This window comes from Myxocyprinus asiaticus, chromosome 10 (assembly GCF_019703515.2).
Source record: "Myxocyprinus asiaticus isolate MX2 ecotype Aquarium Trade chromosome 10, UBuf_Myxa_2, whole genome shotgun sequence".
Taxonomy (NCBI): Eukaryota; Metazoa; Chordata; class Actinopteri; order Cypriniformes; family Catostomidae; genus Myxocyprinus; species Myxocyprinus asiaticus.
In genome coordinates, this window is record NC_059353.1 from 40,434,111 (window position 1) to 40,495,058 (window position 60,948).

At 38.3% G+C, this 60,948-nt stretch overlaps 1 protein-coding gene across 1 annotated transcript; it reads left to right on the plus strand.

Annotated features, from left to right (window-relative positions):
- The first annotated feature begins 21,798 nt into the window (after positions 1-21,798).
- Positions 21,799-60,318, plus strand: LOC127446768 (von Willebrand factor C domain-containing protein 2-like). The gene is made up of 3 exons (XM_051707959.1): positions 21,799-22,218; positions 47,988-48,117; positions 60,170-60,318. Exons 1-3 carry the CDS (start codon positions 21,829-21,831, stop codon positions 60,316-60,318), a joined length of 669 nt encoding a protein of 222 aa, XP_051563919.1. The 5' UTR covers positions 21,799-21,828.
- The last annotated feature ends 630 nt before the right edge of the window (positions 60,319-60,948 follow it).

A 60,948-nucleotide genomic window follows, 5' to 3' on the forward strand; every position in this document is an offset into this window, starting at 1 on the left:
TATTTTTAAAGTCCATTCGCTTAACAGAGCCTGCGGTCAATTTTTGTTTTTTATCAGCTCCAGAAATCACCATCATAAAAAGTCAAATTTGCCTTCACAGATTCTTGTGTTTTCTCCACAGATTTTAGTTTTGTGCCTTTTGTGGGAGAAGAATGGGAAGGGTACTTGGTTATATTTCACTCTGCAATAACACAGCCTTTTTGAGGCAGACTGCGTCACTGTATCCACGGTAACCTTCCTCCATCTGATCTGTCTCTGACAGGTTTTAATGAGGTCATTGGGTCCGCCTCAGCATGCAAAACATCACTTTAAATGCACTCTGCCGTTGTACTAAGAAAATCACATCTCCAGCACCAAATATGACTCTATAAATTATCGCTCTGTATGCTCACCCCATTACGGCGGTCAGACAGTATGATAAGTCCATTATTGGAGAGAGGAAGAATGGACCGGCTCTCTGACTGACCTCCTGCAAGCTGGATTTGACCGAAATCAGTAATTATTTTATTTGTTTGGTACCATTAGACCTTTGAGAATCAGGTGTGTCCCTGTGTAACTAACACTTCATATTATGTGTTCTTTTAAATGCAGCCATTTTCTCACACTCACTAAAGTAAAAACTGAGATGCGAATTGTAATTTAAAGGAATGTATCAGGTTGAATACATGTTAAGCTCAGTGACAGCATTTGTGGAATAATGTTGATTATAACAAAAAAAAAAAAATGATTTCAGCTGGTCTCTCCTTCATTTAAAAATAAAAGCAAAAAGGGTTACAGTAAGGCACTTACAATGGAAGTGAAAAAGGCCAGTTCATAATTGTTCAAATATAGCCACCAGATGTAAAGATTATGTGTTAACATGATTTTATTATAACTATTATAATAAAATCAGGGATTTACCAGCAATACAGCATTTACCAGATTACAGGGTTTACATAAATTCATAAATCATCATGGTTGTGGCATCACACCATGTACTTATCGTGCAGTGTAGAAAATTACCTCCTTTTCTCCAGCCCAAAACATGGGAATAGGTCTGTAGAAAGCCAATCAATCTGTTTATGTGTCTGTGCAGGCTAGAAAGAACTAACCATTGTTAGGATAATAGGTACAAGACACCTAAGAGGACCTTAAAATATCCAGGCACAACTGTCATCCAAAAGGCCTCACATAAATAGCTGTAAATACATGCTCATCATGCAGCACACGTGTTTAGGAAGCATATGATCATTTGTAATGTTAGTCTAACCCAATATCCATAGAGCAGAGAAGTAGACCAGCAGAAATCTCAGATATAATTACAACCACTGGTCGCTCACCCTCACAGTCACTTTGTAAATTATTTACATTAAACGAGGGGATAATTAAAGTTAAGATGCTGAATTACAAGACCTCCGACACAAGGACCATACCTTCCATTATTTAGTAAAGCACCCTGTGTTTTGTGTCAGTAAAATGCTCCTTTTTGCAGTTAAGACAGTGTGCTGACAGCAGGAGGCCTGTTGTCAGGGGAGTTTCTAAACAGCTTTGTGTGTGTTTCTACCGGGAGAACTGTAATTGGATCTGATTGCATTGAATACATTATACCCATAACAAATGACCTTCAGTTCTGGCTGTATGAATCTAACTAATTGAGTGCAATATCTTTCTCTCTGTCCTGCTCGCTTACTCCTATACAACATGTAAACTGAATCTATATACAAACATTAGATACACATAAGCAATATGGTATGAGATGCAATGCTATATTATGAAACAGTCAAGGCTGAAGAGCGTCGTTAGGCACGACACAAAGCGGAACGTCTGCAACCCCTTCAGCCATGACTATATTCACAACAATTCACAACAAGTGTTAGCTGAAATTAAAATTAGTTCAGGCTCAACTTGTGCAGTTGCTGGCTGTCATAACAACCCAAAGTAGTTAGTAATATCAACGTAACTAACCTGGGTTCATTGCTTCACGTAATACATCCACTCCTTAAACTTTGACGAGTAAGCGCTGGCAAGAAAACAGGCATTGCGACTCTGAAGAATCAGCACTATAGAGCCACATGCTTTTTGTGTACATTCTGCATTTTTTACTAATTTAATATGCTAAACATCACATTATCCACTAAGAACATCCGCTGATGTGAGTGAAAAAGCATTGCTATTGATCAATCAGCATCCAGGACTGGAACTGTCCGTTTTATAATCACTTTCATATTGTTTGAAACTGTGTGAATTTCTTTCTTTCATAGAACACCATATGAGATGTTAGGCAGAATGTTAGGGACTGACAGTCTCAGTCACAATTTACTTTCATTTAATTTAATCTTTTTTCCAATACAAATAAAGTGAATTGAGTATGAGGCTGTCAGTATCTTACAATCTTCTGTGTTCCATGGAAGAAAGTCACTCGAAATTAAAGAAGGAATAAAAAACATTGTAAAAGTAGTCCATATGACTTGTGTGCTAAATTCTGTGTCTTCTGATGTCTTCTTAAGCAAAGAGACAACTCTTTGATGATTAATCCATTGGAAAATGCCTTTTTTTTTTAACAAGGGGACAGTTCCTGAAAGACTGGCTCGTAACAATTGGAGGAAGACTCTGATAGCTTGCAGATCTCAGCCATTGGATTTAGACACCGAACACGTCAGAAGGAGAGCGGCATCTCTGCAAGCTGCAAGAACGTGTGTGTCCTTACAAATAGAAGGAAGCTCTTTATCTGCCTTTATCGGTAACCAGACATGACCGGGTGACATGCTGTCTGTATCAAAAGGACAGGGTGTATGCTTTGATACACATCATATCAGTCTCTTTAAAAATACCATATGGTGGGCCCTGTTTTAAGAAGGCTCACTATACCATAAATCATAAGCACAAAGTCAATGGGCATTGCCATGAAGTTTTGGTATTTTCGCACAAGCATACGTTAAGTCTAGTGGGTTTGGTGAAATCGCACGTGCAAGGCGCTAATGGGCTGGGTCAAGTGGAGTTTAATTCGGAGGTTCTTCTCCGGCACCGCCTGAGTCCTATTATACAGTCAATTTCCTGTCAAGCACCAACGATATACACAAAGACAGCACATTCATAAGAAGTTGTTAGTGAAAATGGACTGTATGCAATGAATTAGAAGAATAGAAATATGGACTTACATTATTTTATGCAGTAACTCCTTGTTGAATGTGACATGCTCCTTTTATATGCATGGAAAATATGGTTCAGGATATATACTGAACAAAAATATAAACGCAACATGCAACAATTTCAAAGATTTTACTAAATTACAGTTCATTTAAAGAAATAAATTCATTAGGCCCTAATCTAATCAATGCGTATGGAAAATTTCTGGGATATTTTATTTCAGCTGATGAAACAAGGGACCAACACTTTACATGTTGCGTTTATATTTTTGTTCAGTGTAGATATAAGCATAAGTAATGTAAGTATTCTTAATCATTTTCATCTACTGACACACAAATCATGGCTAGTATTAACAGTGATTGTAGCAGCACTAGGGGTGTGCAGCGAAGCCATTATCTGTATCTGACTGTTACTATGACAAAATTATCTGTATCTGAATTCGGATAAAACTGGATGTGGGTGTGCATCAACTCTTTTTACATTTTTTTAAACTCTCTTATATTTAGGCTATATAGGTTCTGTATATAAAGTATGCCTCGGATAGGCCTATTTAAATATTAATAATAATAATAATAGCATGCACTTCACTTCTACAGGTGCATTTTGAAAAATGTCATTCATTTATTGAAACATGAATAAATTTAACCAAAAATATTTCTAAATTCAAATTACACTTCAAACAAAAAAAATTAATAAAAAATCTAATCAAAATAACAAAGTGGTAAAACAAAATCATACCAAATCCAAACATTTTCCCCTCTCCAACTTCTTCCACCAGCCCCTTTTGCAGTGACTTAAAAATCACCTTACGACAACAGGTGGAAAAATACCAATACAAATTAGATCATAAATACAATTATAAATATAAACATAATAATAGTAGTAACTGAAACATAAACCATGACCTATAGATAGTTTATTTTTATAAATTTTTGTTTCATAAAACGGTTATAACAGTTATCGTCATGGACATAATTTGATGTTCCACCATATTTTCAGAGTTTGGACATGAGCATCCTTCTACTTTCTTTGATTAAATTACTTCTCAGCAGGAGGAGCTACCACCATATGTCATGCGAGGCATGCAAGATAATAACCACATGGGTAGTTCGGGGCTAGTTGTCATACGGGGAATTTGTCACAAGGGCTATATTTCAGAAACCATAAGGGTTTGAGGCGAAAGTCCAATAACCCAAATGTGTTTTTTGTCTAGCAGTGGTTTTGGGTGTTGGTTTTATATTTGTGTATCCTCCAAACTGTGTGACAACATGCCCTGCTATTGTTTAATGTGTGTTCACTGAACTGAATCGTTATTCCTGAGCAATAATGGTGGAAGTGTTCAATAACTTATTTTTTGTTTTTGTTTTTTTGTAGCCGACACTTTAAGGTATGTGTCTGTACAAAAATTAACTTTCCAAGAGAAATATTCACTGGAGTACAAAGTGTGACAACTTGCCTCCCCTGTATACATATAAAACAATGCATAGCTATTTTTGCAAGGGCTGTTTCCCCCCAGGCATGTCATGCTGTGCCATTTAAATTGTGGAAATATGAACTGCCTTAACCAAATATAATGCTGAGGAGTTGTGAGTAGTCTATTAATGGCACTCTAATGGCTAAACCATTATAACGATGTTAAAGTCCTCACTTTGGAATGCTTTGCCAAGGCAAAAAAGGGCTTTAGGAAATACGCTGGTCCTCCATTAGCTAATTGAATGTGAATGGTTTCTGTGGATGCTCCTTGATGCTTTGACCAGCGATTTGATCAGACCCAAACAATCTCTGTTTAGCACTCGGAGGATAGCAAACAAGAAGAGAGTCGAAAACTCTCCTGGGCCTCAGATCTACACATGAAAGTTGATGTAAAAAACACCTTAATGGATGATATACCTTTGTTAATACAGTAATTCCTAATTTTTAGGGTAGTTATAGCAAAGCTAATGGATCAGTCAGTGTCATTGCAGCTCCTGGTTTGAAATGGCTGTGATGTCAGTATTGTTGCTGGAGAAACACAGAAAGGCCTGTAATATTGTGAAAAACAATTAATGTCCTTATGTTCTCATTTCTGAACGTTTTGTAACTCTGTTGCAATGAACATGAAAAATCTATGGCCATTCAAATTGCATTACTTCCTGTCAAAGTCACCATTCACTTTCATTGTTTGGAAAAAAAGATGTGTACATTAGTGAAAGTTAATGGTGACTGAGACTAACATTCTGCCTAACATCTACTTTTGGCATCCATGTAAGAAAGAAAGTCATATGGGTTTGGAACAACATAAAGATGAGTAAATGACAGAATTTTCATTTTTGTGAGCACTCTCTCTTTAATATGGAGTTTGTCCTCTCTTTGATGTTATGACAGCTTCCACTTTTCTGGGAAAGCTTTCCACTAGATGTTGGAACATGGCTGCAGGGACTTATTCAGAGACATAATTTCAGAGGCATCCGTTAGGTCAGGCACTAAAGTTTGGCGACAGGGTCTGGCTCACAGGCGGCATATAAATTAATCCCAAAGGTGTTCAGTGAGGTTCTGTGCAGGCCAGTCAAATGATTCCACACCAAACTCATTAAACCATCTTTTTATGGACTTATCTTTGTACACAGCGGCATTGTTATGCTGGAAAAAATGTACGCTCCATTCTTCTAGAAATGTCTTCTAAGGAGATTGCATGGCGGTATAATTGATTTTATGCACCTTTTGCTAATAGGTGTAGCTGAAATAGCAATACATGTTAATTAGAAGTGGGTGTCCACATTCTATTTGCCATTTAGTGCACTTAGGGACTGCCATATCAACCTGTTCTCCAATTCTGTGCCTTACTGTCATTTTTTTTATAAATATGAAATTCATTGAAAGAGTAAGGTTCTTGATTCATGCAAATATTCTTCAGAAGATTTACCCTTGAATTGTATCTCAAAGTCTGCATGAATCTGCTCTTTAATAAACTATGAACTCCTATATTAAGAGTGTAATTGTGAAAACCTGATTCCTTTATTCTCACCATTGAAGCTTGAAGACATTAGATTCTCTCACTTGGGTTTCAAAAATGCCACTGGTATCAGTGGTATGATGTATTTAATACATCAGTTGCATTGAAATAACAAAAGATTGTTTAATAAGAGCTCTTGCATTGGTGTTATGGTTTCCATAATCAGAGTTGTGACCCTGATCTGACCCTGTCTGTGAACCCTTCATAACACAGGAGGGGCTCAAGCCAATTATGGTGGGATCATTTACAGGGGATGACACTCTCTGAACGAGAAAGTGATAAAACATGCTCCAATTACCGGGCGGTGATGTCATCACCCGCGGTCAGACATGGTTGATTTTTAAATGATGTGACGTATGCGCTGAGAGGCCTAGTGCTTATGTGTAAGATCCGGCATCAACTTATGTGACAAAAGTGCATCTGTGACCACACAGCAAGTTCATGATGGAGAGTAGGCATAAGCTTCATGAAAAAAAAAAAAAAATATTTGACAGATGATTAGCATAGAAAACAGATAGATTTCACTTTTAGATTTCACTTTGGATAACATATATTAAATGACCAAACATATGTGGAAACCTCTTATAATTAACAGGTGTTGCTGTTTTTGGTGCATTCAGATCAAGCAAACACCATGCTATCTCCTTAGACAAACATTTTTAGTAGAAGAGAGCATGCTTTATATGTTCTAGCATTGCAGTGCCCCTGTGCAAGATCTATAACCTCCTGAGACCTGAGAGTGTCTGCTGTGTGCATTTTCCATTTCTATTTTTTTATTTTTAGCCAGTTGCACCTTATAAACATGCAACAAACAAAAAAATTCAAGAGCAATTCGTTTTCTTAAAAACTGATGGCAACATATGTGGACAGTGGGACTAAGTTGTGAAATTTTAAATAATACCAAGATATAAAAAGTCTCCAGAGTTTCCAGGAGTGTTGGTTATTCATATTTCTGAGACACTACAGACATTACATCAGAAATTAGCATAATTAATTCTGATTCAAAGTAAATGCCAGCATTATCAATCACTGTTAACCATATTAAAATAAAATTATACATTATAAATTCTGAATCTATGTACTAATAACCATTATCATATGTCTGCCAAAACTGTTGCGTTGTCCAAACATCATCTACAGCCTGAAAGTGAACTTTTGGTCAGATTTTAGGATTAAATACACTTAGCTGCATAGGAAAGCTATAGCAAGGGTCTTCAACAGGTGGTCCACGGTGGTACCGCTGGGGGTCCGCAAATGATTGTTTGATCCACCTTGGTGGCATTTGTAATCACTCAGTCGCACGCGAGAGACAGGAGTATGAATTATCGACATGTTGAAGTCCTTCGCAGCTGCATGCCAAATCTTAGTGTGACTAAACAGCGGTAGTCAGCAGAAGTGTGCAGCTCGGACAGTCCCTTCACGCGCCCACTGCTCATAACGAGCTGCTTAAAGCGCGACACATCAGGTTCAGCAGCGCTGCAGTGGAGGGTCACGTGAATAAACGCGTCTGCTTTGCGTTGGTTGCTTTGTGCGGTTGAGCAGAGAACAGCCTGCTTTCAGAACAATAGCATAGGCCTACTTGCCTGGTGTAAATAGTTACTGCTGAGATTATCAAACTGGCATACAGGGTCTTTGTATAAACAAGACGGTGACTCTCAAATCAACATAAAGGTGCACTCAGTCATTGTTTTCCTCATTGCAAATGTTTACTCAATGAAATCAACAGTAATTTAAAAAAATATGTATAAAATCGATCACTCACATGAGATGAAGACTCCATATTAGTAACCTTATAAAAGTTGTTTTATTCTGCATGGACAGGGTCTGTCTTTTTTTTCTGTCTGTCTGTCTTTTTCTTTTTTTTTTTTTTTTTGGAGGAGGTTTGGCACAGGGATTTACAGGGGAATTTAAAAATGTCACTTCATGTCAAAAATGTTGCAGACCCCTGCTGTACATCCCGCTGAAAAGACCAGCTATAACCAGCTGGTTATAACCAGCAATTAAGCTGGTTGGCTGGTTTTAGCTGGTCGCCCAGCCTAGCTAGGCTGGTCAGTTAGAAGGTTTCAGAGGGGGTTTGAACACTTTTTAGCTGGTCAGGCTGGGAGACCAGCTAAGACCACCCTGACCAGCTAAGACCACCCTAACCAGCCTGACCAGCTAAGATCAGCATGACCAGCCTGACCAGCTAAGGCCAGCTAAATCCAGCCAACCAGCTTATGCTGGTTTTAGCTGGTCTTTTCAGCAGGGCAGCATTTAATGATTATTTCAATGGCTTTGCAATGTAAACATCATGACGTATGCACATACAATAATATGGTAGCCTATCATCCATGTTTTTATAGACATAAAACGCAACACTCAATTTTATACAATATTGTGATAGATCTTAGTTTGTGGGCAATGCAGGAGTCAGGAGACAATGAAACAGGTTCAAGGTCAGAGTTTATTTTCTCATTGCACACTCTTTAAATTCTTTACACTGTCGACTTTTCAGTCTTGTTGCACACTACTCTTGTGTTGCTCTCTCTCTCTCTCCCACTCTGACGCTCTGGCATGCCTTATCAGGTCTCCCTCTGCCATTACTATAATGAGAGACAGGTGTTAGGGTAATCACAACCCAGGTGACAAGCCTTACCACTCTCCCTCTCCCGCAGACAAACACATGACCACATACCCCCACCGCCGACTCAGGCCGGGGCAACATCCAGCCTGCCTAACCCCCCCATTTCTGGAGAGAAAGTCAGCCACAACCATCTGCGCCCCAGTCTGTGGATCCCCTTGAATTTAAAGGGCTGAAGAGCCAGATACCAATGGGTGATCCCCGCGTTAGTATCCTTTATGCGGTGGAGCAATTGGAGAGGAACGTGATTGGAACAGAGGGTGAAGGTCCACCCCAGCAGGTAGTAGCAGAGGGTAAGAACAGCCCACTTAATTGCAAAACACTCCTTCTCGATGGTACTATACTTTGTCTCCCTGAAGGAAAGCTTGCAACTAATAAACAGTACCGGCTGTTCCTCCCCTCCCACCTCCTGTGAGAGAACCGACCCCAGCCCCCTGTCAGATGCATCTGTCTGCAAAATAAAGGGGAGAGAGAAGTCTGGAGCATGACAAAGTGGCCCCCCACAAAGTGCAGATTTTACCTTAAGGAAAGCCTGTCGGCATGACTCTGTCCACTGGACCGGATCGGGGGCCCCCTTTTTAGTAAGGTCAGTCAGCGGGCTGGTGACATCAGAATAACTAGGCACAAACCTCCGGTAGTAGCCAGCCAGCCCCAAAAACTTCCTTACCTCCTTTTTGGTCTTGGGCGTCGGGCAGGCTGCGATCGCTGCGGTTTTGTTAACCTGTGAACGTACCTGCCCGTGACCCAAGTGGAACCCCAGATACCTAACTTCCACTCGCCCAATTGTACACAATTCTTCACGTTCGCTCTCAGGACAGACCTCAGATGTTGCATATGCCGGTGCCAGTAATTACTATAAATGATAATATCATCTAGATATGCAGCGGCATATGCCGTATGCAGTCTGAGGATCTTGTCCATGAGGCACTGAAACTTAATTAAGAGGCTGGGACCTTGAACAAGCAGAACGAAGCATCACGAATTGGTGTAATCCGAACAGTGTGGAAAAAGCCGTTTTTTCTTGGGAAATTGGAGTTAAAGGGATCTGCCAATAACCCTTTGTTAAGTCCAGCGTGGAGTAAAATTGAGCCGTGCCCAACCGATGAAGTAACTCGTCAATTCGTGGCATTGGATAAGCGTCAAATTTGGACACCACGTTCACTTTCCGGTAGTCAACACAGAACCGGATCGAGCTGTCACTCTTCGGTACCAGAACTACCGGGCTGGCCCAATCGCTGTGCAACTCTTGTATTACGCCCATCTCAAGCATTGCCTCTAATTCTTCCTGAACAACCTTTTTCTTGTGTTCAGGAAGACGATAGGGGCGGCTACGAATCACCACCCCTGGGGTGGTCTCAGTATGGTGCTCTACAAGGTTCATGCAACTGGGAAGGGGTGAAAACACATCCACGAACTCCGCTTGCAACCGGGCAATGTCTGTAAGCTGTGACAATGAGAGGTGGTCTCCACAAGGAGTGAATGAATTTGATTTGGGGAGGTTGAGGTGGTAGATTTGATGTGCCCCTCCCCTATCCGTTTGCCTAACCTCGTAATCGTGATCTCCAACTCATCGTGTGACCTCAAAGGGTCCTTGCCACTTGGCGAGTAATTTGGAGCTTGAAGTGGGCAGCAATACAAGCACTTTATCTCCCTGTGCGAATTCACGTAGTCGAGTGCTCCTGTTGTAGAGTCTGCGTTGCCGTTCTAGGGCTTGGAGCAAATTCTCCTGTGTTACCTGACCCAAAGTGTGGAGTTTTTCTCTAAGGTCAAGAACGTATTGAATTTGGTTCAAAAGTCCTTCCTCCCAAGCTTCCCATATGACGTCGAGTACGCCACACGGCCGATGCCCATACATTAGCTCATATGGGGAAAACCCTGTGGAGGCTTGCAGGACCTCTCGTACTGCAAACAACGGGGGTTCGAGCCACTTATCCCAATTTTTAGCGTCTTCGTGTACAAACTTACGAATCATGTTTTTCAAGGTCTTATTAAATCGTTCGACCAACCCGTCGGTTTGTAGGTGATAAATGCTGGTGCAAATCGATTTAATACCTAATAATTCGTATAGTTCACATAGTGTATGTAACATGAATGTTGTGCCTTGATCAGGCACTGGGAGGCCAGGGCTGAAGTGGAGGGGAACCCAGACACCAAGGCAAAGTCAGAGCCGCTGAGCAGCAGGTGAAGTCAGTGGTTGCCAAAGAGGACTGCACAGACTGGTCGGTAGTCATTGGGGACAGGACTGTGTCAGACAGGTAGACAACCGCTGGGGACAGGACTGGGTCAGACCAAGTGAGGACCACAGAGGGCTGGTCAGACTGGGCAGGGACCTCACAGGGCTGAACAAACTGGTCGGTAGTCGTTGGGGACAGGACTGGGTCAGACTGGTCGATGACTGCTGGGGACAGGACTGAGTGAGTGGCACCTGCTGGGGACTGACCAGACTGAGCAACAGACTGGTAGCTGGTGTCTGGCAGGTCCTGGCCACTGGACTGAGCAAAAGACTGGTCACTGGTGTCTGATGGGTACTGGTTACTGGGCTGAGCAACAGACTGGTCGATTGTGTCTGTCAGATGCTGGTACAGGACTGAGCAAAAGGCTGGTCAACGGCTGCTGGGGACTGAATAGGATTGTCAATGGCCACAGGGAACAGGACAGGCTCATCGAAGGTCACCGGGGGCTGGACAGGATCGTCGACAGTCACAGGGGACTGTGCAGACTTGTCAACAGACTTGGGGAACTGGATAGGCTCATCGACAGACTCGGGGATCTGGACAGGCTCGTCGACAGCCTCAAGGAACTGGACAGGCTTGTCGATAGCCTCGAGGAACTGGACAGGCTCGTCGACAGCCTTGGGGAACAGGACGGACTCGTCAACAGCCTCAGGGAACTGGATAGATTCGATGACCATGGGGAACTGGACAGGCTGTGTGGCAACTGCCGAGGTCAGGAGCGCTGGCAACGATGGGAAATGGCTTCAGTGGCTGGGAGAGTTTGCAGCGACTGGGAAACGGCTTCAGTGGCCGGGAGAGTTTGCAGCGACTGGGAAACGACCTCCATGGCCGGGAGCACTGGCAGCAACTGGGGAATGGCCTCCGTGGCCGAGAGCGCCGGGAGCACTGGCAACAACTGGGGAACGGCCTCCATGGCCAGGAGCGCTGGCAATGACTGGGGAGTGGCCTCCGTGGCCGGGAGCATTGGCTGCAACTGGGGAACGACCTCCGTGGCTGGGAGCGGACAGGTGCAGACAATCAACATGACGAGGACTAAACAGGGAGGCGTGGCAAGAGGAAACAAGCAGGCAAGGTAAGGAGATTGCATGGCAGACAGAAAACACAACAGAGCCATGAGCTCAAACTCAAGACAGAAACAAACACATTAACAGACAACAGAAAGGAGAGGGCTGTCAGACCGAGGTCGTGACACCATTCTTAAGTCATTCTAAAACTATTCCTATCATTCTTAAAATGCAATAAATTGCCTTGAGAAGCATACTTGTGTAGCACGTATGTAGCACGTGACACACGTGGCTTACAATCTAAGCATAAACCACTTTCTAATGCCTTGGACCAGATCAGAAGACCACGTTCGCTCTTGAGCCGGCGTTGCAGCGAGACAAGGGAAATAACCACAGAAGACTGGGTTATCAATGATAATATTATGGCTAATTGAACCATATCTCTGCAGGTACATTTCCAGCTCATGGTCTACTTCCATTAATGTAAGGCCTCCGACTATGAACGCATTTGCTATGTTAACATTTTCCCGCTTCACAATTTCCATTGTAACGGTTGAAAATTTCAAAACTTATCTCTTGGTTTTACTAATTTCCCTTCTCTGTTTCTTTAACAGTTACCCTTGCTGCAAGAACTGGCTCCTGGCTGGCTCGCCAACTTTTTGTAGCACGTATGTAGCACGTGACACACGTGGCTTACAATCTAAGCATAAACCACTTTCTAATGCCTTGGACCAGATCAGAAGACCACGTTCGCTTTTGAGCCGGCATTGCAGTGAGACAAGGGAAATAACCACAGAAAAGTAAGTAGGTAAGTAATTTTCTTTTGTATTTCTGTGTATTACTTATTTTTGTTGGAGAAAATAAAAACAACAAAAAAAAACAAAAAGTTTAAAAAAAAATACAATATTTCACAAAAGAACCTTAAACAACAGTGTTTCTTTTCCACATAAATTGTATAACTGGTTAACATTCAAAACTCAAATTACAGTTATATGACTCAATAACCTTCGTGTTCCCTTTTTCAGAACAATTTCAATAAAAGATGGGGAAAACAAAAAAATAAACAATAGTTTGGACGATAAATTTTCTCTGGAGTGACGAATCACGCTTCTCCATCTGGCAATCTGATGGACAGTCTGGGTTTGGCGGTTGCCAGGAGAACGGTACTTGTCTGACTGCATTGTGCTAACTGTGATGTTTGGTGGAGGGGGGATTATGGTGTGGGGTTGTTTTTCAGGAGCTGGGCTTGGCCCCTTAGTTCCAGTGAAAGGAACTCTGAATACTTCAGCATACCAAGAGATTTTGGACAATTCCATGCTCCCAACTTTGTGGGAACAGTTTGGGGATGGCCCCTTCCTGTTCCAACATGACTGCGCACCAGTGCACAAAGCAAGGTCCATAAAGACATGGATGAGCGAGTTTGGTGTGGAAGAACTTGACTGGCCTGCACAGAGTCCTGACCTCAACCCGATAGAGCACCTTTGGGATGAATTAGAGCGAAGACTGCGAGCCAGGCCTTCTCGTCCAACATCAGTGTCTGACCTCACAAATGCGCTTCTGGAAGAATAGTCAAAAATTCCCATAAACACACTCCTAAACCTTGTGGAAAGCCTTCCCAGAAGAGTTGAAGCTGTTATAGCAGCAAAGGGTGGGCCGACGTCATATTAAACCCTATGGATTAAGAATGGGATGTCACTTAAATTCATATGCGTCTAAAGGCAGATGAGCGAATACTTTTGGCAATATAGTGTATATTAAGACTTGTTTAAGAAAATATATCTGAATTAAGTATTTTGTTTATGTTTTAAGTGTGCATTTAACAAAAATGTAGTAGGTTTTTAAGAAAATACAATGTTCTAAAGGGGTGAGAAAATACATTTAATTCAAGAAATATTCTCTGAAAACAAGTCTTAATAACTTATCTTGTTTTGAGGATGTTTAAACATTTTTACTGTAAAATAAGATATAAATACTGATTGAGATGTTTTTTTTATTTTTTATTTTTTTTGCAGTGTATATATTGGAAAAAACACTACAGAAATTGAATTAAATTGAATAAATAGTTTACAAAACTAAATGTTTATGAAACACCTTATTCATCAGCACATCAGTGTAGCCCACTTGTTTTCTTTTCTCCAGACTCCATCTCCCTCTGAGGTATGCTCTGAGGTATGTCACACTGGGATGAAGACACTAAGAGATATTTTCTCATTTTTAGCTTTGCCCATAACCCAACCCCCACCGAAACAGGCCTAATGTATCTTCAGGGGCAGATAACCTAGAACCGAGCTTTCACATTTAAAAGCAAAGAATGCGTCCTTGCCTTTAGATAGCTCTCTATTGATTTGCTCAGCTATGTGAACAGCTTGTGTCTAAGATGGGTTGCCATCAGTGGTTGCCAATTGGAGTAATCTCACTGTATTCAAGAGTGAAACCTGTGGTACCAAACCTGAGCACATACACCTGTTGATCTACAAAGGCATCATGTGTCATGTGCTCTTCAAGATGTTAAAGCACTTGTATTGATTTGTCAGTTAATGAGGTTATGTCAAAAGCTTATTTTCCCATATTATTGTTTGTTTGGTTTGGGCCCATTTTATGAACCTTGGAAATTACATTTAATATTCCATTCATGAAGAGAATTAGGTAATTGAGGACACTGAAAAAATTGTAACCTAAAAATGGTGCTTTGGGAATATCTCAATTAAATGGTTTGAATCAAGTCAAAATATTACTTAACATCACCAGATCAACCTGAATCCATTAAGGTTCACCAACAAAACTCATTTTAAGGGTTAGATCAAGTAGAAATAGCTCCTTGGGTTAACAATTTAAGGTTGCCACTTTTTACAGTCTAGGCCTAAGGAAGTGCTTTGCAACAGACTCCATTTAAAAGCTAAATTTGGGTGCTTAGCACTTTAACAATATGCCTGCTGATTAAGAATTCAGAGTGTCACCACTTGAAGTTACTTCTAATTTTTTTAACTCCTGGAGAAATGTCATTGCGTGTTACCATGAGAACAATAATAATACAGAAGCCGCAATTGTTTCAGTCCTGGAGACTATTAATATAATGAGACACAGTGTGAACAGTATTACAAGTGCAAACTAAAGTGGAGAGCTTGTATTATGCAGTTATGTGTTCAAAATCCATTTGTATAATTCGTACTTACATTCTAATTCAGTTCAGGGGCATCTATACTTAATAATGCCTGCTTTGCCCACACTCAGTGTGCTATCAAATACAGTAATGCAGTGGCCCCTATGGGTTGTGTTCTGCACAGCAATTTTGCATAAATGTGTGGTTTTAGTTACAATCAAAATCAATTAAATGCATGAAATGCAATGTTATAGTGACTTTTCTCGGTTTGATGACTTTTTTATTTACAAATAAAATGATCAGTCAAGTACTAATACATATTTGCATTTTCCTCGGGGTCTCAGAGACTGTCTTGTTGCACAATTGGCAAAATCACTTATGAATAGAGAAGCACAGAGCAGTTTCCCTCTTTTGCGACTAGGGAACTGTCCGTGGTGCTGAACTTATCGAAGCGACCTATTGAGGATGAAACGCTCCTCTGTTCTCATTCCTACCCGCACTCAACTTATTAGTGCGCTGTCTGACGATGCTATTCTATCTGCTCCGACGGTATTCATGGAAGCCTGTGAGGTGCGAGCATCTCTAGTGTAGATAAACTTACTTTCGCACGGGGCAAACGTAATGCTGTTGAATCCAATATCGTTTATTAACGACGTAAAATTGTTGTTTTCTCGGCGGAGGTGCTGGAGACCAAATGGCGTTACTGTTTCACCTGCAGTATTTGGGAGTTGATTTAAATGCCGCGGATGACTAGATGACCAGACAACACAAGAGGAAAATACAGCTGTTTTGGATATTTTTCCCTTCATTTTTCATACAACTTAATAATCAGGGAGGTATAACAACGTTTCTGGATATGTCGGGTGCAAAACTGCGGGGCAAATGCATGGTCTATTTTCATTTGTAAATGTTAAAGCAAAGACACTTTGTCTGGATTATCTGTTCTGTTGGAGTAAGCAATTATTTTTCAATTGGAATGATTTTTCTGTTTGACTTACCATCAAGAAGGTGCACTTGGCTCGCTTGATTACGATTCCAACAAAGTGGAACCCGACATTTGCACAAGGTAGGTCTAGTCCAGTCACTTGAGCTCAACTGGATATGTCATGTTTATTGCAATGCTAAGTAGTAAAATTAAGAATTAAAAAAAAAAAGAAAAAAGAAAAGAAAAAAGATAATTAATGCATCCGACATTCATGGCAGGTAGTCTCTGCACAGTTGCATTCAGCATGCCTGTGGCAGTCATTTCATTATAGACATGTTGTCAATAGTAGCCAATCTTTCGGCGTTTAAAAAGACACACTTCTTGGAAGTGCTTTCCTCTAATGCTTTTCTAAATGCGGCATCTCACACGGTTTCTCCGCCAATGTGCAGTTTTATGTTTAATTTCTCGTGCTTTCACGAGTGAAGAAGCATTTGGAAATTGGACCAAAGCCCATTACGCACTCGTTAATGACACCGAAACCGTGTCGTTTCTTCAGGGCTCTTCTAGTAGATGAAATTCAGAGCGTAGAAATGTGCGGACATGGTCAGTGCACACCTATCTGCAGTGCTCTGAGGAATTAATAAATAGCCTGGGAGCTACCTGTTGTCCCTGTAATCCGCGCAGTCCCCTGGGAAGCAAATTAGACGTCCCTCTGCGAGACTTTAGCATATTGGGCAATTTTGTTGAGCACATTTTATGATGCCTGTAATTATTTGGGTTTTTGTTTGCGTTGATTATTGAATACTTTGTTCTTTGAGTGTCTCGGTTTCCCCACATACACGAATTTTAATATATAAAAAAAAAATATATATATATATATATATATATATATATACACACACACATCTTTTAACTTTCTCCTGGCCCAGTGCGCACAATGAAAGGCAATACACCGGAGGAGAAAACACTTACGTTCTTTGAGCAAACTCTTCATACATTTCTATGGATATCTTTAGCTGGTAGTGCATTCAGTATGATGGCAGATCTTTACACATACTGTAGTGTAACTTTGTTGTGAATATAAGTCAAGTCATTTTTATTTGCATAGCGCAGTGCATATCGTTTCAAAGCAGCTTTACAGATAATCATGCCTTAATGTCTTCAATTTAAAGTCCCCAGTGAACAGCTTCACAGGCTAGAAATCTAGAAATCAATTTATAGGCTAGAATATTCCGGGTTCAATACAAGTTAAGCTCAATCGACAGCATTTGTGCCATACTGTTGACTACCACAAGAAATAATTTCGACTCCTCCCTCCTTTTCTTTAAAAAAAAAAAAATCGAAGCTTCAGTGAGGCACTTACAATGGAAGTGAATAGGGATCATTTTTTAATTGTTTAAAGGCATAAATGTGACGCTTATAATTTTAAAAGCACACATTAATTCTTCTCTTAAAACTCATGTATTATTTGAGCTCTAAAGTTGTTTAAATTGTCATTTTAACAGTAATTAATTTTTTTTTTAGTGTTTGTTGACTACATCGTCATGGCAACGAAGTTGTAAAATTGGCTATAACATTAGAAAAGGTTAGTTAACACGCATATTGTTTATGTTCTGTGGCTATACTTTTGAAACAGTGACTATTTTAAAATTTTTGGATTGTCCCCCATTCACTTCCATTTTAAGTGCCCCACTTAAATCTAGAATTCTTACTTTTTTATTTTTGAGTAAATGCGGGGCAAGTTTTTTTTTGGGGGGGTGGTCTATAAAGTCGCCATGAAACAAAAGTTATGATGGACTTTATTACTGTATTGTGACATATTTCCAAGTGAAACGGCTTTTTGAGCGAGAAAAAAAATATAGGGATTTGTACTTTGTTTACGTTTGGACAAGGCTGGAGCACTTATGCAAATACTGATGAATGTGAAACGCTAATTTGTCCTCGTTTTGAATCACAATACACTAAGCGTAAAGAATAAAGAACACTTACACTTTGAGCGGTATATCCAAGAAACCTCTGTCTGCAGAAAAATATAAATAAACTCCAGCGAGTTTCCTTTTGTCCAGCTTCGGGGTCATTGTCTTATTTAGCAGTTATCATTCCTATGTCCTATTCCCAGAGGTGAGTAGAGTAGCCAAAAACTACTCAAGTAAAAGTACAATTACTTAAAAAAAAAAATCATTACTCAAGTAGAAGTAAAAGTACTAACATAAATAATTACTTGAGTAAGAGTAAGAAAGTATCTAATTAAAACAGTACTCAAGTAGTAACTCGTTACATTCACAAATGACATAACAGACATTAACTCCCCTATATTCCATTACACAATACACATTTAACATGTATTACAGAATTATTATTTTTATTAATTGAAATTCTGTCATCATTCACCATCATGTTGTTCCAAACCCGTATGACTTTCTTTCCTCCATGCAACACGAAGTAGATATTAGACCGAGACTGTCAGTCTCTAACATTCTGTCTAACATCTTTTGTGTTCCACAGAATACAGAAGGTCACATGGGTTTGGAACAACATGAGGGTAGGGAAATGATGACAGAATAATAAATTATAGCTGAGCTATCACTTTAAAGGGATAGTTTACCCAAAAATGAAAATTCTCATCATTTACGCACCCTCATGCCATCCCAGATGTGTATGACTTCCTTTCTTCTGCAGAACACAAATCAAGATTTTTAGAAGAATATTTTAGCTCTGTAGGCCAATATTTTGATGCTCCAAAAATCACATAAAGTCAGCATAAAAGTAATCCATAAGACTCCAGTAGTTAAATCCATATCTTCTGAAGTGATATGATAGGTCTGAGTGAGAAACAGATCAATATTTGTCATTTTTTGCTAGACAGCAGGGGCGATATGCAGAGAATGTGAATCACCAAAAACACAAGAAGAATGTGAAGGTGATCTGTTTCTCTGTTTCTCATCCACACCTATCACATCGCTTCTGAAGATATTGATTTAACCACTGGAGTCTTATGGATTACTTTTATGCTGACTTTATGTGATTTTGCTTAGCTTTAAAATGCTGCCACCCATTCACTTGCATTGTATGGACCTACAGAGCTGAGAAATTCTTCTAAAAATCTTCATTTGAGTTCAGCAGATGAAAGAAAGTCATACACATCTGGGGTGGCATGAGGGTGAAAATGTCCCACAAGGACATTATATATAAAGCTGAAATATAAACCAAAGCAAGGTCATGCTTTATTAATGCCTGCTTTCGCTATTTCATAGCTTTTAAAGTCCTACGCAGATTCTTATTTCAGTGTAGTTACAGTTTTCAGTGTCGAAAGAATTTAGATCATTAGTTCTGTACAGCAGAAACACCGCTCTCTAAATGCAGAGTACGCAACCTAGTGCGTAGGGCACCAACCCCGGTCATGGAACACTCGCTGTGTCTGAAACACCCCCTATCCACTATATAGTGCACTATTTCGAGTGTCCACCATTTTGTAGAACTGTCTGAATTCTGAGCGAGCCACTCGTTCCTTACTTTTGTTCACTCATTATTACCCACAATGCACTCTAACGACGGTTAATTGCCCACAATCCACCATGAGGAAGACATACGAGCTGGGAGTTTACTGCTTCCTTCACTCCTGCAATGTTTTGTTTCATGCCAAATGTATTAAATTACTTTTTGATAAATCATTACTTGATTAAAATAACATAATAACATAGAGAGGCAAAACATACAGATACATTTTAAAATGTACTCTTTATTTGATCAAATGTGTTTACTCTTTATATTAACACACAGTATATATTAAAAATCACAAACAGAATGAAGATTTATTGTATTAATATATTATCTAATAAGAATAACAAGTAAGGCCCAAGTATTTTAAAAGTTCATATGTGATGTTGTTTCTGTGACAGCCCCAGAGGTCCGATGCTTTGTGTACACGTCAGTGTCTGAATTCACTCACTCATTTCGTTCACTCAATGCTGAGATATTCGGACACACTAACGATTTCGGACACAGCCACTCTCTTCGCCATAGGATCGCCTCGCGCCCGCACATCTCTCACGCGCGCGCCCCGCGCACCTCGCTCCAGTTGTCAATCACGCGAACAGCAGAGCTTGGATGTTTACATGGATTTATAGTTAATCCGCCTGAAGTAGTTTCCAGTACCCCCGCGAGGGCGCGTTGTAAATGCGTAAATACAGCTCATGACATGCGGGACGTGGGACAAAGCGTACTTATATATTGCTGCACTAATTTAAAAATGTACACTTAAAACTGATGTTATAAGTGCCCAGTTACAGAATCACCCTGAGAATTACCATTCACACAGAAAAGCCCGTGTTAGCATAAGAGCCAAAACTTACCTCAGAGTGCTTTCTTAAGTTGATTTTAATCTTGAAATATCAGCTTGTCTTGGAGTTAAATGAAGGCATTGCATGACGAAACTATTCTTTTTTCATTGTGTGGAGCGAAGAAAGTGTTTCACTTTGAAGAGTTTGATGCTGCAGTACCAATGACTTGAGTGACAGTCTGTGACAGCAGCGTGCGCCTCTGTGTGAACTTCGTAAAAGTCCCATTCAATAATCTCTCAATAAATTATGCATTAATTAAAATTATACCCAGTAATGTAACGACAGCACATTATAAAGAAGTAAAAGTAAAAAAATGTCATTAGAAGTGTACTTGAGTGAGAGTAAGAAGTACCCACTTTTAAACCTACTCTAAAAGTAATTTGTTTTCTCTAAAAAGTTACTCAAGTAAATGTATCGGAGTAAATGTAGCGCATTACTACCCACCTCTGGCTATTCCATACGAAGACAATTAGCCTCAACTGTGAGAGTTTCAGAAGGCTGAAAGATGATAATGGTAAGTCAAAACTACATCTGTTTGGAATTGACCCTACAACATGGCATGATCAGCGCCAGTTAGAACACAGCCAGACATGCTAGGGGAGGAAGTGTTCTCGTTCTAGAAAGCATTTGATTGGACAAAGTTTCTCATGCCATCTGTGTCGTCATGACTCTGCCTCGGTCTGTCAAGCCGGAAGAGAGAGACTGCTGATTTTAAATGCTTATATCTTCTGAAAATTAATTTTGTCAGCATTTGGAAGTACACTAGCATATTGATGACCTTAAAGGGAATAAATATAGACTAATTAATTTGATTTCATGGTGACTTTAAGCCCCTCATTAAGCAAGCTAAAGGCGACTGTAGTTAGTGGAGAGCAATAAATCTTGAGGTGAACCACACTCATTTGGGGGAGCCCATCCTCCTCTTGCTTAACGATAAATGTACATATGCCAATATTATTTAGCTATATAGTATGTGTAATAAAAGTAATGTATCCACTGAATATATTAAGTGCTGCAATTTTCCAATATGTTAGAGAGGAAATGTTTAAAACTGTAAGGTTGATGTATAATTTAAAGTAAGACCACATCCAGCCTGGATGTGGTCTTACTTTAAAATATACATTAACCAATCCAGCACTGACTCATCAACCTGCATACTAAAGCTCTAAATGGTAATACTTTACAGTGTCCACATATTGCATGTAGCTATAATTTGGAACCATAGTATTAACAATAACCACGTGTTACAAAGCAGCCCTACAAACTAATTATAGGTAGGCTATTTATGTAATTACACTCTATTGTGACACTAAGGTAAAGTGTTACCATCTTACTATTACATCTGCTAAAACAAAGAAAAACATGCACATTTATCAAGCTATGGGTTGTTTGCATTTGTTTCAGTGTCATATTTAAAGCATGGAGACAGACAATTTAAGGGACCTGAGACACTCTCCTTGACTGCGTCAAGACAGCCGCGGCGAAGGATGGGCCCTTTTCTCCCGGCGATTTGCGTCGTACTGCTCGCCCTGAACGCAGCTGTCTCGCCGGCCTCTGTCGGCCCTGAGGACTATCCCGCCACGGATGAGGCAGAGAGAACTGCCAACAATGACATCATTTTCGATGACTACAGAGGGAAAGGCTGCGTTGATGACAGTGGCTTTGTGTACAAGCTCGGGGAACGCCTCTTCCCGGGCCACTCGAACTGCCCATGCATGTGCACGGAGGACGGACCTGTTTGCGACCAACCCGAGTGCCCTAAAATACACCCCAAGTGCACTAAGGTGGAACACAACGGTTGTTGCGCCGAATGCAAAGAGGTCAAAAACTTCTGTGAATATAAAGGGAAGACTTACAAAATCCTAGAGGAATTTAAGGTAGGATCACACTGTCTCCGAATTATCAAAATAGTTAGTTGGACTATATGATAAAAATACGAACATGTGTTGTGTATCATTAGCTACATCTGTGCATTTCTCTTGCTCTCCAGCTGAAATTTCAACCATGTGCAGTGGGACAGCGTAGGGACTCATAATATGTCTTAAGATTCATGTGCTTTCCATCATTTTTGTGCGTGGATTGTACTTTATACTGTTTTAACTGATTAATCAAGTCTGTGAGTTTCACAAATCTAGGTCTATGATTGCTGATAAAACTCTATTTTTGAATTTTTGCATCACATTTCAGAATCCACAAAAAAGTGAGTTTAGAAAGAGAATACTTGTAGGTGGCTTTACTGCTTTCAGTGTGTGTGTTTATCCATGGGTGGGTGAGTCTGAGCATGAGTGCAATAAGGAATGTTGTGGGATTCAGTTTTGTTCTTTTTTTCTCTCTCTTAGCTCATCATGATAAGCCCAATCCATCACTATCAACTGTAATTTGATTAGAGCTGTGCCACAGAAACAATCCACTTGACAAAGCAATCCATTTAAAACTAGTGTGCATCAGTGTGCATTTTCTCTTGACTTTAGATTCAGGTTATTTATATTGATTGGAGAGAGAAAGCAAACCAATCAATCATACAACAAAGCAATGGTGCATTCTTGAAAAAACCATCAGCCATAGGCATATACATGAGTACTGTTGTGCATGAAGTCCTACCTGGCCAATTTGAGATTTGTACGACATGGAACAAATAAATTAAGCAGGTATCAGTTCAGACCTAACATGTTTTAGTGAGCTTTTTGGTGAAGAACAAGTTGCCTATAATCAGCAGGGTCCTAATATAAGATAAGTAGTTTACTTATGTAGCAGTTGCAGATTCCGAATATTACTCACATACACTATATGGCCAAAAGTTTGTGGACACCATATGTGCTTGATGAACATTTGATTTCAAAAACAATTTCCCCCTTCGCTGTAATAACAGCTTCCACTCTATTGGGAAGGCTCTCCACTATACTGTATGTAGTAACATGGCTGCAGGGATTTGCTCTCATTCAGACACAAGGCTATCAGTGAGGTCAGGAACTGATGTTGGCCGATGGGGCCTGACTTACAGTTGCTGTTCCAGTTCACCCCAAAAGTGATCAGTGGGGTTCAGGTCTGGGCTTTGTGCAGGCCAGTCAATTTCTTCCACGCCAGACACAGTAAACCATTTCTTTATGGACCTCACTTTGTTCACAGGGGCATTGTCATGCTGGAACAGAAAAGGGCTATCCCCAAACAGTTGCCACAAATTTGGAAGCACACAAAGCCCAAGCCATTACATAAAGAAACATTAAGATTTTTCTTTACTGGATTTAATGGAGTAACCAGATTTGTTAATTAGAAGGGGGTGTCCACAAACTTTTGGCCATATAGTGTATTTCTCTAATAATATATAATTTATATACAACATAACATATAATATATAATGTCAGCAGGTCTCTGATCTATTTCCACTGGGTAGGTTGCAAATAGCAGTTCTTACAATACATATTTAAAGGTGATGTGTGTAATTTTTTCAATGTTTCACTCTTTCCAACTATAAATAAACCATTTGTTGTTGATTTCTAAAAAAAAAAAAAGTTGTAAACAGAGGGGCTCTGTGGTGCTTTCAAATGATTGCTCTGTTTGTTTTAGCATCCAGACCAGCCAAATACACTGTAGAAACATTTGTTTATCCAGTTGTGTGAGTTTGGGGTGGTTCTATCTGTTTGTGATGAAAGACAAGGAGAGCGTTCAGGAAAACTGTTTAAAAACGTATTACTTTTTCAATTCCAGCTGGTGTTGCTATTGGCGCAGAACTTACACACTTTACCTTTCATTCTCTTATTTTTTACACATAAAGACTCCCATTCAGTGAAGTATGAATTCCCTAAATCACACAAATTGTTGAGTTCTGTTCATAACATACTGTACAATATCATTGCTTTGAAACTATACACTGCCTGCAACCCAAGAACAGTAACTGATGAAATCCCAACAAATGCCCTCAAACAATCACATCATTGCTGTGGTGATTTGGCCTGCTACATTTACCCAGACAAAGCTAATTTCTGGGGTTAAAGTGGGCTGCTTCAACTACTGCAATCTGAAATGTACGTTTTAGATATCATCAAAGGGCAAAGCAATAAATCATCACACACAAAATTAGTCTTTGGGCTCTACCGTACAAGATTGTTTTCAGCACTTGTTACCACCATTTATGGATTTCATCCTTCTGGACAACACTGCAGCTATTAACCTTACCTCTGAACAAATGTAGTTCTATTCAGCATTTTTTAATCAATTGATTTCTTTGTAATATTAATTAAAATATGAGCATTAATTTGTATTGACACAGAGCAAAATCTTATTTCTAAAAATATATTTAAGATAACAAGGATATATTGATTATGGAGACTTCACTGGCCGCATTGGTAATTATGTTTATTCCATTAACTTTGTTTGTATTTTGATTCATTTGGATTGCATGCCTGTGTCTTGAATCTACATGGACTACAAGGCTTTAAGGCTTTAATGATCGCAAATGGTCAGCGCTAAATATAGTTGTAAAAGGGTGCAAAATATTTTGGATTGGATCACAAAAACACATACAGAGGTAGTCAAAAACCACATCGCATTTGAGGTTTAAAACGGCATCCTGAGTCCCGGACAGCAGCGAAGCACCACCTCTCACCAGTCAATCACCTGCCGAACAAAAGTTTAAACTTACATGTGGATTTAAAAGGAAATTAGCATCCAATTGGAAAACTTGAAAAATCGATAACATACCCAAGTATGAGAACTTCCTGGCTCTTCCTCAGTGTGTCTGTCTGATTTTAACATGCAGGGTGACAAGTACAAGTACACACATCTGAAGCTGAACTAACACAAGTACTCCACTAAAACAATCGATAATTTTGCTCAAATCTCAACTTCATCTGGGAGAAACAGCGTGCCGGTGTTGTTCATGCTTTCTTTGTCTTTATGACGTTGTTTTGCAGTTTATTATCGTTCAGTAACACACTGATATAGTAAATGATGTACTGTATGTCCTCATGAAATCAGACATGCTCTCCTCAAAATCCCAACACTGCAATGAAAGAATGAATGGACGAACGCCGCAACAACAGCTGTGTTTACTTGACAACGGAAGTAACGGCCACATTACACGCTAAGCATCATGGGACGTAGGAAAAAGGTGGATAATGTAAGCAAATAATCTTTGCAATACATTTATTGTTAGTAGGCAGGCTGCCTAAATAGTCCAGAAATGACATTATCTCAAGATTATATTCAATGAATCAGACCAGGTCTGGTCTGATTCATTGAGTATAATCTTGAGATAATGTCATTTCTGGCCTTTTAAAACAATGTTTAATTTGAGGATTGCAGTGGGGTGAAGAGTCTGTGTAATTCAGTCTCACACAGAGTGATGAATTACCTTTCCAGCAGCATCTGATATATTATCACTCATCTGTTCTGTTGTGTCAACATAAGGCTGGCCAACTTCTCGTGGCTACACTGTAAAGTGGTATCCTGTAATTTTTGCCTTAAGGAACTACTGTATTTCTACCTGACCTAACCCTTAAAACTGGTTTGTTGGTGTAACCTAATGTATTCAGGTTGATTCAGTAATGTTAAATCATATTTTTGACCAATTAATTTATACGTTGCCACATAAAGCAAATTTTTTCAGCGTAGAGCTGAATCACAGCCATGCTGATTTTCAGAACAACAGCTCTCTTCTTTGTTTTTTATTGCTTAAAAAGATAAAGACTAACAAAGGAAAAGCACTTACTGTAGGCACCAACATCTGAGGAACATTTAGGTGGCTAACAAGAAGGATAAGTTTGAATCGCATAATTAGTATTAGGGAAAGAGTGTCAAAGTCAAGCATTTTATTTTTAACTAGGGTTTCTGTGATTTTAAAATCTAACACGTAATCCATGTCCATTAGAAGGAGATTAGCCCAGTGTTTTGATGCAAGCACATGTTTCAGCTAGACGTATTTGCTCATGGAAGCCTGTTTGATGAAAAGATCAAGTCCATCAATACAGCATCTCACCTGCACATTCTCTCCAACCTTAGTGTCCCTGCCAGAAAAGGACATTTCTCTACCTTAAAACCTTTTAAACTATTATTTGATGGTATTGATTACCAATAGTGGTAGGTGTAATGCTATTAAAAAGTAAATGGTCACTGTAATAAAATGACTTTTTTAGTCAAATAATACATTTTAAATTATTGTAGTCAGATTACATTTACTGACTTTGAATTGGAATTACATTACTTGGGTTACACATGTTACTGAAATGTTTACATTGGAATTTACATCGAATGCATTTTAAGCATCAATTACAAACATATTTTTTGCATTTCTTCAGAGAGAAATTACTTTTCTGAGTGTATGACTTTCGTATGTCAATGGACGTGGTGGAAATATAGACACTGAATTTGTTGTGTTAGTAGGGGTTTAACAAAGTTACCTTAAAATGTAATAAGTAATGCAATTATGTTTTTCCATTAAGTATTCAGTAAAGTTGTCAATATTAATGCATTAACACATGCGATTAATTAAGAAAGTTTAATGCTTTAATTTTTTTTAATCGTGTTTAACACATTTACCATTAATACAGCATAAACCAGCATAAACATTGGTTGGAAGGTTGGAACCTTTGCGATGTGTCCGCCCAGAGTCATTTCACTGATGCACACACCACAAACACATAGCAGGGATTCAGTGTCAGTGATAAAGTGACATGGAAAGGAGCTCTTATCGCTATTTGTTGTACAAAACAAGCCTAGATGGAACTTGTGACTGAAATCAAGTATTTTTCAGCCTTAATAATTAACATTTTAATTACCACAGAAGCACACTAAGTCTTAAAGGGATAGTTCACCCAAAAATTAAAATTCACTCATCATTTACTCACCATGCCGTCCCAGATGTATATGACCTCCTTTCTTCAGCAGAACACATTTGGAGAAAAATAGAAAAATATCTCAGCTCAGTAGGTCCTTATAATGGATGTGGTTGGTAACACAATTTTTGAGGCTCCAAAAAGCACAAACGATCAGCATTAACATCATCCATACAACTCCAGTAGTTAAATGAATGTCTTATAAAGCGATACGATTGCTTTTGGTGCAAAAAATATCAATATTTAAGTACTTTTTAACTATAAATCATCGCTTCCGTTAAGCAGCGATATGCACGTTCACGAGAGGGCAGAGGTCACGCGGTCTCTTGTGTGATGTATTCGTGTTGGCATGTTCATGCGAGAAGGAGGAAAGCTGAGTAGGAGGAAAGCTGTACAGACCGAACAGCATAAACCAATTGAAGCAAATTTAAACAAAGATGTCAGAAGATTTTGATTTAAGAGGAGAAGAGGATACACAAGTTTTTGCACAGTCATATGTACACTATATTGCCAAATGTATTCGCTCATCTGCCTTTAGACGCATATGAACTTAAGTGACATCCCATTCTTAATCCATAGGGTTTAATATGACGTCGGCCCACCCTTTGCAGCTATAACAGCTTCAACTCTTCTGGGAAGGCTTTCCACAAGGTTTAGGAGTGTGTTTATGGGAATTTTTGACCATTCTTCCAGAAGCGCATTTGTGAGGTCAGACACTGATGTTGGACGAGAAGGCCTGGCTCGCAGTCTTCGCTCTAATTCATCCCAAAGGTGCTCTATCGGGTTGAGGTCAGGACTCTGTGCAGGCCAGTCAAGTTCTTCCACACCAAACTCGCTCATCCATGTCTTTATGGACCTTGCTTTGTGCACTGGTGTGCAGTCATGTTGGAACAGGAAGGGGCCATCCCCAAACTGTTCCCACAAAGTTGGGAGCATGGAATTGTCCAAAATCTCTTGGTATGCTGAAGCATTCAGAGTTCCTTTCACTGGAACTAAGGGGCCAAGCCCAGCTCCTGAAAAACAACCCCACAAAATAATCCCCCCACCACCAAACTTCACAGTTGGCACAATGCAGTCAGACAAGTACCGTTCTCCTGGCAACTGCCAAACCCAGACTCATCCATCAGATTGCCAGATGGAGAAGCGTGATTCGTCACTCCAGAGAATGCGTCTCCACTGCTCTAGAGTCCAGTGGCGGCGTGCTTTATACCACTGCATCCGACGCTTTGCATTGCACTTGGTGATGTATGGCTTGGATGCAGCTGCTCGGCCATGGAAACCCATTCCATGAAGCTCCCTATGCACTGTTCTTGAGCTAATCTGAAGGCCACATGAACTTTGGAGGTCTGTAGGCGATTGACTCTGCAGAAATTTGGCGACCTCTGCGCACTATGCACCTCAGCATCCGCTGACCCCGCTCTGTCATTTTACGTGGCCTACCACTTTGTGGCTGAGTTGCTGTCATTCCCAATCGCTTCCACTTTGTTATAATACCACTGACAGTTGACTGTGGAATATTTAGTAGCAAGGAAATTTCACGACTGGACTTGTTGCACAGGTGGCATCCTATCACAGTACCACACTGGAATTCACTGAGCTCCTGAGAGTGGCCCATTCTTTCACAAATGTTTGTAGAAGCAGTCTGCATGCCTAGGTGCTTCATTTTATACACCTGTGGCCCTGGAAGTGATTGGAACACCTGAATTCAATTATTAGGATGGGTGAATGAATACTTTTGGCAATATAGTGTATTTGAACCTGAGTACTCTGACCAGGAGCACATGAAGATGGAAGAGGCTGGACCAATATGCCTCAGAGAGACAGAGAGCTCAGGAGATGTACAGTGCACATGTAGGCAATGCCAGGTAATGCTAACAGAGGTTGAGAGCGTCTGCTGCAACGAATGGAACGTTTCCATGTCATTGCTGGAAAGACCTTGTAACCTCAGCCCTCTCATGAACACGCATAATGCTGCCTACCAGACGTGATTAATTACGTAAAAATTACTTAAATATTGATCATTTTCACACCAAAGCGATCATATTGCTTTATAAGACATTTATTTAACCACTGGAGCCATATGGATGAAGTTACTGCTGACTGTCTGTGCTTTTTGGAGCATCAAAAATTGGGCATGATGCTGGCCCCGACGTGAAAAATGAATGCATCTTCACAATTTCTGTAACAAAGTGAATAGCCACAGTCTGCCAGCTGATTAATATTGTGGAGGATAAGAGTTAAAGAGATGTAATGCTCATTGCATTGAATATGCAACCTCTGTGGGGACTAGTTCTTTCAATTAGTCAAACTCCCACTTAGACTTTGGGAAACATTTAATGTTAATTTAATTGGTGCTATTTTAGTTCATTTCTGTCTTTAATCTGTGGAAGGCTTTCTTTGGAAAATATTAATAAAGCATTATATTGTTACATATTGTTTTTTTTTCCAAAGAAGGAAATAAATGCATTTTGAAAGGAAAAGTAGTATATTTCGAGTCAAATATCAGCACTTTGAAAATCTGCAATTAATTGTGATTAACTAAGAAAAATTATGTGATTAATCGTCAAACTTTTAATCGACTGACAGAACTTGTAATCAGTAAAGTAATCTGATTACAAGTTTAGAGAAGTAATAAGTAATGTGTAGTGAATTGTTGTTTTTGAATAACTTACCCAACAGTGATTACCACCTATCAAAGGAGACCCTTATTGAAAACAGAAACAAGCTGAAGCAATTCATTACTAGCAGCCTGTAGCAGGCATTCATTTTTAATCATTTTTTGCTCTGAATTTGTGCAAATTAGGCACCATCACTCACTAGCGTCCAGTTAGATCTCTTTGAATTAAAAAGCAAACACTGAGGTCAAGCTGTGAATGGGAAACAAAGGGCACAGTGGCCCTTGATAGCTGATCCAATTAAGAGAAACAGACAGGGTAACCTTTGGTGTGGGCCACATTGGCATTTCCTCAGCCACTGCCGTGGCGTTCTTCCCGAGGACTGTATTTACTTGGCTCGGCAGGAGTGGGAGGAGCCCCGCTGAGATCTGAATCTTACAGACGCATAGGGGTATTTCTGAGGTGAAATGGGGCAGAGCAATCAGTCACCAGAGCGAATGAGAGACTTCTAAATTAAAGACTCCAATTGTAAGATCATAGTGATGCAAGTTGACCCATGTGTAACCCAGCCTGACCCGGGCAGTTATGTGGCTTATTAAATGTCATGTCCACCAGTCTGAGGTTGACTGAAGGAGCCATGGGATTTAGAGCAACACAATAGATTCCATTGCATCTCTTCTTGAGTATGGTAACAGCTCATCCAATACATGTCTTGATTTTTATGTTCCAAAGAAATTTCAGGAAGAGCATGTTCATATAATCCTGTCAATCGAAACCCTTAGAGAATAAACAACAGCCAGTTACTTCACTCCTCTCTTTCAGCATCCCTCCTTCACCTTTCCACTCCTCTCTTATATATCATATTAACAACATATATATCTTTCAATCTATCTATGTGAACCATTTCAAACAAAGAACTGCAAAGAACCATCTCAAAACAAGAATTCGCTCACAAAATCAGACATCACTATGGCTTGTGAGCAAATTCTACTCTACATAACCACTAATCAAGAGCATCGTTTAGGTGATTCATTATTTTAGAACAGAGTGTAACTAGAAAACAATTAATACACTGTAGAAATTTCCATGACTTTTAAGATTTTGTGAATTTTCATGAGCTTTTCAGATGTCAAATGTTAGTGAAACATGTCCATAGTTAATGTGAGGAACTACACATGTGATTACTCTGCTAGGACACATGTGAACTTGAAGAGTCCACTAAAATTACTTTAAGACCAGTTTGGTTAAAAGTAATTGCAAAAAGGGCAAGAAATATGTAGTTAGTTCTGAGGAATGATCTAGAATCATTTGTTTGCAGATGCAACTTGTTTTGATATTGTATTACATTTTGTAAGGACATTCATATATTTAAAGTGTGGCTCAAGTGTCTAAATTCTATTTGAGGCCACTGTACATAGGAAGAAAACATAAAGGGAGTTTAAAAATATACAAGAACAATATTTGAACTGAATTGCAGTAAATTAAGTGGTAAAATTATGCATTTTAGGCAGTTAGGTTGGGGAACTCGGGGTTAGTGGTTCCTTTTCTGCTCTTGTGTTTTATTCTCTAAGACCTCTGTAACTTACCCACAGTAGGTGTTTCACCTACAGAGTTCCCCAGCAGATGTGGAAGGGAGCACCTTCACCACCGCAACCCCAGAAACTGCTCAGCTGCAAGCAAGAGGCTGGAGCTATAGGGTGAGTTCAGATCCCAGGCATAAAGGCTAGTGAGCTCCGAACGATCCTGTCTGTTTGCCTGGGACCACCAGGGAGGGGAGTACCTGTGAGAGAGGGTGAGAAAATAAAGATATGACAAAACGGATTGAAACCAGTGGCTTTAGAGGGAATGGCTTAAAGGAATAGTTCAACCAAAAAATGAAATTTCTGTCATTATTTACTCCATGTCACTGATTAAGCCAATGGTGTTTGCTGTCAATAACATCAAACCTGGTGCAAAGTTTCTAAAGGCTCAATATTTTAATGGAAGATTTGAGAGATGGAGGGGAAGATTTTCAGTAAATAGCAACTTAAATTTCGGTCTGTCTGTAACACAAATCTGTTGTATGGCTTTAAAAGACATAGTTCATAGTTCTGGAGTCATATGGACTACTTTTATGATATTTTTATTGTGCTTTTTTTGTCTGATCTGGAGCTCAGCAGTATATAAACCATCCACTTTTGCTGTATAGAAAAGAGCAGCCCAGACATTCTGTCTAACATCTTTTGTGTTTCACGAAAGAAGGAATATAATAATAGTTTTGGGTAAACTATTCCCTTACATTTTTTTAATAGACAACATAAGCAAAATAACATTACATACACCTTTGATAGGAACTTATATCTAGGCAACTTCTGTGGAATTTTATTGCATAATCTTCAAGCATTCAGAGAAAACCATGTTTTGTAAATTAATCAGATAACACCCTCCATTCCTCAAGGTTCTTGATTGTCTTGTCATGAGTATCGCTCAAAGTTTTAACAAAAGAACAGTGCACCGGTATTGTTCACCATTTCAGAAAAGACAATGATGCATTTTTCATGCTGAATATTCAACCAAGCACAGCTGTCAATTCAAATTCTATCAAAACAAGGCAGTGTCTATCACTGTCAAGAGACAGCAACTTTATTAAAGCAGATATGTGGGGTAATCTGTTTAGCTCTTAGAAAAGCCTGAATAATAACTTCTACCTCTCGTTCTCTGGTTCTTTCATTCTCTCTCTCTCTCTCTCTCTCTCTGTCTGTCTCTCACCCATATGTATATTCAAAAATAAGATGCCCTCTCACCTGCATATGTTACATTGAGCAGTATTTAGTGACACCTGTTAGAGGAAACAGCTATAAAAAGCACCTGAAATGAATTGCTTAAATTGATTTTCCGATCCAATTGCCTGAGGAAAAGCATAGTTTTAATTTAAAACACTGATTAAGAGCTAACAAGTAGGCCAGTAGAAACTGGAACTATATGAAATGGTTTCAGAAAGTTCAGTCTCTTATTCCAGTTGCTTAAAGATGAAACTGGTGGTCACTTCTAGTTCTCCTGTCTTGATTTACCCACCCTGTCTGCTTTGTATTCCCCAATCCTGGTGTTGTTTTAACATAGTGACATACAGTAGAAATGCAACCCTTGCTACCCATCCTAATCTTTATTATTTTGTAAATGCATGACCTTTAAGTCTCCACTATGTCTGAAACTACTACGCTTTTTCCATCATCACAATGCCGAATGTGGAGCTAGGCCCAGTGCCCAATCTGCACTACTAAAAAGCTTATTTTTTTTATCAGTATTAGTCAGTATTCATTATTTGTTTTACAGTAAAAACGTCTACTACAAAAAGACAAATTCACTTGAGAAGAAAAATGATGTAAGATATTACATGAAAGATATTAAGTGAGGTTTATGCTATACAGTAAAACAAAGGAAAACCTATTTGCCAGTGGGGTGAGAAAAATAAATGTATTTTCCATTTGAATAAGTTTATTTTTCTCACCCCAATGGCAAACAGTTTTTTCCCTGTTGTTTTAAGCATAAACCTCACTAAATTTAGCTTAATTTCTCTGAAAATAAGACTTTTTATATTATATAATTTTGCTTCAAGTAAAAAAAGTGTCTTGTTTTAAGGTTGTTTAGATACTGTTACTGTAAAACAAGATTTATTTTCCCTGTTCATAATAAAATTATTTATTTTAAAGTATCATATGTTTGAACCGATTGCTTTACATTTTATTAGTAACTTCATGAATGTTACAGCCTGTTTGTAATGGCATAAAAATGCTGAATTGTATGACTTTGCATGTAAAAAAAAAAATGTTTTTCTAAACTATGCAGCTTCGTAGAAACATTTTCCAAAAATGACATTGTGGCAACAGGCAAATCCCCAGTTATCATAACGTGACTAAAACATTATTTAAAGGTTATCATAACCTTGAAAACTTAATTTGCAAACTTCTTTATCAGATTTTCACTCTCTTGTTTCACTATAAAAAAAAGTAAAGAAATCTTGTTTAAAGCAGTAATGGGCAGTAGCTTTGCTACAAATAGTGAAGCTATTAGCTTAACTACATTTCTGAGAGGTGAGGTTTTCAGTCGCTTTGGCTTATTTCTTTAAACACTCTTAACATTCTCTAAACTGTAAGTGCAATTGTCACAACTGATTTATAGGACATCAACTCTATTGCATGTCTGCAAATGTAGTAACTCACTTAAAACATTTAATTCATACTTCAAAACTTAGTTATTGTGTCAGTAAATTGGCCAGTGCCAAAATGTTTTTTGTCATCATGTGAGCCGTACTGGTCAAAATGTTTAGATGTTTTTTCACCACTTTTTTTTGACACTGACTGCTTACTGTACTACACAAGAATGTCAGTTTTGTCTAGATGAATGCTATTGTGTATCACACTGAGCTTTTTAGATATCGATTTCAACAGTAGGTAAAGGCTTACTGGGAAAAGTCAATACTGTACAATACTGTAGTACACAGAAAAAGGATATGCACATATGTATACAGTAAATTTATTTTTGTAGCAATGTGTTACATGTAAACAATTCACATTTGCTTGTCCATTTTTACACATTTTACATGTAAAGTAATATATAGTGAACAAAAAATTGCCACAAAATGACATCCATGCAAAAAAAAAAAAAAAAAAAAAAAGAACCTGCAGTAGTTCTGTATAAAAATAAATCGTACCTCCTCAGAGTACGCAACTGTAATAATAATGAGCAGGCAAGGACAGGAACGGACGAGGATGAAGTGAGAACCCAAGTGCAGTTTATATACAAAAACGTGTATCCAAAACAAAACAACGACATGACTTGACTACATTACACCAACACAATAATTGACAAAAGACAACAGCAAACATGAGAGCTTAAATACATGGACAAGGGTAACATGAACTAAAACTGATAACAAGATAACCAGATTACTAAAACATGTACCAATGACACAACAAGACTGAAAGCAAGTTAACAAGACAATAATGAAAACAAGACACATGAACATGGAGGGAAACAGGATATCACTTGACCAGGAAACCATATGACATGAAACAGGAACAGGAACTAAACTTTCAAAATAAAAGACATGAACACAAAACATGAACAAAACACATTTAAACGTGACAGTAACACTACAAGTTCCCATCTTCGTGGTGGACATCCTGTTGCTCTTGTTGGTCTAGCCAGAGATTTAGCAGACATCACAAACATTCCATATCATATATATTTATGGTATATACATGTAAGTCTGACAGATTTTGATCATTGAATGGATCATTTTGCATGTGATGGCTCACACGATGAAAGAATATTTAGAAGTTGTGGAGAGTATGACAATTTCACTGAGAATCAAAACATCAGTTTTGATCAGCAAGTCATGTGCATTTAGTTATTGTGCAAACTGTAGACAATTGTACTTACTCTTTTGCACACATGTGCCAAAACACATGCAATTTGCTTAATTGAATAAGAAATTCAAATCTGGTGTGAACAAGAAACTAATTGTTCAGAGATTTGAACATTGATTTGAAAAAAATTATTCTCATTCGAGAATTGAGCCAAAGCGATTGAGGAAATCTGTAAATCAAGTAGCTTTTCAGTAGCGAAGCTGTATTTTTTATTAGGTAGCGCATAGCTTTGACAAAAGCTACACCGCTACATCATGCCTTGTACCCAGTGTTTACTATCGCCAGTTTTGAATCAGAATCAGATAGCTCATTTAAGTTGGTTCTTTACAATGAATTGGTCACACGTGATAGGAAATCGGTCTGAATCAGTTTGCAATTCAATCTGAATGGCACCCGCTGAATCATTTGATGCGGGCTCTCACTTGCCAACATGCTCACGGAATCTTTTAAAATATGGAAAATAAAGATAATGTTGGCAGGGTTGCCAACTTTGGATGCCAGGCTGGAGTGATGTCATTTTGATGTCATGGCCAGGGTGCATTAATAAACAGGCAAATCGTCATGTCCCTGGACATATAGTGCAAGTACTTGATACTATTAGGCCTTATATCTTTAATTTCTAACGCCAAAACAAGACCTCATCCAACCCTACAAGGCAAATATTTTTATGTATTTATTTTTGTTTGCCTCACGCCAGTTTACCTACCATTCACAATTTCAAAACACCTACACATTATGGCACAACCAGGGTTTTTCTTGGGTCCAAAAATGGTCTCCAGTGGTGGCTGAGGTACCAAGCTCACCCACAAGCTCAGTTGGTTTGTTACATAGTCGCAATTAATTACTAATTAACAGAATTACTAAACTTCATTTCATGTTTACATTGGAAATCTGGAACTTTTGGAATTTTACAATTGTTTTACTTGTAAATTAAATTAACTTAATTTAAATTAAGACCTTATTTTTATAGGGCTAGTTATAATATTCTGACCATATATCTACAGTATGAGTTTGCCACTTTTCTTTCCTCAGTGGGCTGGTTCTGAGTGAAACACTGGCTCTAGCACCAGTGTGTGTCTGTGACTGTGTGTGTGTTAGTCCCCTTAATGTTTACAGATCTCCTCAGATTATATGTGTTATAGGTTTGACATGTTGTGCATTCTGAGATGCTATTCTGCTCACTACAGTTGTACAGAGCGGTTATCTGAGTTACCGTAGCCTTTCTGTCAGCTCAAACCAGTCTGGCCATTCTCTGTGACCTCTCTCATCAACAAGGCATTTCCGTCCACAGAACTGCCATTCACTGGATGTTTTTTGTTTTTGGCACCATTCTGAGTAAAAGACTGAGTAAACTCTAAAGACTGTTGTGCATGAGAATCCAAGGAAGTCAGCAGTTACAGAAATACTCAAACCAGCCCATCTGGCACCGACAATCATGCGAGGTCGAAATCACTGAGATCACAGTTTTTTACCCATTCTGATGGTTGATGTGAACGTTAACTAAAGCTCTTGACCTGTATCTGCATGATTTGATGCATTGCACTGCTGCCACATGATTGGCTTAATAAGATAATCACATGAATAAGTAGGTGTAAAGGTGTTTCTAATAATCTATCTATCTATTTATCAGCATAAAAACATGTAAAATATCAGAAAACGTAATCCACTTTAATCCACTTAAATATATCAGAGTCAGTGAGACTCATGGTCTGTTGAGCTCCACTGAAGTCATGCTTCACTGGGATTCAATGGTATTTACCTGTACTGTTTATTTTAATGGAGCAAAAATCAATTCTCATTGGACAATAGGCTATAAAAAAAATCATTTTGGGTTCCGGCCTGGTGCTGCGCTTCACTGGGAGTCTAGGAGTGCTATATGAATAGGAAGAATTATCAGATTGATTACTGGATGTGGGTTTTCAATAAATGTTTTTTTTTTTTTTTTTTTTAATATGATGATTGGGAGGGCTCTCAAATGGATGGGACTTTGCAACAAACAACCAATAATTGAAACTGTGATGCACATGGTTAACAGCATTTAATGTGTAAAACATTGCTGTACTTAGTCTGTTAAAATGTAGAATGCTTGGCAATACAGGCCGTAGTGCAGACATAGTTGAATTCTGGCATCAAACATTTATTTCAGCCTTTTTAAAATGTCTTTTTTTTTCTATTAGCATTTGTGAATATTGTAAATTTACAGTTCTGAGCATGGTCATTTATTTTAGGTTATAAGTTCACTGTTTTGAAGAGCAAAAAAATAACAAAATATCACTAAGTACAGTTTTCCCACCTCCAGCCTCTATTAAACAGTAACTAGTCTAAATATAGACTTATATTTAGATGGATGATTGTGGTATTATGTTTACCACCAGAGAACAGGGACGTGATCATCAGCTAAGCAGGATATGCTCTCTTTGTTTGCTTGTTAATAAGAGACAAAATAAATGTATGGTCATACATCAAAATTAATCTCCAGTTGCCTTAGAAGCAGCACAATTATGTTCTCTGAAGTGAACTGAACGAAAACCTTTTTAAAAATTAGAGTTTGAACAATTAGTGCTCAATAACTATGAGTCAGTAATGTACATATCTACCTATATATTTTAATAATAGCTTCTCCTTTCAGAAGACGTTCTTACTAGGGGCGTGACGATACACTTAGCTCACGAGACGAGACGATACACGATACTGGGTTCACGAGAACGAGACGAGACGATATTTTAACACTATATACATCACCGGTCAACTCATTCTTTATTTTATATATATATATATATATATAATTTTTTTTTTTTTTTTTTTCACATTTTAGAATAATAGTAAAGTCATCAAAACAATGGAATAACATAAATGGAACTATGGGAATTATGTTGTGACAAAAAAAAAATCCAAAATAAATCAAAACTGTGTTATATTTTAGCATCTTCAAAGTAGTCACCCTTTGCCTAGAAATTGCAGACATGTACTCTTGACATTTTCTCAACCAACTTCTTGAGGTATCACCCTGGGATGCTTTTTAAACAGTACTGAAGGAGTTCCCATCTATGTTGGGTACTTATTGGCTGCATTTCTTTATTATTTGGTCCAAGTCATCAATTTCAAAAACTTTTTTTTTTTTTTTTTTAAATAAATTTTAGTTTTGTAATGAAATAAATTAACTTGGTTGCACAATTATATTTTTGTCTACAAAACTAATTTCACATGAGTATCTTCAGACATGGTTGATTTTAGTTGAGAACTGTGGTGGTTCTGTAGGTGTCTTTGCATAGTGCTTGTGTTAGCCGTGGTGTACGGCACTATTTTCTTACAGTGCTGACATATTGGCTATGTCTCGTTTGGAAGGCTGCGTCCAAACGAGACACAAAAATTAAACGAAACAGCCTCTGACGTATGCAGCCGATAAATGCAACCTCCAGAGGATGCAGCCTTCCAAACGAGACACAGCCTTTGTTCGTGTCTTGTCTGTCACTCTGTCGCCGTTTATTGTTTCCACCGGGTACCTAAAATGCTACCACACAAACTATTTAAAAGTGGCGGGGCATCTTCTATGCTAATCTCACACTCCGTCATGCTGATATCGTCATGCTTTTCACATCAACGAGAAATATCGTCACGTTTTAATATCGCAAGATCTCGTGGCATGAGATCTCGTCACACCCCTAGTTCTTACCTTTTTGTTAGAGCTATGTTGCAGCATACCTATAGGCTTATACAATGTACGTTTTGTTACACACACTAATGATGGGTGAAGTGACAACATTTAAAGGGGTCATGAAATGGAGAATCAAATTTTCCTTGATATTTAGACATATAAGAGGTAACTGTACCATACAAACATACTGTAAATTTAAGAACTCAAAACCTCCTCCCCAGTCTAAAAAGAGCATTTATATTTGCCACCCTGCTGAAACGTCTTTTTTTTAAGTCTGTCTGTTCTTGACATTACGAAACATTGCTCATTTATATTTACACATCCCACAGCATGCGTCATTGCACCCTTGGCCCCACCCATTGCTGCGCAAGTCAAGAGAGCAGGCCTTGTGTGGCTAACTGTTCCAAACATAACACCAAAGAGGACCCATCTGGACTATTTTTGATTTATATACAGGTGCATCTCAATAAATTAGAATGTCGTGGAAAAGTTAATTCATTTCAGTAATTCAACTCAAATTGTGAAACTCGTGTATTAAATAAATTCAATGCACACAGACTGAAGTCGTTTAAGTCTTTGGTTCTTTTAATTGTGATGATTTTGGCTCACATTTAACAAAAACCCACCAATTCACTATCTCAACAAATTAGAATATGGTGACATGCCAATCAGCTAATCAACTCAAAACACCTGCAAAGGTTTCCTGAGCCTTCAAAATGGTCTCTCAGTTTGGTTCACTAGGCTACACAATCATGGGGAAGACTGCTGATCTGACAGTTGTCCAGAAGACAATCATTGACACCCTTCACAAGGAGGGTAAGCCACAAACATTCATTGCCAAAGAAGCTGGCTGTTCACAGAGTGTTGTATCCAAGCATGTTAACAGAAAGTTGAGTGGAAGGAAAAAGTTTGGAAGAAAAAGATGCACAACCAACCAAGAGAACCGCAGCCTTATGAGGATTGTCAAGCAAAATCGATTCAAGAATTTGGGTTCAAGGCATCAAGAGCCAACACACACAGACGTGTCAAGGAATTTGGCTACAGTTGTCGTATTCCTCTTGTTAAGCCACTCCTGAACCACAGACAACGTCAGAGTCGTCTTACCTGGGCTAAGGAGAAGAAGAACTGGACTGCTGCCCAGTGGTCCAAAGTCCTCTTTTCAGATGAGAGCAAGTTTTGTATTTCATTTGGAAACCAAGGTCCTAGAGTCTGGAGGAAGGGTGGAGAAGCTCATAGCCCAAGTTACTTGAAGTCCAGTGTTAAGTTTTCACAGTCTGTGATGATTTGGGGTGCAATGTCATCTGCTGGTGTTGGTCCACTGTGTTTTTTGAAAACCAAAGTCACTGCACCCGTTTACCAAGAAATTTTAGAGCACTTCATGCTTCCTTCTGCTGACCAGCTTTTTAAAGATGCTGATTTCATTTTCCAGCAGGATTTGGCACCTGCCCACACTGCCAAAAGCACCAAAAGTTGGTTAAATGACCATGGTGTTGGTGTGCTTGACTGGCCAGCAAATTCACCAGACCTGAACCCCATAGAGAATCTATGGGGTATTGTCAAGAGGAAAATGAGAAACAAGAGACCAAAAAATGCAGATGAGCTGAAGGCCACTGTCAAAGAAACCTGGGCTTCCATACCACCTCAGCAGTGCCACAAACTGATTACCTCCATGCCACGCCGCATTGAGGCAGTAATTAAAGCAAAAGGAGCCCCCACCAAGTATTGAGTACATATACAGTAAATGAACATACTTTCCAGAAGGCCAACAATTCACTAAAAATGTTTTTTTTTTATTGGTCTTATGATGTATTCTAATTTGTTGAGATAGTGAATTGGTGGGTTTTTGTTAAATGTGAGCCAAAATCATCACAATTAAAAGAACCAAAGACTTAAACTACTTCAGTCTGTGTGCATTGAATTTATTTAATACACGAGTTTCACAATTTGAGTTGAATTACTGAAATAAATGAACTTTTCCACGACATTCTAATTTATTGAGATGCACCTGTATATTCATGCACTAGACAGACATCTTTGACCACTTGATACATATCTCATGCTGCTTTTAAAAGATGCGGTGTCAAGTAGTGGTCGACCGATATATCACCGAGGCTGATTATTTGGCCAATATTCAGAATTTTTTAATAATCGCATCGGCCGATAAATTTTCCCCTTTGGCCGATTTGTTTCTTGAGGGCGCAGAGAATCGCCTGCTTGCATATGAAGCAACTGAGACATGTAAACGACCAGTCATGGTTCGTTTTGTTGTTACGTGCCATCGTGTTGCTACAATAATAGACCGGTGTGCAACACGGTGTCATTTAAATGGTGCGCATATCAGAGCCGCGGCAGATGCATATAAGCTCATAATATTGAAGTACTTGCCTGTTTCATTCACCCTTTCTCTCCTCAACAGTTCCCTGTAACTTTAACTGTCTTGCCTAATGATAAAAAGGCAAATATCAGTAAAACTAATATCATATACCATCTGCAAATATGTGCATATCTCGTTTAAACAGATGTAATAAACCAACCTCACTTAACTTCAGCAGATCCAGTATCCTGTGGAACGCTCATAAATCTTCCTCTGAAGCACGTATTCTAACAGTCTCTCCTCAACAGTTCCCTGTAACTTTTCTAATGATAAAAGGCAAATATCAATAAAACTTATATTATATACCGTCTGCAAATTTGCAGATATCTCGTTTAATGTAATTCACGAACCTCACGAAAATCCAATGTTTTCTTCCCGTCGAGCGCTCATCTAATATCTTCCATCAGCCAGAATCAAAAACTTCAGGATCAGGATAAAAAGTTCCTCTGATTCACAAATCATGACTGTCAGTCCATGACAATCCAAGCAGGTGATCCAGGCCATTTAAACTGTCAGGAGACTGCTGCTTGTGCTGGATCCGTACAAGCACATGAGTGCAACTTCAAAGTAAAAGCACTTCATGTGTGCTATAAGTAAATGTCTTATTCACTATGCACTGTATGTGCGATTGGTGTGATTCGGTATTTTTTTGAGAAAATACTATTGTTAATGCGCACATGCCATCCATGGTTGCTGGACTGCTGTGTGTACTGTTATTTCCTTCTTTCTAATATATTAACAATTTATTCATGTGCAAATATTTGATGACTAAACAGAAATCAGAAGAAACTGCTATCTACCATTTAAAATACAATATATATATATATATATATTTTACAGTTCAGTGTGAAATTGAGAAAATCCCGTGCTAAATAAGAGTTTATTAATGTTTTAGCAATTTTATGTTTGTTATTTACTATATTGAATTGTGTGATAGCGGCATTTTATTGGCCTATCGGCCACCCTGCTCTCTGGACATTGGCATCGGCATCGGCCATTTAAAAAAAAAAACATGTCGGTCGCTCAGTAGTGTCAAGTTACAATACTGAATTCAGCTGCTGTCTGTGTTGCTTTGAGCACAAACACGTCATGGACGCGTTCTTTCGCCCATCTGCGCTATTTTTAATTGTTGGTCTGTGTAAACATAGGACATCTTTGACGATGGACGTCTTGGACAATGGACGTCTTTGACCGTTTCGGTGTGTTTACGGCGATGTCCGCCTTCAGTATGTGTGTGCATAATTTCACCATTCTTTGGACTATGATGTGTTCATTTTTTTTGGCTCATATCAGTGTTGATTGTTTATGAACCGTCATGATACGATTCAAGCTTTGCAAAGGAACTGTTATTGAAGGATGGGGCAGTTAAAAACACTTCAAAAACATAAGTAAAGTGTTTCATTTATAAATATTTCAAATGTCAAGACTGTTTGATTAGTTTATGGTGCTAAGTGTTAACAGTTGTGCTTTATGAACATTTTAATATATTCGGATACAATATGTTGGATGTGCATTGTGTGTAAACCCTGCAATATTGTTTTATAATGTTCTTTTGATTGAGTTTGCAGAATTTGAGGGGCTGCATGATGTTAGCCAATCAGAACAGTGGGCGTTACTTTGAAGTTTTAAGGAGGTGCTTAGGTCAAAACCGAGCATTTCAGGAAGAAGGCCAAAAGCAGGGTGGAAATCATATATTATATTACTGTGTCTGTTTTGGTGCAAAAAAAATTCATAAAATTATCTTCCTTGAGTTCCAATGATAATAAAAATATTTTAAAAAAAATAGCACTTCGTGATCCTTTAAAGGTCATCAGCGTTTTGTACCAGCAATGAAAATGTATTTATAAAGTTTTATATTTAAAAATATATATTTTTTTCCCTATGACAATGGAATTGGCTGTTTTTCCTTGCCATTTATTGTCTCTGAAATAAATAAATGGCTCTCCGTTTTATTACGCTACATACAGTATGTGTCACGGAGTTCTGGAGAAAAAAGGACCAGGTGAAAGCCATCAGAAATATTGCGAGTCACAAAAGATGTTTTCTTTAGTAGGTTGAGTAATGCACATCACTTGCATCAGCAAGGTTCTGAATATCATTCTAACAATTCTATTTAAACAAGACAATGTTGAGGTTTTTCACGTAGTTACTGGCCAACTGGCAAATAATTATTTGATTTATTTGCCAAAGCTTTACTCGCATTTGGTGCTTGTTGGGTGTTAATTTTGAAATCTTCGTATAATACAATAAGCAGATAATCTTTAGAAAAAGAGTGATCTTCCTACATGCACAAATAATCTTTCAAGCAGTACATTATATTCACAGTTTGCCCTCTACTAAATGAATGAAATTTGAGTATTACTTCATGTACAGACACTTTTGATCTCATAATACCCATTTAATCGGTTTACTCAAGTACCCTTTTCACAGATTCAAGTTCATAGTCAATTACTGACCAAGAATGTTAAACTAAGCATTTTCAACTGTATACGCTCTGAAATACTGACACACGTGCCCACTTTTACACAATGTATCCTTTTTTTGACTTGTGTTGCTGCCCTACAAGGAGTCACAATGACAGATGATTTGTATGTGCATGTTTACAAGCCCCTTTCCCAAAAGACAGGATGCTGTTATTTAACAGAGAACAGAGGATTAATTGTATCCGTGCCGCTTACACCATGCGCAAAGACTAAATAGCATGACCACTGCCAGGACAGGTGCCCAATCTCTGACTGACCAAGAAACCTTCAGCACTGATCCATGCTGGCATATGCATAAGTCATTTTCACCTCTTTGAATAATTGATATTAATAAAGCAGGTTGTATCAGCAAAAGAGCAAATTATTATTATTTTTTTTAAAGTACAGTATTTTATGGCCAATGTTACAATATAAGGCCTGTTTCACACTGTTACTGCATTTATAATGATTGCACAAATAGAATTTAAGCTGATCTCAACATAAAGATGCCCTGCAAACCTACAGTATTTATCGATACAATCCTTTTGCAATATATGCTTTTATGAAGCAACTTTAAATAATGGTTTGAAATACTAACCAACTGTTTGAGAAAAGACCTCTTTTAGACTTGATGCACACGAAGTGACAGGCGCAGAGCACAATTCAGTAATTCTGACTGAATCCAAACAACTGTAAGTTATCATGAAATCAAATTTACCTTATTTACTTTCCTAAAGTACCTGCTCTTATTGTGCAGGTTATAGTTTTTCATCTGTGCACATTACTCCACATTCAAAATGTTTGTTTTTGTAATCTTTTATCAAAATGTAATAGTTTCTGAATTTAATTTCTGGCTCTATTCTGGTATCTATCCTGATAGATCAAATCATGTCTAGTCCTTATTTTTTCACATAGAATTACATCAGATTATGAAAGTAAATTACAAACTGCATTTTATATTGATTTAAAGCAATTTATAGTCTGCAATTTGGGGTGTAGGTTCACGTCAGTTTAAATGCTGTTGCATTTACGCTGATGCCTCGCTTATGCATATACCAACCTGTCCGTGGAGGTGATGGAAGTTTTATTGCAGTAATCAGCAGCTGCTAATGTGACACAATGGTGATTGAAACGCAATGGTGATTGCCCATTACTGATTACAACTTGATGCCTTTTACTCTTTTTATTTGCATGTGTAATGTTGCTTGATGTTGGACAGGGTCACAGAACAAAAGTATTCACTCTTTACCAATTCCAACATTATCCTCCTGAGACCCCCGTGTGACTGCTGTGTGCATTTTCTGTTTCTTGATTTGTAACTAGTAGCACCTAATAAACAAGAAAGAAAAAAAAAAGCTTTCCTAAAAATTGATGTCTACATACAGTATGTGGACAGCGAGACTACGTTATGAAATAATAAATACAAAAAATAAAAAAATAAACCCAAGCTCTAGAAAGTCTAGAGCCCATCAAATTGTTTCTTTCCAGGAGTGTTGGTTACTCATGTTTTTGAGACGTTACAGACATTATAGCTGATTTTCTGTAAAGCTGAATAAATAGTCACACTTTATATTAGATGGCCTTAACTACCATGTACTAACATTAAATACATACGAGACTATGCTGTGTAACTACATGTTGTTCTGCAAAATACCCACATTTGCTGCTACTGAGGTTGAGGTACGGGTAGGTTTAGGAGTAAGGGTAGGGTCAGGATAAGGGGTTATAGTTAGGTTTTGGGGTATGGGTTATGGGTAAAGTTAACTGTGTAACTACAAATCTAATGCAGGTACTTTAAATGTAATTTCAGTGCAACAACCTGTATGTACATAATAAGTACATTGTATCAAATGGTTAAGTACATAGTTGTTAAGGCCACCTAATATAAAGGGGGTCCGAATAAATAATTCTTATTCAAAGTAATGGCCAGCATCTTCCAATGCCAACTATTTTAAAATAAAATGTAGCATTATAAAATTCTGAATCTACATACTGATTACCATTGCCCCATGTCTGCCAAACATGTTGAGTGGTCCAAACATCATCTGCAGCCTGAAACTGAACTTTTGGTTTGATTTTAGTATTGAATGCACTTAGCTGCATAGAAAGCTATAGGATGCTCCCTTGCTCCCTATTTAGTTAATGACTTAACCTCCAGTGTGCTGTCTGTCTGCACTGGTCTCAGAACAGTTCAAAATGCACCTTATTTTCATCTTAACTCCATATAAAGCCTCTTTAAAAAAAGCTTCTTTTGAGGAAATGCTTTTGAGTTTCCACATATGTGGACATCATGTTTATCAGGGCGCTGACATGCAAAGATTTTTTAAAGTGGCATATCAAACGAAACTAGAGAGACTCCTTATTACAACCAAACAGGTTTCAATGAAAAAACTTAGAGATTTCTTGCAAGAGGCACTTTTGTTGGCACTGCGTCCATAGGAGCGCTTCAGGGAAATCGACGGCATGCTGTTGTGTCGCATGATTCGGTGTGGTGGAAATTGAACCCTTTAAATAACAGTCTAGAGTCTTGTGAATGGTGTTCAGTCAGTTTTTATTCATGTAAATAATGCATTGCGTATAGCGAAGCCAAAATACTATGTCCACGGATATGGACGCGGGGTCGCACGAGGTTATTACCGTACTTGCAAAGTGGCTCTGTATTGCCATTCAGTATTATATTTAGCACTGAATTGATATTCAGTGACAGTGTCTCATTTCCCAGAACTAAACACTAAAACCTTGGCTTAACTAATGCAATAATTTTTTGTATTTACTTTATTTACTTTAATTTTATTCTTTACCTTTTACACCTTTACGAATGTTGGAATTTGATTCTCTGTGATATTTGTATTTTTAACCAGTTCACAGTGTGCAGGATATTTTTTGTTGCAATGTTTTACGTTCTATATGTTGTTTGCATAAGTATTCAGTGCCAATGTTGCAGATGTTCTAAATTTGCACAGATATGATACAATTGCTCTAATGAGGACACAGTTGCCTTACAATTGGCCTCTACCTGTGAGTCATTTAAACAACTTCCATATTCTCTGAATAGAAACCCCACAGTTAAGAGACTATTATTTTAAAGGAGTGCTTGAAATTGAAGACTACAGATCATTCCTAAGATGGTACCATGAAAGTACCATAACAAATGCATATATTAGAATAAAGTTGGAGAATAATATCTGGGAACTGCTGGTTCAGTTAACAGAAAGTGGAAGCTGCTATATCAAACCACCCAGACACTTCCTTGAAAAGGTCATCCCTCAAAACTCTCTGTGCAAACATTAAGGAGACCTGTGAGAGAAGCCACAGAGAATGTATCAATCACTCTGAAGAACTACAGAGTTCAGTAGCAGAGAATGGAGTAAAGTTGCAGTTACCACAAATATAATGACTCAGTTAAGATACAGGAATTTATGGTCAGAAAAGACCAAGTAATAACTTTTCAGCTAATATTCAAAGCAATATGGGTGCTGCAAATGTAACACTGCCACAACCTAAAAATTATCGTCGACATTTGACTAAACTGAACAACAAAATCATACCTTAACTGTGTGGGAGGCTGGTACATACTGTCCCCAAAAGATTTAAAGTGAAATGGCTTGGCGTGTGACTTTTCTTTCCTGATGTATTCCCTATTAAAACTGAAGGTTGGGGAAGAACATATCGAAGGGCTCAGTTCTTTTTTTTTTTTTTTTTTTTTGTTTTTTTTGAGGCAGGTCGTAAAAGGGGAAAGGAAATTCTCATTATAGAGATTACTTTGGATATGCCCGTGAGTGCAAAATGAGGGTGTTTTCCAAACTGCATTTTTGTGCCTTTGAAGGGCACATCGGGAAGAGGACGTCACTCGAAGGTTGGTTCCAAACAAAAGAAAGAAATTTTTTTTCACAAAGGGCCCTTTCACAAGGCTTTTAGTTGTGGCTACATTCAAATTTTAATGCCATGCTCCCTTCAGAGTGCCCAAATCAAGAGCTCTGTCCTTCGTAGTGAGTAGTGCATAGAGATGATCACTTTCGATTGGAATTCACCCCGAGTCATCAGTTTGAAAGACTGTAAATTTTAAATTTGTGTACCAGCTAAATGGCAATTTTGTCAACTTTTAGGAATACACTAGCATGCTGTAAAAGGTGGCTCTGCAAAATATTAAAATATGGGGAATGAATAACAGTTGTGGAGAGTAATCATAATACAATCTCACATAAAAATCTGGTTAATTTTGATTTCATGTTCACTTTAACTGTGGTACTTTGCTAGACCTGTAACGATCTCTCAACATATTTTGTTTCTCCATATCTCCAGCCCTCACCCTGTGAATGGTGTCGCTGCGAGCCAAATAACGAGGTGCACTGTGTGGTCGCTGACTGTGCAGTACCAGAGTGTGTCAACCCAGTGTACGAGCCGGAGCAGTGCTGCCCCATCTGTAAAAATGGTAAGATCAGCCTATTTCTTATTATAGCTTCTACTGAGATTGGGGCTCTGTATATTTCATGGGAAAGACGAAAATACCTGCAAGGTGTACTTTGGAGTATACCTTGGGAGTACTCTAATGTTCCAAAGGTAAGCAAATAGTTTTGCTGACTGTCATACATCAGTGATCATGCAATTTCAGTGAGACAGATGTTATATTGTGGTATAAATAAACAGCTGTATGAACAGCTTATTTAAAGGAATATTTCACCCAAAAGTAGCTACAGTCACCATTTAATTTCACTGACTATGTAAATGCATTAATTGTTTCACATTGAACATCCTGTTTCACTCAAAAATATGGTAGTACCACAATCTGTGACATTTAGCTGTTAAACAGACCACAAATGGCAAATTCTTCAATGTTATAACCTATCTACACTCATTTTCAGAAGGTACAACTGATTCGAAAATGTAATCTTTGATTTAAATGTGCACTTATTATTTCTTGCGCTTGTTATTTTGGATGTAGAACCATGCAAGATCAATAGTTTCTGGTTCCAAATGCCATTGTTGAAATGTGCTATTCACAGTCAGTCATTATGTGAGCGAAAGTGTAATAGGGAGATTACTGAGATAAAGCCTCATGTGAGTGTGTATTTACTTGGAGAAGGAGCTGCAACACCAAGTAAAAAAACAGAGCTTCAACTTTATTGATGAAAAACTTGTACAACTTAGAAGTTGTAAATACCTATTTTTTTATTTGTATCCCTTTTTCTCCCAATTTGGATTGCCCAATTCCCACTACTTCATAGGTCCTCATGGTGGCGCGGTTACTCACCTCAATCCGGGTGGCGGAGGACTAGTCTCAGTTGCCTCCGCTTCTGAGATTGTCAATCCGCACATCTTATCACGTGGTTTGTTGTGCATGACGCCACAGAGACTCCGCATGTGGAGGCTCATGCTACTCTCTGCGATCCACGCACAAATTACCACGCGCCCCACTGAAAGCGAGAACTACTAATCAGGACCACGAGGAGGTTACCCCATGTGACTCTACTCTCCCTAGCAACTGGGCCAATTTGGTTGCTTAGGAGACCTGGCTGGAGTCACTCAGCACACTCTGGATTCAAACACACGACTCCAGGGTTGGTAGTCAGCGTCAGTACTTGCTAAGCTAACCAGACCCCCCAAAAACCTAGTTTTAATAATAAAAAAATAAAAAAAATAAAAAAAGTACTTTTAAAAACTATTAATTTAAAAAGGGGTAGAACTCTCTAGAGTAGCTACACATGAAGTGCTGGCAAAGAAAGAAATTCTGGTTTTATATAAGGTTTACAGGTTGACAGTGTCATTCAAATAATCTTTTTGTTAGATTTTCAGGATGAAACAGAATAAGGATTGCAGCATAGTTTCGGTATTCAACTTTAAAGAAATAGTGTTGCTCCTTAGAGTGCCTCAGGAGACATGTTTGAAAATAGATAAGTTAAGAAATCATATCTAATCTTCTAACTGCAACTTTTAAATCTATGAATTTCCCCCACTTGTTCCCTTCTGGCACACACTGACCTACATTCTTCAGGATCCACATTACAATAAGAAGTGTGGTGTAAAGTATAGTTGCTAAATACAGACTAGCTGCGCCTTCATCCTTTACTTGCACACAAAGACATGCAGAGATGCGCACACACAGATACGCAAACCTCGCCTTCAGCCTGGAAGAGAACTAATCCAGAAAGACAGTGCTCGGTGATGAGCCAGTGGTGGTGGCATTTCAGGGAGGCTACGGTAAAGCCAGTCTCCTGGAGGATGCAGCCAAGTCTGCTTCCAAGTTCTTTAAAGGGTCATATCATGAGGAATCAAATTTTTTCCCCTGCTGAAAAGGCACTGCTGGTCATCAGCATATGCTGTGCTTTGAATGCTGCTCTCCAGCATGGTCAATTTGTCAGCCAGATTCATCAGAATATTATGCTGGTTGCATAATGATCTTTTATAGCTGATGTGTGTCATTTTTTCAATATTAAAGTTATTTCTCCCATCCCAGCTTAATATGCAAAGTCAAGTCAACTATAAGTAAGCTATTTGTAGGTTGATTTCACCTAAAAATGTAACACTGTAGCACTGTTCCTCTGTTTGTTTGAGCAGCCCATCCAGCCCAACAACAATGGCGTGAGTTTGAGGCAGGACTATCTGTTTGTAAAACCAATGGAAGAAAGGGGAGATTTTCCGGAATCTGTATAAAGCAATTATTTTTGCAACTCTGTTTGGTGACGCTACTGCCGTGGTAATTACACACTTTAAAGATAAAATTACTATTAACATAACATAATTTTAAGAACTCAAAACTTCATGTGCTGTCCAAAAAGACCATTTAAACTAAGCTGGAAAAAAAAAAGAAAAAAGAAAAACTCACATGCTCATCATTTCACACATGAAGAGGGTTTACATAGAAATCATACAGGCACTGTAGCAATATAAACATTTAGTCTGTTTAAAGGGATAGTTCACGCAAATATGAAAATTCGCTCATTTACTCACCCTCATGCCATCCCAGATGTGTATAACTTTCTTCTGCTGAACACAAACACAAGCTCTGTAGGTCCATTCAATGCAAGTGAATGGTAGCCAGAACTTTGAAGGTCAAAAGTGTTTAAATCCATATCTTCAGAAGCGATATGACAGGTGTGGGTGAGAAACAGATCCATATTTAAGTCCTTTCTTTACTATAAATTTTCCTACCTGCCCAGTAGGTGGTGATATGAACGAAAAATGTGAATTGCCAAGACCCAAAGAAGAAGAATGTGGACGTGAAAGTGGAGATTTCTAGGAAAAAGACTTAAATATTGATCTGTTTTGTCATCATATTGCTTCTGGAGATATGGATTTAAACACTTTTTTGACCTTCAAAGTTCTGGCCACCCTTCACTTGCATTGAAAGGAACTACAAAGCTGAGATTGTTCTAAAAATCTTTGTGTTCAGCAGAAGTCATATACATCTGGGATGGCATGAAGGTGAGTAAATGAGAATTTTCATTTTTGGAGGAACTATCCCTTTAATTCGTGGAAAAGGAGTGGAAAATAGTTTAGCTGAAAAAAAAAAAAAACATTAAATAACTAATTATATGTGGACTTTAAAATGACATGATAAAAAGTTATATAAATTGTTTACACCTCAATCCCCATTAATGTATTCGATTGAGAGTTTTTATTTATTTATTTATTTTTTTGAGAATTTTCTATTCCTGATAATCTTATCAAGACTTTGGTTTAAAGTGACATCTTAGAGAATATATTAGCCAGAACCTTACCCAGGTTTTAGTGCGTTGCAATTTAGGGGAAAAGGGCAAAATAATTAGTGTGTGGGACTTTCTCTCAGTTAAATCTGTTCAAATAGCTTTTGCTTAAGACCTGCTCTAAACCATCAAACAAGAAGTCTGTCATTGAATCTCTCATATTGTTCCACATGGACAAACTGAGACGGTAAATGTCAAGAGACACTTATCCCAGCGTTGACAGAGTTGGCAGAGGATCAGTAATGACACTGGGAATGCCAAGTCTCAGTCAATCAAAATTCAGCCATGACTGCATAATTTTTTTTTTTTTAAAGAACAACTCTTTGCCTCACAATGCATATTCTTTCTTGCTATAAACATACAGCTCACATCTGACATCCTGCCAATTCATATCAAGACAATGTGGAAGCCTTGAATTTTTTTTTTCTTTTTTTTTTTAAATCTCTTTTAAAGGTGAAGTGTAATATTTGCGCCACTAGCAGCTACATACCAAATGTATTTGCAAAAATAATTACTGTTTTCAAAGTCTTAAATTGGTCGGACAAACAGGTAACCCCACCCAAAACTCATGCCAAAATTGCTGTGTCAGGCTGGTCAGGATGCTCAAACTAAGGGCAATGTTTTGATACTGCTATAGACCTACAGTGTTTACACTTTTCAGAGATTTCAACCTACACATGGCTTACATAGCTGACAAAACTGAAATGAGAAATTACACACCTCACCTTTAATAAAAACTTTCCGTTACCTAGTGCTTTTGATTTAAATGAATTGGAACTTTAAAAACAGGTTTTGGGCTATTATGTTTGAAGCCTCAAGATAAAATAATCTGCAGGCTTGCTACTGATTGCAAATGACTGAATTATGCCTCCTAAACATTGGCACTTGAAACAATGTTTTAAAGCCCATGTTAACTAGAAATTTGTCCAGCAATACTTAGCTCAAATTGCACATTGTTGGAAAGATAGTTGGCCATGTTTCTATGTGGGTGAGCCAATCATGAGCAACTATCTCTCAGTGGCTTCAGTGGTTACCATAGTAATTGGATGCTTGAGGGTTGCAGGCTAGCCTTAGGGCAATGACGTGGGCCTCCACTGCTTCAGAGTAACTTCAGTAATGCCTATGTTCAGCAAGTAGAAAGAGGTGTATGAGTGACCTAAATGAATAATATACTCAATATGAATGTTTTGTCATAATTTACTCACCCTCGTGTCATTCCAACCGTTACTTTTTTTTCCTTCCATGAAACACAAAAGGAGATCTAAGGCAGAAAATCTGAGATTTTGTTTTCCATACAAGGAAAATGGATGGTAATTTCTACTGCTAAGCTCCAAAAGTAGCATAAATGTAGTCAGTATAACTCATGCACTATATTGCAAGTTTTCTGAAGTCATATTATAGCTTTGTGTGAGGAACCGACCAAAATGTTAAGGAATAGTTCACCCAAAATGAAAATTCTGTCATTTACTCTATTCCTAATGTTGCTCAAAACCTATATGACTTTCTTGGAACACAAAAGGTGTATTTTTTTTTAAGACTTCACAGGGTTTATTTGCCATAATGCAAGTAAATAGTATCTCTGGTGTGCGAAGCTAAAAAAAAAAAAAAAAAACACCATAAAAGTAATCAATACAGCACATGCAATATATTCCAAGTCTTCTGAAGCAATACTTTGTGCAATGAACAGAAGAAATTTAAGTCGTTATTCACTATTGGGTAAACTATTCCTTTAAGTTATTAAGCCAATTTTAGTCCTTTTTGGAGCTTAGCATTATAAATCCTCATCCACTTATATTATATTGAAAACAGAAGTGTTGTGAAAAAAATCTTAGGCATAGTTTGTAGCAAAGATGCCGGGGCAGTTGTGTTAAGATCCATGTGCAGTTTAATAAACGTATGAACAGTACAACAAAGTAGCAAACAAAAGGATAAATGACAAAACAGGCAAGGGTCCAGTACACAGGAGGCAGTCCAAGAAATGCAAACCAAGTAAATCCGAGAGACAGAGGGGTAATCCAATAAACAGGCAAAAGGTCCAAAAACTCGCAAGCAGGCAGGCAGGCAGGCAGGGAGGCAGGGAGGCAGGGAGGGAAATACAATGAACAGGCAGGAGTCAAAAGAACAGGAATGATATTAACGCTCAGCACTGCAGAACAAGACTTTGCACTGAATGCAGGTAAACAGAGAATTTAAATAGTCTGGGATAGTATGAAAACAGGTGAGTGAGTAATCAGTCTGAGCGGGGGATTATGGGAAATATAGTTCATGAAGGGAAAGCTAGAATTCCGTAGATGGAGACCTCTGGCGGTATTCTGGAGAGATAGCAGATGCTGCAGGTGTAACATAGTTCATTAAACAGTTTACATCATGTACAATGTGCAGTGATGTTGTAATCAAGGATTTTATTGTCTTATTTATTTAAAAGCAGTCTGGGTCACTGAGGCATGCAGGGCCACTGTGGCGTAGAGTATGACATGATTCATTTTCAGTTTGTTTGATACCTGTCCACCTGGCCAAGGTGTCCTTGCATTAGTGACACATTTTATTGAACTGCACTCTTGCCAACTGCTCATAATTTCTACGAATAGAAATCAAATATTCAAGTGCATGTAAGACTCTTTTAGGTCTCTAGGGAGCATGCACAATATTCTGGAAGTAAAGCAATTTGTGCACAGCAAACCCAACTGCCCTTTTGCAAGTCTATTAACATGTCTGTGATGTGGTTAAAAGGCAATCTAGTTGTTTTCCCCCACAGTAAGATGGAGGTCATGATGCTTGAACTCTTTTTACAGTATGCAGCCTCATTGACTTTCACTGACGTAGAGTGAGAACCATATTTCAGAAAATACTGCCACATCAAATCAGCAGTTCTTTTCAAGGATTCGCTTTGCATATATGCTGAAACATAGCCGTGGCCTGTGCATTTTAAGTCTAGGCCTTCAGTGCGATTCATGCCATTAATAACACACAGTTTCACAATGAATAAGACACTGTATGCCTATCATACATTACGTCAAAGCCAACTAATAATACCAATTGACATTTTAAAAACACATCCGCGCATGAAAGCCAGAAGCAAGGAGGCCTAACACCAAGAAAAAGCTCTCTAATAATATTTGCGATTTAACATTTGCTTGCAATACATTTTGTTTGTCAGGGTACACGGTTCCTTTTCAAAACTTGATCCGACACTGAATGCTCAAGCAGCCTAATGTACACTTAGAAAACTCCTGATGTAGCTATAACAATACAAAAAGCACTCACCAATTTGCTTGAAGTGAAAATCAGTCCTCATTCCTGTTTAATTAATCAATCGCACGATCATGCTGAACATCTCAGGTTTTTAAATCTATAAGGATCTCTTTCTCAATGGCAATAACAGCAGTGATGACAGCTGACTCGTCAGCAAGATCTCGCGCTCTTGCCTTTAAATTACGTACATCACTTAAAGCGTGATTGCGTCACTCAAGGCCAGCTAGAAGGCATATCCTAAAGACCACATCCACCAAGAACAAATAAATCAATCTGATTGGCTGATGAATCTGACAATCTCACTTTAGATGCCTATTCACTGCAGTGTTGAGGGATTCTGTGGAAATTCTGAAGGCCTGAGGGGGTGGAGCTCAAACTCACACTCTGCTTTGGCTAAGGAGCATGGCTTCAGGCATTCAAACAGTTGTCACACTTGTAAGCATAGAAGAAAAAATTCTGATTGGATAAACTTTTTGTTGTTTGCTATTTGTTTGTAGATGAATTAGGAGTGGACTGCGATTGAAAATACGTAGGCATAATTGTCAATGAGAATGAAAGGATGAAAAAATATGTATTTATTAGGTATGTTACGCCAGCAGAGAAGGCTTTGCTGACCCTGAGAAATCGCCACTACTGAAACATTAATTCAATATGAATTTTTATGTGCTGAAAGTATGGTGAATGCACTTCTTTGCAGCTGATATTTTACTGATTTATATCTCATTATCAAGTAAATCATAAATAGTGCTACCACACATATATTAAAAAGGACGGGCTGTGTGGACCTGTACTCAAGTAAACATCAAAACCTGACACACATGTTTGCAAATGTGTGTCTTCATAATCTTTAATCAAAATATAATAACTTGCTCTTAGCTTCTTTGAGATCATATGCCAAGGTACAGCTAAAAAGTGACAAAATGAACTTTCAGCAGATATACACATTTAAGATGTCATTCTCTTCTGGGAAAAATGACCAAAAATATTAATGACTCACACTGTGAACCACACTGATTTTTGTCAAATCAAATGTTCTCTAGAACGAGAATGTCCCTCCCCCAGGACCTGCAACCAACTAGCAAGTAGCAAATCATGGTTCATGGCTGTGAACCAATCTAAAAGCTTATTGGCTATTTAAAAAGGGGGAAACCCTTCAATATGTCCTGCCAAAACATCCTGTTTCAATTGAAAATATGTAAAAAAAAAATAATAAAATAAAACAAAACTGCACATCAAGCTAAATTCACTGGGTCTTTTTTTGAAGTCTAGTAACATAAAAATGGCTTTGTTGATGGCATTATTTCTCTATATTCGCTTATAATTTACAATATTTTGCTCAGGGTATAATGTCTGGAAGATCAGAAGAAATCTGATAAATGCTGAGAATCTTGTATCTTTTGTTTTACACAGTCATGTCCTGGGTTGTCTCTAAGCAGAAGATCTGATCCCACCCACAAAAAGAATCTTGATAGAAAAAAGTTCTCTCAGTTGTGCTGTGATCATAATACCTCAGCTATTTACACTGTAGGTATTCTGTTAAACCCCTTTAAATAGAGCAAATCCACAATAATCTTATTTACCAAGCTATATTATCTCTAAAAAAAACTCTACATGCCCATAAGGTTCCAGATTCAAGTTCATGATTCAATTGCAAAAAGCTGTGTGTTCAAAAGATATGTATCAACTGTATGAATATATCTTATAAAAATAAGAATAATACATATGAATAATTTTATTTTCTAAGTAATTTTATAAGAATGAAAGTTCTGGCATAAAAATGTTATATACTGTATAACCACTAATATCAAACAAAACATAGTACTGGACAATACTAGACTAGAATAGACTAAACTGATTGGATAGGCAGACATGAAATGTAAGATACATTTTTAATATTAGCCAAAAGGGAATGTCGTTTCAAAGTCAGAACATGTTATTACATTATAATATAAGATTACAAAAAAATGTACAGTAAGACCAGGAACGTGTATTAGGAAAGTAAATAGGGTCAAATTTGATTTTATGTTGATTTTAAAGGGACTTTGATGCACAATTTTGAGAGAGGAATTAATTTTCCTTCAATCAAACCTGCCACATTTGTGCTATTAAACACAAAGGTCTCTCTTAATAATATATAGTTTTATAAGATATTGTAAAAAATTATCTTTCAATACATAACATTTAATGCTAATGTTTTTAAAATGCTAATTACCATTATCAGAAATCCCTTGACAATAAATTCATGTCAGTTGCTTGCGAGGCACAAATAAAACAACACCACCAGAATCATTCAAACAAATGTGGCTGTCCTCCTCAGCTTTCAATTTTATAGTGAAAAGGCATTACAGTCCCATAAACTCTTCACAGGAATGTTATGGCCACTATAGCGACTATATATCATTCCTACACATCGAGTCTGCCTATTCCACTGTTGATTTGTTATCACTTAGAAATGATCATTTGTAATTTGCATGTGTAAATACGGACATAAATGCATAGATATTTGCTAATTATACCAACTGCTTGGAGTTTAATCCACAGCAGGCCACTAATGTGTTCTCATTGGGGGACAGCCTTGTTGAAACAGGCTTTATTTGGAATTGATCATAAATTAATTTAAAACCCTGAGTAGAGCCTTGCAATAAAAAAAAAAAAATAAAAAAAAAAGAAAGAAGAAAAACAGTGTGGGTTGTCACATTGCCACTTTTTTTAAACATTGCTGTCATTTTATTTTAGACTGGTAAAAATATTGGTGTTGTTTTATAAAAAAAAAAAATATTGCATGGCTCTCTAGAATCCTTCATTCTGACCTGTCAGTTGCAGCGAACAGACTGCAATCAAATAATTTGGTACCGAATAATGACCACTAAACTGTATATTTGACCGCAACCAATTTCCAACATAGTTGTGCTAGTTTCATGTTTCGTATCACTCCGCAGTTTTCGTCTGACATAATAAAATAATTTAAACTCAAATCAATAATTATATCTACAGTGGCAAGAAACAAGTATGTGAACCCTTTGGAATTACATGCATTTATGTATAAATTTGTCTTAAAATCTGGTATGATCTTTGTTAGTTACAATAATGAACAAACACAATCAGTTTGAACTAATAACATGCAAATTATTATATTGTTCTTGCATATGTTGAATACATCATTCAAACATTCACTGTGTAGGTTGGAAAACATATGTGAACCCCTAGGCTAATGACGTCAACAAAAGCTAATTAGAGTCAAGAGTTGGCAGACCTGGCATCCAATTAATGAAACAAGATTGGAGGTGTGGGTTAGAGCTACTTTGACTTTTAAAAAGCACACAAACATTTTGAGAATGCTATTCACAAGAAGCATCTGCTGACGTGGACCATGCCTCGCCAAAAAGAGATTTCAGAAGACCTACGATAAAGAATTGTTGCTTTGTAACCCTTTCCAGCTTTATGCAAAGTTATCTCGAAGAGCTTAAATATTCATCTGTCTACAATTAGACAAATTGTCTATAAATGGAGATGATTTAGTACTGTGGATACTCTCCCAAGAAGTGGCCATCCAGCCAAGATGACTCTAAGATCAAACCGCAGAATGCCTAATGAAGTAAAAAAGAACCCTAGAATGACAGCTAAAGAATTGAAGGAATCATTGGAACTGGTTAACATCTCTGTTCATGAGTCTACTATATGGAAAACATTAAACAGGCATGGTGTCCATGGCAGGACCCCACGAAGGAAGCTGCTGCTTTCCAACACAAATATAGCTGCATGTCTTGCTGCAAGTTTGCCGAAAGCCACCTTGACACTCCACAAGACTACTGGGAAAATATTTTTTGGACTGATGAAACAAAGGTTGAATTGTTTGGGAAAAACACTCAGCACTACGTATGGTGTAAAAAGGGCACCGCATACCAACATGAAAACATCATCCCAATGGTGAAGTATGGTGGAGGGAGCATCACGTTTTTTTGGGCTGCTTTGCTGCTTCAGAGCCTGAACCACTTGCCATCATCGAGGGAAATATTAATTCCCAAGTTTATCAAGATATATCCTACAGGATAATGTCAGGGTGGCTGTGCGCCAGCTGAAGCTCAGTAGAAGTTGGGTGATGCAGCAGGACAATGACCCTAAACATCAAGGGAAATCCATTACAGAATGGTTTAAAAAAAAAAAGAAAATCTACCTTTTCGAGTGGGTAGTGCCCAGACAGAGCCCAGACCTTAACCCGATAGAGATGCTGTAGAATGACCTCAAGAGAGCGTTCACACCAGACAAGAATATGATGAAGCAGTTCTTTAAAGAAGAATGTTCCAAAATTCCTTCTTAACGTTGTGCGGGTCTAATCTGCAGCTAACGGAAACACTTGGTTGAGGTTATTGCTGTCAAAGGAGGATCAACCAGTTATTAAATCCAAGGTATCACTTACTTTTTCAACAGCACTGTGAATTTTAAATGAGATATATTCAGTAAAGACATGAAAGATTATAATTGTTTGAGTGTCGTTAGCTTAAGCACATTGTGTTTGTCTATACTTCTGACTTTGATCACATTTTATGACCAATTAATGCAGAAAACCAGTTAATTCCAAAGGGTTCACATAATTTTTCTTGCTTCTGTATTTATTTATTTGGTTAGTAGCCATGTAATAAGCTACTTTTTGGATCCTGATCACCCTGTCAGGGTTTATTAAATCAAAAATTCAGTGGAGGTTGACATGTGTTAATCCTCAACTTAAAATTACTCGAACACAGTTTTGTGTGGCTCATTGCTTTTATAAAACACTGGCAACATCAAAATAACGAAGCAAAATAAATGTGTTTTCAAACAAAAACGTATCAGTGTGGACGTGGCCTAACTGTACGCCATTTATGGTTGCCAAGCAACATTGCAACTTGCCGCATTAATTAGAATGTAAGGCATTTTACAATGGCTCTGATTGTGGCTCATCCTGTCAGAAGTTAGAATGGAAACAATCTGTTTCATAAATCGCAATAATAACCATTGTCCCTTGCATATTGTCATTAGAGATATTAAGCAAGTTTCAAGCAAATTATGTTAATTCTGTAGTCTTATTTGAGACCAAATTGCTGCACTTCTAAAGTTTTGTTATTTGCTAGTAAAGCAAAAATGTTTTTAAAGGGCTGTGTTTGTACATCAGAGAGGTGTTCTGCAAGGCTCTTATGCCACACTAGAATGGAAGAGAGCCGAGTGTGCTCAGATCACACATAGTGCCAGAAAGGCTGTTCAGCAGCCCCTGCAGCCTGTGGTGCATTAGAATGCTAAGCATGCCAGCTAGAGGAAAAAGAGAATTAGGGAGAGTGAAAAAAAAAAAAAATAGGGAGAAAGAGCAGCAAAAGAGCTTTAGTGTTACAAAAACAAGCCCATCAGTGCATGCCTGTGAAAAACATCCACACGTCTGTTCCACTTTCAGACCCTCTTGAGCTTTGAATCACTCCAGCATCTCCTCCAAAAGACACTCATGAGAGCTCTCTCTCATCTCTCCTTCCCTAAACCTTCCCTTTTTCTCCCATGTGACAGGTCCAAATTGTTTCGCTGGAACGACGATCATCCCAGCTGGCATTGAAGTGAAGGTGGACGACTGCACCATCTGTCGGTGCCATAGTGGGGACTGGTGGAAGCCTGCACAGTGCTTGCGGCGGGAGTGCCTGAATGGCCAGATGTCATAGAAGCCCCTCAAGAGCAGTAGGGAGGGACACCGATGAGATGTGGCGTGGCTGTCAGGACACAGAGGCCGGCCCACCTTATGACAGCGCTAGACTGATTGGCAGGAGCACAATTCCTTTGGCAAATTGAGACGGCTGGACAAGCTGAGATACATGGACTCACATAAACATTGTAAACACACACACACACACACACACACACACACACACACCTACAAATAAAAGTCCTTGGCAGAATCGGAGCAAATTTTTTTCACTAAGGACACATTTTTTTCTCTTGTGATGAGTTCATACTAGGGTGAATCTCACAAAGACAGGTCTTGGTGGGATTTCACCCCACAATCATTAGAAAAGAAATAAGGAACTATATTTTGTATAAAGAAAATGAAGCCTGTGGTTAGGATCATTGTGATTTTGTGCATTTTGATATTATTTTTATGACAATTACCCACATTTTCCACCTAAATTTTCATTACTGGGAGTTTTCCTTTTTTTGTCATTACCATTATTCTAAATGGTAATTCTAATTAATGTAATACAAAAAAAGAAAGAAAGAAAGGCATTACAATCCCTATAAATACTATACAATTTAAATAATATAATATCATTTGTTTCGCATTACAGAAATGAGAA

What these genes read in the sequence shown, in the direction of transcription:
- LOC127446768 (XM_051707959.1), top strand. Translation starts at nt 21,829, where the DNA reads ATGGGCCCTTTTCTCCCGGCGATTTGCGTCGTACTGCTCGCCCTGAAC. An exon ending in AAATCCTAGAGGAATTTAAG is followed by an intron (nt 22,219 to 47,987) that starts GTAGGATCACAC and finishes CCATATCTCCAG; the next exon opens with CCCTCACCCTGTGAATGGTG. An exon ending in CTGCCCCATCTGTAAAAATG is followed by an intron (nt 48,118 to 60,169) that starts GTAAGATCAGCC and finishes CCCATGTGACAG; the next exon opens with GTCCAAATTGTTTCGCTGGA.